The 72,089-nt window shown below is 40.6% G+C and overlaps 3 protein-coding genes and 1 non-coding gene across 6 annotated transcripts; 3 read left to right on the forward strand and 1 right to left on the reverse strand.

Moving 5' to 3' along the window:
• Positions 1–215: 215 nt before the first annotated feature.
• LOC131218755 (uncharacterized protein At4g37920) lies at positions 216–13,157 on the forward strand. 2 transcript variants are annotated; one of them, XM_058213527.1, is made up of 7 exons: positions 216–433; positions 5,862–6,139; positions 7,198–7,363; positions 8,988–9,232; positions 10,766–10,953; positions 11,356–11,550; positions 12,603–13,157. In XM_058213527.1, the coding sequence occupies exons 1-7, from the start codon at positions 235–237 to the stop codon at positions 12,625–12,627; spliced, it is 1,296 nt and encodes a 431-aa protein (XP_058069510.1). In that variant the 5' UTR covers positions 216–234; the 3' UTR covers positions 12,628–13,157. The 2 variants fall into 2 exon arrangements, with proteins under 2 accessions (XP_058069510.1, XP_058069511.1); XM_058213528.1 differs by lacking the exon at positions 12,603–13,157 and having other exon boundaries at positions 10,766–10,957; positions 11,356–11,520.
• A 7,778-nt stretch (positions 13,158–20,935) lies between these two features.
• On the reverse strand, positions 20,936–29,356 carry LOC131218756 (heat shock 70 kDa protein, mitochondrial-like). Its single transcript, XM_058213530.1, has 6 exons — positions 29,137–29,356; positions 23,973–24,049; positions 23,782–23,860; positions 23,089–23,655; positions 22,385–23,005; positions 20,936–21,816 (listed from the first exon to the last, which is right to left on the reverse strand). Exons 1-6 carry the CDS (start codon positions 29,209–29,211, stop codon positions 21,196–21,198), a joined length of 2,040 nt encoding a protein of 679 aa, XP_058069513.1. The 5' UTR covers positions 29,212–29,356; the 3' UTR covers positions 20,936–21,195.
• Positions 29,357–39,792: 10,436 nt separating this feature from the next.
• Positions 39,793–39,899, forward strand: LOC131219852 (small nucleolar RNA R71). Its single transcript, XR_009158494.1, has one exon. It is a non-coding gene; the product is annotated as a small nucleolar RNA R71 (small nucleolar RNA).
• A 10,855-nt stretch (positions 39,900–50,754) lies between these two features.
• On the forward strand, positions 50,755–64,031 carry LOC131218757 (rDNA transcriptional regulator pol5). Of its 2 annotated transcripts, XM_058213532.1 has the most exons (11): positions 50,770–50,909; positions 51,299–51,381; positions 51,821–52,419; positions 53,793–53,918; positions 54,020–54,217; positions 55,417–55,644; positions 56,444–57,568; positions 58,347–58,637; positions 59,173–59,611; positions 62,215–63,066; positions 63,475–64,031. In XM_058213532.1, the coding sequence occupies exons 3-10, from the start codon at positions 51,865–51,867 to the stop codon at positions 63,024–63,026; spliced, it is 3,774 nt and encodes a 1,257-aa protein (XP_058069515.1). In that variant the 5' UTR covers positions 50,770–50,909; positions 51,299–51,381; positions 51,821–51,864; the 3' UTR covers positions 63,027–63,066; positions 63,475–64,031. The 2 variants fall into 2 exon arrangements, with proteins under 2 accessions (XP_058069514.1, XP_058069515.1); XM_058213531.1 differs by lacking the exon at positions 51,299–51,381 and having other exon boundaries at positions 50,755–50,909.
• Positions 64,032–72,089: the final 8,058 nt, after the last annotated feature.

A 72,089-nucleotide genomic window follows, 5' to 3' on the forward strand; every position in this document is an offset into this window, starting at 1 on the left:
TTTTGTGTCCCACATGAAGAATAAAATTATTTTATTTTCTAAAATAAATATTTAAGTATGATTATCAACATTATGAAAGGATCAGATATTATACGTGTGTGTAATATATGCACGTTTTCCCGCGTGTGTATTTGTACGTATCTACGCGCGTGTGGAATTAGTAAGCCTATCTGTTTCGCCTCATCTAATTCACTTCTCTTCCCATCTCTCTGAAACAGAGATACCAAACAAGCCATGGCCCATTCCTTGAGTTTTGAAGTACCCATCTCATTCCATAGAGAAATCTCCGCCACTCATCATCATCATCTGAAAAGGCCCACCTCTTCACCATCATCATCTGCTTCTTTTCCCCATCTCACCACCAAACACACCCACATGAGAAAAACCCACAGAATCAAACCAACAAGGCCACTCTCTGACTTATCTTCCCAATGTAAGAAAGTCCTTCTGCTGTTTCTGCATTCAAACCAAACCTTCTGTTGGTTTTGGGAAATGATATTTACATCCCTCATACACCTACTCTTTTTCTAGTTTTTGGCATTGGAGTAGTACCAAAGGTGCACATTCTAATACCAAAAGTAGAAAAATGGTGTTTGCATAAATAAGATAGGGTGTAAATATCAATTCCGCTTGTTTTATGAGTTTCTGGATAGTGGGTATTTGAGAAAGCTAACTGTTTTTTTGTTTGTCCTGGCTTTCTTTTCTTTTCTTCTTCTTCTTTTGAGTTTGATTTCAACATATTTTCATTTTCTAATTTATGGGTATTTGAGAAAACTGCATTCTTCGATTGTCTTTTCTTTTAAGATTTTTTAATGATTGGTTTCTGCAATTTTCATGTTTTTAGTTGATGGGCGCTGAGTTCAGCATATTTCCTATGAGAAAAACTTTGATACACTGGCAAGGTCTGATGGATGATACACAGGCACTTGGAAATTGCACATGTGGCTTACAAGTAGTCAAATTAAATGGTCCAAATTATGGTACTCATTGAGATGTATCAAAAACAAAGAGTTAAGCTTATTCTATTATCTGAGTATGGATTTGTGGACATTTATTGGATAGTTAAGAATGAAAAATACCCAACAGTCCTATGTCTGTAAACAAGTGTCCACAAATCAGAGGTTCGGAGTGTTCAACCAATCTGATATTAGGATTGTGACTTCGCGAAAGTGGACTGCATAATCTAGTCTCCGTTGTTGTTTAAACTGAATAAAATAAATCAGTGATTAAATGGAACACCACACCTTATTTGAAAATCGGCAAAGGCAGCCATACATATGATGATGATTCCGATTTTTTGCTAGGTCGAGGTGCGGACTAAGTCGCTCTCTTTAAGATAGCTCGTGCCCCTCCCGATGTAGTAGGCTCTCAATGTGCTATGCCCAATATACAATTACCCAGTGTAAAGAGTTTTACAGCGTGCATGCGAAAACTTAATACCAAAACCACTATAAAAACACCTTCCTTCATACGCCATAAATACAGAGAGAGAGAGAGAGAGAGAGAGAGAGGGGATACACACAGATGATTTAGAGAAGAAGAGGATTTGGCCGCGTAAGAAATACTAAGGGGAAAATCCTTTTTTTATATAAAAACTCTAATGAACATGCCCATTATTAAATGGTCACATTTGTTGAGATGTGCCCGAATAAAGAGGCACGTCTTGCACAACGGAAAGGGACCTGCTTGCGCATGCTATCATGCAAATGCGCCCGATTAACTGGTTTTCTGGCTGGTTTGCCCCTCGAGCTTGCCTCATGTATATGCACAGACTAGAGGATAATGCGAGCATTTTTCATAACCACTAAGAGTGGAATGCTTTATAAACACTTCACTTATTTGTTTCCAATGAGGGACAAACTTTTACACTTGAAATGTGAAAAGTGACTCTTGAAAAGACTTTAAAATAACATAAAAACTTGTATTTTTTTAAATACTTTAACAATCTTATTTCAAAATAATGTAAAAAAAATGGGCATAAATGAAGAGCTACTATGCATAAATTACGATGAGGAATTATCTTGAACCTCACTTGGTGAAACATGTTGAGAAAGCCTTCTCCCCCCCCCCCCCCCTCAAAAAAAAAACATATGACTTTATCAAGGGTGTCTCTTAACAAATGTCACTCCACCTTAAAGGCTATAAAGACATTGAGGGATATACCTAACCTTAGTCTGTTACAATGAATTGCATTACTTATACCATAAAGAGGGACTTGGAGAGATCAATTTTTTTCTTAAATTCATGTAATGCATTTTAACCAAGAATCACAAGGTAATTTATTTTTTCCATTAATCTTAATTCTTGGGATCTTCAATCCTTATATTACTATTTCTTGCAATTCAATATTTCTATGGGCTTAACTCCCATCTCCCTTGATGTTTTTCAAACTTTTTTTTTTCATAGTTAGGCCTTTAGGTAATAGATCCGTTATATTCTCAATGGATCTTATAAAGTGTAGAGTTATTGCACCACTTTTCAATAGTTGTCTCACACAACTATGTTTCAGGAGGATTTGTCTAGATTTGCCATTATAATACTTTATATTTGCTTTTCCTATGGCAATCAAACTATTGTAATGAATGGATATGGGTGGTACTGATTTCACCCAAAAAGGTATATCTATTGAGAATGTTTTTATCCATTATGCCTCCTCACCAGCTGCTTCCTAAGCAATCAATTCTAATTCCATAGTGGAATGAGATATAAAAGTTTGTTTCTTTCATTTTCATGAAACAACTTTGCCTGCCATGGTGAAAATTTAACTACTCGTAGATTTAGAGTCATTTGACCCTATGTTCCATTTGGCATTACTGTAATCTTCAATTATAGCAAGGGACCATCTAGTGATGAAGACTAAATATCTTAAGAACCTATATATAGCATTGAAATGTTCATATTCAACTCGTGAGCACTTTTTGTCACATGATGTGTACACAAAATCGGAACGGTCCATTAGATGAATCACCTCATAAAAACCATAGAGCCCAAAACTTAGCTTGATCTAAAAAACTAGTGGGCCATAGCAAAGCGAGAGGTAATTTCCTCCCTTGATTTGCCTCTCATTTTGCTATGGCCCATCAAATTTTTGGATTAGGCTAACTTTTTGGCTATGAAGGTTTCATGAGGTGACTCATCTTGTGGACCGTTCAAATTACTTTGACATAGCATGTGAGAAGTGTTTTCAAAAAGTGCTCACAAGTTTTCATGAGAACCAGTTCCTAGGAGAGCATTACTCTCTCTCTCTCTCTCTCTCTCTCTCTCTCTCTCTCTCTCTCTCTCTCTCTCGTGTGTGTGTGTGTGTGTGCCCATACAAAGAAAGATATTTTTCCAATGGTTTTGGTGTTGGTTTTTTTTTTTTTTTAACAGTCTATGCATGTCGTAAAACTCCATACGCTAGGCAATTGTAAATTGGGGATAGTGCATTGGGAGCCTACTATATTGATCGATATCACCAAGGGGCATGAAATATTTCAAAGTGAGTGACCTAGTCTATTCCTCAACTCGGAAAAAAAAAATTTAATTTTGAATTAACATCATCTGTATTGTTGCCTTCGTTGATCTTCAAATCATGTGTAGCGTTCCATTTAATCACTGATTTATTTTATTTGTGTTTTTCACATAGTATTAGTTTCAATAAAAATTTTGAGATATGTCGTTATATGGCTTCGTTATATGGCTTCGTAAAATAATCCAAATGATAATCTGTTCACTCTGAGATTTTCAATAGACGACACTTCAAAAGATGGAAACCAAAATTGTGCTTTTATCTAACCACACTTAAAGTGGTGTATATTATCGATCATCCTAAACCGATAAATATTTATGAACTTAAGACAAGTAAACGGCCTATGATTGTCAAGGACTATGATCCTGATTTTCATGTTTTCTAGCTCAACTAAAAAGTGACCTTGTGACATTCAACTAGGCAATGTCTTCTCATGATGCTATCTTCTAGAAAGTAGTAGTGATGAAATAGAATCTATTAGATTTAATAATACATGGAAATTAGTTGACCTACCTCCTGAGGCAAAGACTATAGGTTGTAAATGGATATTCAAGAAGCAACGAAGGGTTGATGGCTCGATTGAAAAATGCTAGGCTAGGTAGTCAAGGGTTCAAATAGAAAGAATGCATCAATTACTTTGATCTCTATTCCTTGTGTCAAAGATGATCGATTCGCATCTTAGTTGTCTTTGCTTCCATATATAACCTTCTAGTTCACCAAATGAACATTAAAATTACATTTTTAAATGGTGAAGTAGAGGAAGAAATATACATGGTTCAATTTGAAGGATTTGTAGTGTTAGGTCAAGAACACAAGGTGCGTAGGCTTTTAAAGTCCTTATATGGACTTAAACAAACTCCTAGGCAGTGCCACAAAAATTTTATCCAAGTTATGATATCTAATGAGTTTAGCTTCAATCAATGTGAAAGATGCCATTAACTCTAGGGTATATGAAAACTCAGGTGTCTTGCTTTATTTATGTGTTCTCACTACAACATAAAAGACCTTGGAGAAGCTGATGTCATTTTAGGAATTAAAATCACTCTAGTGAAACTGGTATAACATTAACTCAATCCTATTAGATAGAAAAGAGCATGATTCTATTCTTGTAATGTCAAATCACAATAAAATAACTTCACTAACGTCGAACTGCAACCTGAATTTGACCTCCTGCAGATTTATGAGAAAATATAATTACTTTGAATATAAACCTACATGTAGTCATGTACACCTTATGACCCTAGTGAAAGTGTATCTCAATTAGAATATGCTAGTGTCATTGGTGGCTTGGCTTATGCTATGAATTGCATGAGACTTAATATCGCATCTGTTGTGAGCAAACTAAGTAGATATTCTAACAACTGAATACGAAACAATTGGTTTATTAAAGTTAATATATTCCACATGTACAATTTCTGATTGCCTACATATCAAGCACCATGCACAACCTAAGTATCATTTCAGTCCTTATTACCCTTTTTTTTTTTTAGTTTTTCATGGGTAACCGTGGAGTAAGAGCATGCTAAGCTTATCATGTTGCAGTGCTGCTACTACCTTTTTCCCAAAAAAAAAAAAAAATGTATTTTGTGTTGAACATCCGAGCAGTGCAAAAGCTGGGCTCCATCATGAAGATCACCCAGTGAAAATTCGGCTGATCGACTTAGGTGGGCAGGCCATTTAATCAATGGACAACCGATGATCTCACCCTGTGTGTAGGTGTTGCCCACCTGATGAGTGGATCGGCTTATTTTCAGGCGAGGTGATCTTCATGATGGGGTCCATCCTTTGCATGGTTCAGATGTACTACGCATGCGACATGTTGGCATGTGCCGTGGTTGAAGAGGAAATCTGTATAGAGTTTGCTGATGATTGGTATCGATAATTTTTTTTCACTATTGTTAGTTAACGAGTATCGGTGGAAAGAGGAATTATATGATCCATGTGCTGAGGGCATGTCTATTCACCTTTGCCATTGAGTCTGGGCAAGAAAGATCGTTCATCTGATGGGCCACGCTGTGAATGGGTCACAACCCCAAAAATCTTCCCCATGGGACCTTCCTAAACCCTTACAATCTGTGGCTTGCAAATAGCAAGAGAAGAGTTCAGAGATTGTATGTCAAGGATCTTCCATTCTTAGGGATATTAGATGCATGGTCTGTCCATGGTGCAACACTCTAGACCATAGAACCATGGGCACACTTGCATGGACTCAATGGTAGTGTCTTGAGTGCAATTCAAAAGGTCAGATCCTCATAAGGTTGTTTTATTTATTCATTTATGTTTCTCGGGACAACTGGTTTCTGATTATTTCCATGTCTGATTCACGGAAATCTGGAAATAGTTTTGAGTTCAGATCCACGAGCAAGTAACATCAGCACCACCCAAGTGGAAGAACAAGCTGAGGTTGAAATAGCAGAAGGGTACACCATGACCAAATTCTGCGATAAGATGATTGATGTTTTCATGAATGAGAAACCCCGAACAAAGGATTGGAGGAAGCTTCTCGTGTTCAGGAATGAATGGAACAAGTACAAAGAGAATTTCTACAATCGATGTCAAACACGTGCAGATGCTGAGAATGATTCAATTCGAAAGCAGGAGTTCATCAGATTCGCGAGAAAAGTTAAGAAGGTATCAGCTTGTTTCTCAATCATGATTTTGTAGTGTTCTGTCCTCAACATCATGAGAATCTAACAGTATGTTTGGGCAGACTTGAAATTCTGAGTAGAAAGATTCTTTCTGCCTTCGTTCAAAAAAAAAAAAAAAAAAGATTCTTTCTGCCTGATTTCTCATGAAAAAGAAAAGGATTCTGCTTGCTCGAATCATGACTCTTGAAGCTACTATGCTTAGAGCTGGACATGAACCGAGCTAGCTCAATTAACTCACTCGACTCGTCTCAGATAAGCTCGACTCGGCTTGAAGCTTGGCCTGAACTTCACTCAGGTTGAGTTATAACTACTTTATATAATATTGTGTGTGTGTGTGTGTGTGTGTGTAATATAAAAAAATGGCCCGCCCATATAAAAACTAAAAAGAAAATGCTTGACGCAAAAGCTTGAACTCAAACTTGGCTTGAAAGCTTGAGCTCGAACTCGGCTCCAGCTGACCCAAGCTGCTGACCGAACCGAGCCGAGCCAAACTCGAGCTGGGATAGACTGCTCACCGAACCGAGCCAAGCTCGACTCAGTTCGGCTCGTGTACAGCTCTAAATATGCTTGTTACTTAGGAAGAAATGTGCTTTGTTGGTTTTTTCGAATTCTTTAAGAAAGCACAGAATCTGTTCCAATTTGTATTGGCAGACACCCAAACATGCCTAAGAATGCTAGTGTCATTACTCTTAAGGAATGCTAGTGTCTTTTTTTCCTAAATTTGCAGTTCCTTTAACTTGACGAGATATCAGTTCTGATCCTTGAATTTATTGGTAAATGAAGGTTATATACTTTGAATGGTTTTTTCCCTCTATCTGGGTTATGTCTCTCTTAGTTGTTTTGAGACTTGAGGACTGTTTGGCTGCCACTGGAAAATGGGTTCATCTCAATTTAATTAATTGTGATTATGTATTAGAGATCCAATCATGATTTCAATACGTAACTACAATTAACTAAAATGGGATGAACTCATTTTTTTAAGTGACACCCAAAAAGGTCTTTAGTTTTTTAGCTCTGTTTGCCTAAGAAGGAAATTTGCAGATTGATGATGAAATCGAAAGGCACACGGATCTTCTCAAAGAGATTCAGGAGAACCCAACCGACATCAATGCAGTTGTAGCAAGGCGTCGTGATGACTTCACGGGGGAATTTTTCCGTCACCTTAACGTACTTTCAGAGACCTATGACAGCCTGGAGGATCGCGATGGTAACCCATTAAGTGTTACCTGCAACTAACGTGGGTGTTTAGAACAGCTATTGACTTATGGGCTGCGTTTGAATGCACAAGTGAATTGAATCACGAATGGTCAGTTTAATTGAGAGGAAATGATAAAGATAGTGATCTTTCCTAGTATTCATAGTGAGGAAGTGGCCCTTAAATTGCAGTTGCATTTCTCTCTTGTCCAACTTGATAGTAAAGTAATTGCAGTTTGGACCTCAGATCATCAATATGAATGCGAGGATGATATCACAATCTGGTCATTTCCACTTAATTAGACTAAAAAGTGCAAATCAATTCAATAGTTGCATCCAAATGCGCCCATAGCGAGTGACAGTAAACATCCGCTTCACTGGAATCACATTCTCATGTCATGCTTATAGATAGGAGTGGGTCAAGTTGGCTCGCGGGTCAACTGGCCTTACCCACTTCTGATGTGGGTTTGGGCCAAGCTAAATGGGTAGTGGGTCGGGCTTGGGTTAGAAAATGTGGATTGTTTAAGGGGTCATGCTCAGGTTGAACTCTATCCAACCTAACCCATCCATATAGTTCATCAATGGGCTGGGCAAGATGACCCGACCCAACCAGGCCTCAAACCAGAAACAAATTAATAGACAATAAGTACAGATACATACACATGATTTATGTACGTTTGCATGTATCCGCTAGTTGGGCAGGGCTGGCATGCCTTTAGCCCCATGTTTAGTTCTTAAACCCGAGTGTCGTTGTGCTGCGTTGGGTCAATTGGTTGGGCATGACCCTATTACAATTATAGGGGTCGGTCCGGCTGGGCTTCAGCTTGATGAATTTTAAGCAGGTCAGGTTAGGCCATGGCATAATGGGTCACAGGTGTCAGTCTGACCCCGATCCAACCCAAAACTGACCCAGTGCCACTCCAACACTCCTACTTATGGGTTGCCTCTATGTGCATGACGCTTCTGAGCACTCATGCATATTCTCATGTGCTAAAAAATACCTGCATCTGCTTTTATTCACTTTATGTGCACCCTGGCATGCACTTCTAGCAATTCACGTGAATACCTTATTTTTCTGATGCTGCCTTGTTTAGTTTTATGCTCATGCCTTACACGGCACATATTGGTGATTGATTACCTTCTGAAAGTTGGATTTCCGTCAAGATAACTATGGAAGGGATATGGCGGATGAAGAGTTTTTCTGATCCTGTTGCATTAGGATATGAGTGCCTGATGCACTCAGTTGTAAAAGTGGGTCCATGGTTCGGTGATCCAAAAGAAAATCCTTCATTGGAAGATCCTACCCATCCAATCTTTGTCCCCTTTTGCTGTTGCTGTATTTATATCTTTATTGTGTATTCGCAGGCCATCGATATGTAAGGATTAGGATCTTCCTATCATGGAGATTTTTGGGCATCCCCTATCCACAGTGGAGCCCACCAGATCAACGCTCAGAGAACCATGAGCCCCACTATTACTGACTTGCACATGGGACGCTATTACATCCATGATGTGTTGGGACATGTACAAAATCTTGCATGCTTCAAATGTCTACTAAAGAATCGAACATGTGCACAATTCCGTGTATAGCCTTCCTCTCCAGATATGGCTTATCAGACCCTTCCATGTGTGAGCAGCAATGGCCAGGCTCGGAGCTAAATGCTTGTCTGCAGTCTCCGCATACGATAACGCAGTGGAAAATGTAGAGATGTTAGACGTTGCTCAATCCAAGTTCGATGATATCCTGAACTCTCCTTCACTAGACACAGCATGTGAAAAGATAAAAAGCTTGGCTAAGGCGAAGGAGCTCGATTCATCATTGATTCTATTGATAAACAAAGCTTGGGCGTCAGCGAAGGAGTCCACGACAATGAAGAACGAGGTACACATAAAAATCCTTGAAATCTTGTACTTCTTTATTAAAACAAAGCTTGCCTACGCAAGTCACGCTAGCACAGTTCCAAAATCTGTTGTTGTAAAGTCGAGGAAAGAGAAATCCTTGTGGGTTTTTACAAAACACTTTCCACCACAATATGCTGCTAGTATTAACCATGGTTCACAAGCATTACCCTAGTCTCATCTAGAAAGTGGAAAGAAAAAGAGCTTCGATCCGATGTTGGATATGTGCAAAGTCATGGATAAACCAACAACAGCAATCAGATTACTCTAAATGGATCTAACATTTCAAGGTTTGCTAATCTCAAAAGTAACCCTTCTCACTTGTTTATATATTTACCCGGTTCACAGAAACAGATTATACAAGCAACAATGGGTTCGTTGCAATGGACGGGTGATTTATATTTGAACCGTTTCTAGCATCGGATCCTGTCAAGGGATCAATTATCCGTTTTGAGCAATGAGATTCTACCTCAGCCCTCCATTTTGCCTGTTATAGATTGAGAGTTTTTATTTTTATTTTTTGGAAAGATAAAAGAAATTTATTCTGGCCAAACAGCCAAAAAGGAAACAGCAAACAACAAAGGGAAACAAAAATAAATAAATTTACAAACCCCTCCCGGCCAAAGGGCACACTATACGGAAGAAAGAAAACAAGCCCCAACCAACGAAAGCTCAGAAGACAGCGAACAGACCGCCAAGACACCCACGCGAACCCACCAGGCTGCATGCCTAGACTAACACCTGGAAGGACCAGTCATTTATACACCATAAAACCCGCCGAGCAACTCCCACTGCTTCATTAGAAATATTATTGAAAGACCGGTTATTTCTCTCCAACCAGATTGACCACAAGCCGGCCAATAGCGCCAAATGCCACCTTCGCTTGCCTAATCTCCCCCCTGAATCGCCATGACAAGCATAGAACAGAACTTCAATCAAACCTGGCACCACCCAGGAAACATTAGCCTTTTAAAAATGCCTGACCACACAATCCTAGAGAACACAGTGCAAAAACAAATGCTCCACGTTCTCCTCCACCTCGAGACACAAGATGCAGACATCAGATTGAGAGTTTTACAAATGGAAATCACCATTAATGGTTTTTTACAATTTCCAACAGAAACCAGACACATGGGGTCAGCTTTTCTAATAGTAGAAAACGTCTTAGAGGTACACACCTAGGCCTCAACTAAAATATTTGAAAGCCGCATGTAAAAACCCACAATCAGTTCATGTCAGATCTATTAACAATAGAGGACTATACAACTATCAGCTATCTCCTCATTCAATGGGCTTTCATTTAACTTTGAAGATGCCCACAAGGATCAAACCCAATGCCGATGATGAGGTTGACTTATAAGACAAGCCTAAAAAGCACTCACACAAAAACCAAAGTGCCTGGTCATCAGTCGATGTGTTTTAGGCGACGGATCGAATCACCGATCTTCTTAATTTGTTACTTATTTCTGGGGTGCCTGCACCAGCACTTTATATGTTAATGCACGATATTATGCAGGTCAAGGACATAATGTACCACTTGTATAGAACTACCAAGAGCTGCCTTAGGAGCATCGCACCGAAAGAGATCAAGCTTCTCAAGTATCTATTGAACATCACAGATCCTGAAGAGCGCTTCTCGGCGCTGGCCACTGCTTTTTCTCCAGGAGACGAACGTGAAGCCAAGGATGTTGATGTTCTATACACGCAAGTATCATTTTTTTCTGAATTACTTTGGAAATGAACAAAATCCCATATTTACATGCCCTCAAGACTCTCCAATCAACAGAACAGGTTTCCCATAATGTTTAGCCAAACAAAAGGTGTTGTTTTGGTTCTTCGTAGCTACTATATTGGGTGTGACTGGATATACAGTCCGTGTCAGAGAAAGATGGGCCCACCTATATACTTCACTTGCCAAACCAAAAACACTGATTTCTTCAATCATGCGGGGATTTTATTCATCCTCATGATTGCCCTCTTCGGGATGCCATTGAAAATTTTCAACCAGTATTTTTTGGGTTTCCCGGGTATTTTGGATCATTTATCTTTTTAACTTATAACAGGAGTTTCGCTCTGTTAACACTTCGTTCTTCTATATTGGAACAGTACACCTCAGGAACTACACAAGTGGATTAAGATAATGCTCGAGGCCTATCATATAAACAAAGAAGAAACCAACTTGAGGGAAGCCAGGCAATTGAGTCATCCCATGGTTATCCAAAGACTTTTCATCCTCAAGGAAACAATCGAGGAGGAGTATATGAAGCAGCGGACAGAAAAAGGAGGCCCAGAAACAAAAGAGTGAGCCTTTTTCTTTTCTCTTTTTTTCTGCATTTGCAAGTTAGAATGGTTAGAGAGCGGAATGACAATTGCAAGTATCACACTCTTTATTACATGTAGGGGTGCAACGCGGGCAGGTTTGATGAGGTTGAGGGTCAGCCAGATTCAAGAGGACCCAATCTGCAACCTGAGCTGACCTGAATTCCAACCTGAGGTGCCCAACCCAAAATCCTCGATATTCCAACCTAAACTGACCCAACCCAACCTTTTTGGACCCAAATGCATTTGATTATTCTTGAACCCTATCTGACTGAACCTGAATTTGCTCAACCCAATTTTGGGTTGGTGCTTTCCAACCCTAACTCGACTCAAGGGCCTTGGCAAACCAAGCCAACCTACCCGAATCCGGGTCGGGTCAGTTGGGTTCAGGTTGGCCCGAAACCAAGTTGCAGCCCCAGTTACATGAAAGTTCCCATAGGAGCATGACCTTGATGTGCACAAGATCCAGACTGCTCTTTGGTGAGCCCTATCATGAACAGGCCATGACCCAAGAATCTGGCTGACTGGATGATCCTAACCGCATGTTCCATAGGAACGCAATCCGAAGTGTACAAGATCCAGGCTGCTCTTTTGGTGGGTTCCATCATGAACAGGCCATGACCCAAGAATCGGGTCGGTAGGACAATCCTAACCATGTGTTCCCATGGAAACACAAGCCTGACATGGGCAAGATCCAGACTGCTCATTTGTTTGGGCCCCATCATGAATAGGCCATGACCCAAGAATCAGGCTGGTTGGACAAATCCTAACCGCATGCGCAGAGTGGGACCTGGGCAAATGAGTGTCATTTTTCCTCAATTGAGCAAATGAAGGATTGTCCAATCTACCTGATTATTGGGAAATGGCCACTTCCTGGTGGGGTCCACCAGATGGATTTTTTAATATTGTACACCTATGCATCCACTTGGTGCTAAGGTGTGTGATAACCCATGAGCAGTTTTAAGCTTCATTTATAGGAGAGTGCATCTGCTTCTCACGATGGCCTGATGCAGTCTTGGGTATGATCATTGCAGGGCCGACGAAGCTATTAGCCTTTGATTGCACCATAGAAGAAACCACATGGTGATGCTCTACCCACTGAAATGCATGTGGCCATCTTGAGCTCTACTGGCATGTGCTGATGCCTAACCCGAGATTGCTAGAAGGTTTTGATAGTGCTTTTCAAGCAATGCACTTTGGCCCGCCAACAAATCAGATGAGGTTTGATGATATCATTGGGAGAAAAGGAGATGAATGACCACAAGCAAGATGCACCGTCAGTGGCACGTTGAGATTAGGATGTTGCTTAACAACATACAAAATTAGAGGTGTTGTTGGGAAGTTTGTGAAATGGTATGTTGTACTCCTTTTCAGGCCAAACATAAAATATAAGTATGTAAAAGGCAACTTGCAGGAGTTCCTTGAATTGTATTGTGTGGGATCACCCTTTGTGCGGCCCATCTTCAGCAGCCAGATGGATGGATGGTTGTCAGAGAATCGAGTGGGACCCACTTTGAGCTGTAATTTAGACTGCAAAGATTAAGAGTCCACCTCTCATGTTCAACAATGAAAAGTAAATTAGCTATAGATTCATCTGCTTGATTCTTCTGTTGTGGGCCACCTGTCTCGCCCAATCCTGGTTTGAATGATTTTCCGATGTTGGTTTTGTCCCCAGGTGAGTCACATTCCAAAACCGCTCTTTGAATCCATTGGCCCAACTTTTCCATGGCCAGAAATTGCCATGATTATCTGTTAGATTAAGAACTTGCAAATGGGGTCAAGAGAAAAAATGCGACAAAAATGATTAGATTGACCAAAATCCGAGTCATTTTTGGGCCCATGAGGTGGATGGCTTATTTACTATTGATTCACATGTCCAACATGGCAACATTTGGCAGTAGGCCATCCAGGTTTGGACCCACCTAGAGTGTGATTCACATTGAGAATCCACTTGTAATCCAATATACAAGCAGTTGCATCCTGTCAATCCATCCCAAAGATATGAAAAGGGAGTTGTACTCCATCCCAAAAGCTTTTAAATGACATGTGGGGCAGCCAATCCTCAGATTTGTACTGCCACCATTCATTGCAAGCCATAATGCAAAATTCATACTGAAACTCTTATAATCTCAGCCATATGGTTCTTTATCTAATCATAATTCTTGTTTAGAATCATAAGCAATTCATGTTGGGACCCTATTAATATATGTTTCAATATGGTTTTTGGATCTGTTTTCTCTCTGCTCTAACCTTTTACTGTATATTTTTCATGCATGCTATTGATTAGATGGTTGGAATTATCACCATGGCTAGCAAATGGAATAAATGAACAGCCTAAATCGGTGATTGGCTGTCTCGATATCCCCATTTAAAAGCTTTGAGGGCGTTGCCTAGTAGCTTTGCACGCCATGTACATGTCTTGTAAAGAAAGAGAAATCATGAGTGCAATCCGAAGTCTAAAGCCGGCGATAAATAGTTACAAGATGCAAATTGCAAGCGTTTGGGTGTCATCAATTCCAAAAGCCATAACTAATAATTTACGCACACCCCAAGTGTTTAAAAGTGGTCTGCCAAAGGCTACTGCACCCATACATGCATCCATGTCGAGCATGGAATGGACATCCATACCCTTATTGAGTAACCATGATCTTAAAAATAATAATAATAAATAAGTATAAAAAGATTAAAAATAAAAAAATAAAAAAAATTGGTGGGCCATACCCATGTGTACAACCATCACTAGAGACTATTTTCCACGTCCAACGCCATCTCAGTCCACATTTTGCCATGGTATCAAAATTTCGATTTTCTTTGTTTAGATGTGTGCAGAGGGGTGCCTGTATAGATGAACGATTTAATGAGCGTCACTATGGCGATAAGATGCTCTAAAAATAAGGACAATCTGATCATTAGGTGAGCCGTACAATGAAAACAATGGACAACTACCTAAAATTTTCTAAATTCACTTGGTGGCCAACATGACGGTTGGATTGGCCTAAACTTTGAGGGAGTCCTTCCAGCATGTTGGATGGGTTAACGGTCATGCATAACATGGTGGTCTCCACACACGATCTAGAATTAGCTTATCTTAAACTTTGGGAGCTTGTATTTGGAATGCATTGGCATCCAAATCACAATTATACTACAAATCTAGGTAATTCTGAATCATCAGTTATGTTTGACAATTTATAATTGAAATGCGTTGAAATCCAAAAATTAGAGCGCACTACAAATCTGCAATATATTTATAGGAACTTGAATTTGATTACTAAATCAATTTTAGTATCACATATTAGTATACATGTGATATTTGAAAAAATGATTATAATAGGCCTATTGAAATATAATAAACTTTGGTATAAAAAAAAAAAAGATAACAAAATTTCAAGTCTTGTGTTGGCCACAAGCATAAAAAACTAGAACAAGCGACTCGACAAAGTTTTTTAAGCGACAATTTGCTTAGCATGGACAATTCCTCGGATTATTCTATTTATGTAATTTTAGTGATGCGGCAATAACTGGATTATCTTTGGGTATCATTAGCATGCCTTGTGTACAATGGATTAGTAGCCTAGAAACACCTTTATTACACACTCACCTCTCCGACCTTTAGAAAATGAATCAAAATAGACATTACACTCCAATTATATTAGAATCATAGAAAAAGTTGAGAACTCAAAACACATCAAAATTGTGTATTTCATTTACCTTAAATTCTATTTACCTTTGAATTCATGCTGCCAAGTAACTTTTGAAATACAAATGTAAGACCCGTGTCCTAATCTGTACCATTCCATTAGCTTCCGCGGTCCTTCCGGTCAAATTCCGGCAACCTTCGCACTGTATTCGGTGTTTGAGCACGATTCTAAGCCAGGTCCTGCGCACCGACATCGGCTTGATCCGAAAGTTGCATCATAGCGACCGCGTCGTCGCCGCGGTTCCAACGCCGTGACTTGCGCACCGAACCGATACCCAGGCAAGAAGATGCCGATCTGCGTTTATTCCGAAGAAACATCGCGTGTTGCGGATTTCGAGGGAATCTCTACTATAAGTCCCATCAATCAACTATTAAAGCATCCCATACCTCAAGTACAACAACCCATCTCCATCTCTTTCAAAAGTCTACCCCCCTTTCCACCTCACCACTCCTCTTTTTCCCATTTTCAACATCACCCATACCTCTTTTACAATTTTTCAACTCAAACCATCCCCCATCACACCTCACCCATCCATATCACCCCTCTCTCTCTCTCATTTCTCATATCTCTCCAAGCAACCCAAGCCTCTCACGTCCAACACTCCTCTCCCAAACCACAAGTGTGGTCCACCTTCCATCATCCATCTACACCCTCCCATCTCTCATCCACACCATTAATCCCCCATCATCCACCATCCAAGGCATAGGCAAGGTGCATTTGAAGCCAAGGGAGCAAGGAGGAGGCTTAAAGGTGGGTGATCTACCGTTGTTTTAAAATTTTAAGGGCCACTTGTTGTGGGACCCACTTGATGTATGAGTTGTATCAATGGAGGGCCCGTAGTGACGGGGTTCCTCCTCTCCATCACCGCTTCTCTAATTTCTCTCTCCCTCTCTCTCCCTCTCTCTCTCCCTTGCATTGTGATGGTGAAGATCCACACCATCCATTGTTAAATGGGCCCAATGCCCTTCTTATTATGTGATATATTTTATATAATATATATATGATATATAATATAATATATATTATATATATACTATATATAATATAGGATATTTATATATACTATGTGTATACAGGTGATTAGTGGGCCACAACCACGCGGGACCCACCACAATGAAGTGTAATCCTATGCTGTCCAGTGTCCAGGGACGCTGGACGTGCTATTGGTGGCCGAGCAGTGGAGTATACACTGACATGGGCGGTACAAACGAGCTAGCCAAATGGTGGGCCACTCATGTAGGCCTCACCTTGAAGTATGCATATAATATAAGCCGTCCATCCCGTTTCCCAGATTATTTTACCCGTTGAGACAAAATTTGGGACCAATCTGAAAATCAAACAGGCCATACCATAGGGAATAGCGATCCTACCTTTGATTTACTCCATTATGTTCCTGTATATAAAAAACAGCCCAACTTTGGACTCTATAGGTCTGTATCGAGCCACAGGGACCCATGGCCGGATTGGATCTTGTCGATGCGGGCCCCATCTACTAAAAACCGTGGAAAAACAAAAAAAAAACAAAAAAAAAAAAAAGAGAGAGAGCGGATACTGCTGCTGCAGTGACGGGCGGGCGGCCAAGAGGCAAGGACCCACGGCTCCATCCGTGGGCCCCACCATGATGTATATTTTGTATCCACACCGCCCATTTGGTGGGCCACTATCTGACGTGGACCCCCCTCTAAAAATCAGGCCAATCCAACGCTCGGGCGGCCCACATCACAAGAAACAGTGTGAAGTGAACTCTACCATTGAAACCCTTTCTGGGTCCACAGAAGTTCCAGATCAAGTAGAAATTTGTTGTTCCCCTTCACCCTGGCCCGTGTGACCATATGAACGGATCGGATGGAAGATAAACGCTATGGTGGGCCTCACATGGGACCCACAGTGATGCATGTGTTACATGCCCACCGTCCAGACGGACGGTGGGGCCTACTTGATGTATGTGTTCGTCCGCACCGTCCTCCTGGACGGTGGGACCCCCTCCCTGCTGCACGTGAGTGTGCACGTGTGTGCACGTGTGTATGCATGTGGGTGTGTGTGCACGTGTGTGAGTGTGTGTGGATATACATACATACATATTTATATATATATATATATATATATGTGTGTGTGTGTGTGTGTGTGTGTGTGTGTGTGTGTGTATAATATTATATTATTATTATATATAATATTGTATATATTTACATATATTAATATTATATAATATATATATATATATGATGGTGGGCCTCTATGGGCCCCACCATGATGCATGTGTTGCATCCAAGTTGTTCAACCATATGGCCATTGTTGAGGCCCACTTAATGTGTACTTGTGGCCGTTGTTGAGGCCCACCTGGATGTGTATTTGTGGCCATTATTGAGGCCCACCTTGGTATATACATAAAGCCCATGTGATTCGACCCATTTAACGTATTTAAAGGCCCATGGGTTATGGCCCATTGCAATGTACATAAGGCCCACTAATGCGGCCCACTTGATTTATATAAGGCCCATATGAGATAGCCCATTTGATGTATCTGAGAACTATAGGTCGAGGCCTAATGAGATGTATATTGGTCCATTGCAATGTGTGATTTCCTATGGTTTGTGTAATGGTACTTTATGGCGGGCTATGCCTTGGGAACAATGTTGGTTTGACGTCCACATTGTAAGGATAATGTTGGTTAAATGTCCGCATTGTCACACTCCTTAAGGCCCACTGATAGGTCCATACTTATACTCTGCAGGCCATCTAGGCCCATCTCTATGATACGCAGAGCCCGTCCCTATATGCATGTTTAGTATAGATCCATGACTTATTATCATACGCATCATATGTATGACTGGTATGAGGAGTGATTGATCATAGCATATGCCTTCGGGCAGACTGTTACGAGCTCCCTGATAGGCAGAGTTGCCCTGCATGAGCGCATGGTTTACGCAGGACTATTGCATGATTGGTAGTGTGACTCATGCACTTGCATTGTGTGATTGTAGTTACTGTATGCCCTAGCGACATCAGGGCCATAGCCTCCACACACACATCGTGGATGACAGGATTGGATACTGAAAATATTTAGTTTTAGCATACGGGCGCCATAGATATCTCTGGGTGAAAATCCCTAAACCCGATGGTACCGGAGGATGACTCCAACGTCGAGACCGAGTGGATACACGAGCGCGCGAGGGCCGAATACCAGGAGGCCGCGTCTCCCACCGTGTCGTGGTCGGTTGGAAAGGAGTGTGGCCTTACTCGCCCGAGGGTAGGGGGCAATACTAGTTGAGTTTGACCAACTCGTGAATGGGTCCGCTATCGGCATACTGGATAAGTATTGGCAGACTATTGGCCAGGAGGATAGTGAGGTTTCTTACGCTCACTTGGACTGTGCGGCTAGGAGAGCGACAGTGCCATTTGGAGTGTATTGAACCCCGGTGATTATCCTGAATGAGAACTGTACTGATACATGTTGAGGATTGGCATGCTTGAGTTGCATTTCACATCGCATGGCCGTGTTATGGCCGATGGCATTCACATCTTGCACCACATAGCCTTGGTACGGCTGATTGCATTCATGTACTCATCACCATGATTCCGCATTACTCTGACCTTGCATTTTGAGCACCCTTATATTGCGCACATACTCACACCACCCTCTAAGTTTTCTATAAGCTTATGCACGATTGATGCGTGCAGGTGACACCAGGACGCAGTCGCAGCCTTAGTCTCGCCGTATTGGAGCGTGCAGCCGAGCTTCTGGAGTTTTGTTTCTTTTATTACATTGTATTTTCCCCTTTCAGTCGCATTGTACTCAAATGTTTTTTATCATAGTGGATTTTGTGGTGGTGTTCTTGTGGTTATGGTTTGTGGGTTATGCTTTTGTTATACTCATTATGGATCAGACTGATTATTTGAAACCCTCCTTATAGTATCCCAGGATCGGAACCTGGTGAATGGGTATCGGGATCCGAGAACGGGGTTCTACGGAGGCTGTCGGCGCCGGATTCGGCGATCAGGAATTTTGTGAGCCCGGTTTCCGAGTTCGGGGCGTGACAACAAATGCACTCAAACACATTCAAACCAATATTGCCAAATGACAAAATCTTGGGTTACCCTAGGTTCTAATTAATAATTACTTGTTATAAACTAGTCGTGGGCATATGTATTCGGCAGGTCTAAAGTCCAACCTGTTGGACCATAGGCTACAATCCACCTAGATAACCTCCTAACCTATTAAGTGCATGTGAGGCCCAACCTTTCCAATAAGTTGCCCCACCATGAGAATTGGCTAGTGCAAAAATCAGCCTTTTCTACTCATCAAGTGGGCTAGACCATATAAAAGCAATTCTCAACCATTGATAAATAGCGAACACCAAGTGTGGTCCAGAGGTTGTTGTTGAGTTTTCGAAAAGGTGATCCTCATGATAAGGACAACCCATTGGACGGGTCAGATGTTGTAGCTCCATGAAAGGTTGTTAGTTATCCACTGGTTGGACCGTAACTTGTGGTGGGGCCCATTCAGATGTTAGTGGGCCCACCCTGAAAACTCACGCAACTAAGGTTACATCCAACTAGTTGGTACATGGGGCCCACCATGGTGTTTGTATGACATCTTATCCATCCAACAAGCTTGTCCCATCACAAAATTAGGTTGCCCTAAAAAATCAGGTCCATCCAACCAAGAAAATGGGATGCCCCCACCTGAATGTGCGAGTTTTTTAAAGGACGGATTGTGCAATGAGGAGGTCACCAGGCTATAGTGAGGTGTGGATACTGTGGGGCCCACCATGATGTTTGTGTTTTATCCATGCCGCCCATCCATTTTTTAAGCTCATTTTGGGGCATAAGCCCAAAATTGAATCATATCAAAAGCTCAAGTGGAGACACCACAGAAAACAGTAGAAATAATGATGTCTACTGTTAGTGATGTTTATTTGTCATCCAACCTGTTCACAAGGTCACAGACCTAAACGGGAAAAAACACAAATATAAGCTTGATCCAAAAACTATGGCCCCCATGAAGTTTTGGATGGTAAGCATTCAATTCCCCATGTTTCCTGTGGTGTGGTCTACTTGAGCTTTGGATATGCTTCAATTTTGAGCTCATGCCCTAAAATGAGGTGGAAAAAGCATATGGATAAAACCCATACATCAAGGTGGGCCCAACAAAAGTATATACACCACTATCCGTAGTGACCTCCTGAGCTCCTCACTACACTCACCATGCGATAAGCGCCCATTTTGTGAGTAGATATTTCATAGTTATGGTTTTTTAGGGCGTGCCCCACCTGTTAGTTGGATTGACCTAATTTTTAGGGCATCCCATTTTCACGGTGGAACATCCATGGGCAAGATGTCATGCACCCCACACGCCAACTAGTTGAATTTACAATATACTGTGTCAGTATTTCATATTATATATACACGTATGCATGAGAGTGTATGTATATGTATAGGATGTATAAACAAGTTCAAGTACCCAAAAATCAAATCTGCTTCAAATCAATACCCAAACCCATACCCAGGACGTCTCGCCAGGCTACGAAGCCTGTTGCCATCCCCACAGATGGGTGGCCTAAAATTCCTAAGCTAGTGCATGGAGAAATCCAATGAGGACGCCTATGTAACCGTACTATATAGGGATTCAAGCTTGAAACACTGCACTAAAATAAATAACAAGATGCCAATGAACAAAACTGGTTTTCATTTTCCCAGCTGATTTATGCATCTCCATGGCGTTAGAGAGTTCAACATCATCTGTAATTTTCAAAAGCTAACGGTTCTACAGAAGTGAACTACATCTACAAATATAGGTACAAAACTGAAAATCTGAAAATCTATATCCTTTCTTTTTCTTTTTCTTTTTTCAAAAACAGGAACACTTATGATCGTAGTTCCATACCTCAGAAATTACTCAAAACCAGCAGGACCATGATCACCTGTCATCTCACTTCTTCACCTCTTCATATTCTGCCTCTGGTGCCTGATCACCACCCTGGGACCCACCTGAGGCAGACCCACCTGATCCACCCGACATGTGCTGCCCAATCTTCGAGACTGCCTTGTTCGCTGCATCAAGCTTCGCCTTTATCTCATCAATGTCCTCTCCTGCCATCGCCTTCCTCAGATCAGCCAGGGCTGACTCGATCTCTGATGCAACCTCAGCTGGGATCTTGTCCCTGTACTCGCCCAAGCTCTTCTCTATGCTGTAGATTGTAGTGTCCGCGCTGTTCTTGATATCAATCAGAGCCTTTCTCTCCTGGTCCTTCTGGGCATGCAGCTCAGCCTCTTTGACCATCTTCTGGATCTCATCTTCTGAGAGTCCAGATGATGAACGGATCGTGATCTGTTGCTCTTTCCCAGTGGCCTTGTCTTTGGCAGAAACAGTCACAATACCATTGGCATCAATGTCGAAAGTGACCTCAATCTGAGGCATGCCTCTGGGTGCAGGTGGAATGCCCACGAGCTCGAATTCGCCGAGGAGCTTGTTGTCAGATGCCATTTCACGCTCACCTTGCAGTACCCGAACACCCACCTGGGTCTGGTTGTCTGCTGCAGTTGAGAATACCTAATCATAGACAGCACCAGATATGTTAACATTTTAATTTTTAACATGAGAGATACGAGGACAAAATTCACAATGCGCATGATTCTCATAAACATCATGTGCATTATATGAATAGTGCAGATGATGTGGGTTAGGATAATGATTGTGTTTCATGATTTTTTTGATATGCAAGATAGCACGCATGCATATTCTTCAATGAACCTTACGGCACTAATATCCACCTAGAGAACTGCAAAGTATCCTACAGACATCTGTGGGCCACCACCAACCATGAGATTGAAGTTTATCCATCTTCAAATCCATCAATCAAAATCTCTCAGAGGATGACCAGAATTTGCTAAATAAATGATGACCCCATGTAATCACTTCAACTGAACTTCCAAATAAGCAATTATCGCAAGCCTCCCAATCTTGATCTGACAGTTGCCACATGTGGAGCAGCTGCTACGCAGGTAACTGCCCGACACCCAATCGGCTTCAGGATGTTGCCACATGTGATGGACGTCCAACTAGTTACATAAGTCGGTTTTGGTCAGTGCAAATGATTTTCAGAGTTGTATGGACTCACCTGACTCTTTTTCGTGGGGATGGTAGTGTTCCTGTTGATCAACCTGGTGAAGATACCTCCCAGAGTTTCAATGCCGAGTGAAAGGGGAGTAACATCCAAGAGAAGGAGCTCCTTAACATCTCCACGAAGGATGCCACCCTGAATTGCAGCTCCCATCGCAACGGCCTCATCTGGATTCACTCCTTTGCTCGGACTCTTCCCAAAGATCTCCGCAACTGTTTCTTGGACTTTTGGAACTCGGGTCATCCCTCCTACGAGGAGAACCTCATCTACATCCTTAGTAGATATCCCAGCATCCTTCAAACAGCTCTTGCATGGGCTTCGGGTCCTCTCAATCAAATGGTTTACCAAGCTCTCAAACTTTGATCTCGTGAGGGTAATATTCAAATGTTTTGCCCCCGAGGTATCAGCTGTGATGAAGGGCAGGTTGATCTCCGTCTGGGTTGTAGATGAAAGCTCTATCTTGGCCTTCTCAGCTGCTTCCCGAAGCCTTTGCAATGCCAGCCTGTCCTTTGAAAGATCAATTCCCTCGGTTCTCTTGAACTCACTCACCAAGAACTCCAACAAGGCGTTGTCGAAATCCTCCCCACCCAAAAACGTGTCACCATTGGTTGCTTTCACCTGAAAGAGAATAAATTTAAAGTGGGTTGGAACCCAAAATAGAGATGTAAGAAAGTTCTAAAAAGACAAATAAAATGCATTACCTCAAAGACACCATTAGATATTTCCAGGATCGAAATATCGAAAGTTCCACCTCCAAGATCAAAGACTGCTATGAGACCCTCCTTGTTGTTCATACCATAAGAAAGTGCGGCAGCAGTTGGCTCGTTGATGATCCGCTGTACCTCCAGACCTGCAATCCTCCCAGCATCTTTTGTTGCCTGTCTTTGAGCATCATTGAAATAAGCTGGAACTGTTATAACAGCCTTCGACAAAGTTTTTCCAAGATAAGACTCTGCAGTTTCTTTCATCTTGGTCAGAATAAAAGCACCGATCTGGCTAGGAGAATATTGCTGTCCATTGGCTTCGACCCAAGCATCTCCGTTTGGGGCCTTGACTATCTTGTAAGGAACCATCTTCATCTCTTTCTGAGTCTGTGGATCATCAAAACGTCTGCCAATTAGACGTTTCGTCCCAAAAATTGTGTTTGTAGGATTGGTTACGGCCTGACGTTTGGCTGGTGTTCCCACAAGTAGTTCTCCCTTCTGGTTAAAGGCAACCACAGATGGTGTGGTCCGTGCTCCTTCAGAGTTCTCAATTACTTTTGGATTCTGTCCATCATATTAACAACAATCAGAAAGAGTTCCACTACATCCCCAAAAGGGGGGGGGGGAAGAAAAAAAACGAAAACTACCCAGATGCACCCAAAACAATAAATGAAAAGAAAATAAAGTTACCTTGCCCTCCATAACTGCAACACATGAGTTCGTGGTACCCAAATCAATCCCTACAATATCATTCCCAGCAGGCTTCGAGCTGGATAAAAACAACACGCAAGAGGGGGGGGGGGGGGGGTTGGGGGAGGGGGATGATCAATAAGCGCCAACTACATGGGAAAGTGCAATACAAGGTTTTGATGGATTCATACCTAAAAGGTCTCACCAAACCTGACCACTTGCTACCCAAATGAGAAGTGGCCCATGATGCTTTTGCATTGCCAGTCACCTAAACAAAATAAAAATAAAGAAAGAAATTAATCTACAATCAAGAAAATGAACTACTACAGGAGAAAAAATAAGCAATAAACGCCAGCTGTTCAGAGATTTCCTAGTTTAATCAGCAATAAAAGCCAGCTGTTCAAGGATTTCCCAGTTTAAGCAAGAGAAGTAAAAACAGTCGAACGAAGATTGCCTGGGCAGCTACCCTGCAATCAACATTGCAACTTTCTAAAATCAAAGTGGATCATTAAACCATGAATTCACTTCTCACTATTTTCCTCACTACTAAGGTACTCATAGACAAGAGTCCTCGAAATCACCATATCACTCGTTGTATCCATCATCCTTGGTGGAGATGCATTTTAGGATTTTAAGTCAAGATAGCAATGCGAAAGGCGCCAAACACTTTGATGCAAGAGAAAACATACAGTGTTGAGGGTTCTTCAATAACAATCAAAGTTTGGAGTACCAAAATTTCCCGTATTCTATCTGTCAACATACCCAGCTTACGACACTCACAAATTCAGCCTTCAAAAGCCACTAATGTAGCTTCGATGCCCTTTTTTTTTACAGATATTCCGGACAGTTAAATGCAAATTATGCTTATGAAGGAACAGGAAAAGGTTAAAACCAATGTTATAAATAATAAAATAGAAGCTTTATTGAGCAAAAAAATAGAGGGGTCACTGCTGCAGCTCACACTAGAATGGATATTTTATCTGGGTAGATGACCAGATTTCTTGGTTATTTACCTAGGTATAGAATTAGAGCTTTGTTGAACGCAAACACATATGCAATAGAGTTTGTGTACATGCCAAACATGTGCCAACATGGCACATAGGTGCGAGATTGGGATTTGACGGCGGACTTGAAAAGCTATCTACAGACACTTTATGCCCAATCATTATGGATAACGCTTGCATCCTGTCTTGCCGCAGCTATTGGCACAGAGTTAGATGATGCATATTCATCGGATACCGCCATTGCTTCTTCTCCAGGACAAAGAGTTCACCCATGGGCCTTCTACCTCCACGCAGCATTACTCCGTCAAGCTTTAGCCCATTGCAAAAAATTCCCCATTGCCACCTCCCGTAGGTGTGTGACTGATCATCCTCTTGGACCATCTACTAATCATCGCCTTGGTAAGCTATTACCTCACCAACTAGCTAATCCAATGGGAGCCTCTCCTCGGGCTGATTCCTCCTCTTGCTCCTCAACCTACAGGGTATTAGCAGCCATTTCCAATTGTTGTTCCCCATTCATCAGGTTGGTGCGGCCTTTTACATGTTTTCCCAAAAATAGATCTGGTCCACTCAACATGTGGGCCCCAATATTGGAAACAGGTGGCTGGGTTAGAAAACTTCAGCCAAATATTTCAGAGCCATATATTTGTTTCGCAGACTGGCGACCACCTGACCAGTGGATCAACATGATTCTTGGGCCACAGCATCAATACAGTGTCGTTGTGCAGATGGATGGATTGGATCTTGTACCCATCATGCCATGCTGGCCATGTGTGGCATGTACATGAGCTTTATTGTGGACACCTGTGGGCCTAGCAAAGCTCTAGAATTTATTGTTGTCATCTTCATGAGCCTCCAATTAGTTGGGATAAGGCTTTAATGATGATGGTGATATTCTAGAGCCTCTAGAAAGTTCTTGATGATCCATTACAGACTACAAACAGATTTCCAGAACTAATTTATGCTTTTCTTACACTGGACTCTGTAGAAATTTGTGAAGATTGACTGACCACAAATTGTGTAAACCAGGGCCAAAGAAATGTTGGAGAAGTCGTTGTAATGTCCCGAGAGAGATAATATCATTCAAGTGGTATTGTTTAAAATGTAAATTATCCCACGTTAAGATCATGGATATATCCATCCTGGAGTTTTGGATTTGCCTCATTTTTGGGCTCATGTCCTAACATTATTTAGAAAAACTGATGGACGAGGTAGATTTATCACAAACATCACAGTGGGCCTCACCTAGCTTCCCATCGCAGGAAGTTCTTGCCAAGTCCGTTTCCAATGGTATAAGGGAGAGAGAGAGAGCATTAAATGGGGGGAGAGGAAGGGAGATGAGGCTTGTTCCTCTTCCAAAGAAAATGAGATATGGAAAGTTGTACGCATGTGATGTATTGCAAGCATATGAAGGGATCATTTACTAATTTTTAGCAGATAAAATTTAATTGGTGGGGCATATTTGATAGCATTAGTGGGGCATATTTGGTTTAAATTCCTTCCTTCCTTTCTGCCTTCCCTCCCTCCCTCCATCCATCCATCAATCCACATGTGTGTGTGTGAAGATCAAAGCGATTACAACGTGAAGTTGTTGAAAGTAGAATGACCAGGCTTGTCAAGGATCTTACAGTATAATATAGCATGAAATGCTATGACACTGGGCCCCGCCATGGAATAATGCAGATTGTTGTATGGGGACACTCAGTGGAACACACTGGAGGGTCCAAGATGATCTTCGTTGTCTGATCAAGCACCTTCCAAACGGTACGACGAAATTCATTGTTTACTCTGCAGGCTCCTGAGTGACTAGATAGAATAATCCGATCCTGGTGACAATCCATGTTGCTCTGACCATGAATTGGTCCTCGTCCATCAAAGGCAAGTTCCACTACCCAGTGCAAAGGATCACCTACTGGATTATTCCCCATCAACCATGGTTTTAAATATTGTCTAATGCAACTCGGTATCATTCAGGTCATATCGGCTTGGCTATGAAATAATACAAGTCACAACACCAATACGAGACCAAGTTGGATAGGGTCAGGGCAAATCATACAGGTTTTGAGCTCCATGTGATTTGCACTCCAAAGCCGGTACTCAAATTCATGCAATCAGGTGATGGTGGGCTCCACCTTTGAATATTATATGGATTTATGAATGCAGCTCATGGTGGATTGAACTGGATTTGGGATCCAGTCCTTGCCTCAGTGGTAGACTCCGAGGAGTTTCAACACGAGGTCTTGGGTTCGAAACCCCTAGGTGGTGAAATCCCGCTACGGCACGCATGGGTGTATGTGTCGGATGCGTGTGTAAAAAAAAAGAACTGGGCCCAAAAATACCGTGGTCAGACAATCCCGATCATCAAGAGCCAGTAAAGCAGACAGTATGATCTTAACCGAAAATCCTGCAGGCTCTTGATCAGACGGTCCATATCATGCTGTCATGGCTTTTTTGGGACTAAGGTGATCCAAGCCGCCTAGATGGTAAGATTGATTCAATCTTAACCATCTATCCTGCAAGCTCTTGATCAGATGGTCCATAACATGCTAACACGGCCATTTTTGGCCATAAGGTAATCCAAGGTGCCCCAGTCCATTGGTGCATAAAAGCCGGATCCTACTATCCAGTGAAAATGATCTTGCAAAAGGATCATTACATTAAATACATATCAACAATCCTAAAAATCTCACAAGATTTAAATATTTGTTCTTTAATTAATAGCAAAATTTCAAGCAGGATGGATGGTACTTCCACTCTTGCAGGGGTATTTTGGTCATACTAAGTTTTCACTATAGTGCCTCTAACCACTCAATGACCAAATTACTCTTCCAAGGTAGAAGTAGAACCTTCAAATTTTTGTGGTGGGAAATATCATCATTCCCGTTTAAACAAGCAGTATAAATGATACTACCACCCCCACAAGCGTATTTGGGTCATACTAAGTTTCCACTATAGCGCCTCTATCCTTCTTCTTTTTTTCTTTTTTTGGAAAGATGACTATAACACCTCTAACCACTCCCTCAATGACACAATACCCTCGTGGGTTGGAACCTGCAAATTTCCAAGGTCAGTAGTATCACCATTCCCCTTTACACAAGAATGATAGAAACACTCCCACCCTTGTAGTGGTATTTTGTTCATACTAAGCTTTCACGATAGTGCCTGCCTCTAACCACTCCGTCAATGACCAAATTACCCTTCTGGGTTGGAACCTTCAAATTTCCTGGTCAAAAATATCATTATTCCCCTTTAAACGAGCAGGATAAATGATACTTCCACCCCTTTACAGGAATTTTGGCCATACTAAGTTTTCACCATGGTGCCCCTAACCACCTCCTCAATGACCAAACTACCCTTCACCATTCCCCTCTATACAAGCATGATAAATGATACTCCCACCACTGTATGGGTATTTTGGTCGTACTAAGTTTCCACTATAGTGCCTCCAACCACTCCCTCAGTGGCTAAATTACCCTCTGGGTTAAAAACTTCAAATATCCACATTCCCCTTTAAACAAGCATGATAAGTGATACTTCCATCCCTCTAGGGATAGTTTGTTTGTACAAATTTTTCATCGTGGTGCCCCTAACCACCTCCCCAATGACCAAATTACCTCTTCTGGGGTGGAACCTTCCACCTCTTTAGGGGTATTTAGTTCATGCTAGTTTTTCACTGTAGTGCCTCTAACCACTCCCTCAATGACCAAATCACCCTTCTGGGGCGGAACCTTCAAATTTCCAGGGTTGGAAATATCGTAATCCACCTTTAAACAAGCAGAATAAACGATACTTCCACCCCTGCAGAGGCATGCTTGTCATAATAAGTTTCCACTGTGGTGCCTCTACCGACACCCTCAGTGACCAGATTACCCTTCCTAGTGGTGGAACCTTCAAATTTCGGCAGTCGAATATAAACTCTTCCTCTTCAAACAAGAAGGATAACTGAAACTTCCACCCCTGTAGGGGTATTTTGGTCTTACTGAGCTTTCACTACAGTGCTCTAACCACCTCCTTAATGACCAAATTACCCTTCTAGGGGTGGAAACTTCAAATTTCCGGATCGAAATATCTTCATTCCTTTCAAAATTCTAGACATCTATTCCAAACCATGAAATCTAACAATCCAAACAGCACTAACAGAAGAGGAACCCGAGCTAAGCTGAATCAGCGCGGAAACCCAATAAATCCACGCAAAAAAAAAAAAAAAAAAAAAAAAAAAAGGCAACAGGAGCGAAATCGGATCCGGAAAAGATCCGATCCGAAAAAATCACTAAAAAGAGGGCTGCAGAGATCAAAATCTTCAAAAAAAAAAAAAAAAACGACGGAAATGAGAAATTGGAAGAGGAGATACCGATCTGTAGTGAGAGGAGAGAGAGGAAGGGAGATCGTGACGCCTGAGAGATCGGAGAAGGACGGAAGTCGCCATCTCTTTCGTGATTTTCGGAGAAGAGTAGGGTTTTGAGGGTGTACTGTAGAGAGGGTTTTGGGGTTGGCCGAGAGGGATGAAAATGAAGAAACGTGGGTGTTGGGTCGAGTATTGTATCACTCGCTCGTGTAGCGGCGCGGTTTTCCTTTTTTCTGGGGTTCCGGAAGAGTATAGAAATTCCCGTGCCAATCGAGATTGCTGGCACGTGCTGAAAATCGACACGTGAGGGGCGATAAGGATCGCCTTGCCTTCGGTTGAGGTGAGGTATTTAATACTCTGGTTGCCTCTTATGGTTGATACGCACGCACCGAAAAGCGCATCTAATCTGATCTTTTTTTTGGGCAGGGCTCTCTATGCTCTCTCTCTTTTCTTCTTAATTTTTTATTTTTTTTTTTTATATTCTAATTTTCACATAGTGAGGAGGTATACTGAAATATAGATGCCCCAACCTCTTGAAACACCATTGGAACGGAATGGGATTGGCTACTCCCCCTGCCACCAGCCAATGGCTGATGGTCGGTGCTCTGTAGGCCCCACCATGATGTATGTGTTTCATCCATGCTGTCCATCTATTTTTATAGATCATTTTATGGTATTAGACTAAAAATGAGTTATATCACAATCTAAGGTGGACCACATTACAGGAAACAGTGTTGAATGAACATCGACCATTAAAAAACTTTTGGGGACGTAAAAGTTTTGGATCAAGCTGATCTTTGTTGTTTCTCTTCATATGGGTATGTATGACCTAATCAACAGATTGGATGTCAAATAAATAGTACAGTGGGCATTAGGAGGATTTTAATGTTGGATATCCAATCGCTATTGTTTTCCTGTAGTGTGGTTCACCTGAGATTTATATCCCTCTCATTTCTCTCATTTTTTGAATCAGGCCTAAAATGATCTGTAAATATGAATGAACGGGATGGATGAAACATATACATCATGATGGGGCTCACAGAGCACCGACCATCAGCCACTGGGTTGGTGGCAGGGGAGTAGCCAATCCGAGTAGCATTGGAATGGGTCATCTTATAATCAGAACCATTTATATGATGGGCCATGCCTTGACTGATGGATAGCCGAAAAAAGAAAATACTCTTATATGGAATATTTAACACTTTTCCCTGGAATATACAGTCTCTTGTACTTTGAATGATTGAAGGGTTGAAATATTTTGATCCTGGAGATTTTATTTATTTATTTTGTATGCCTCACATTCATGGAGATGCAAACCGTATGGATGGGTTGGATAGTCAAAAGAATAGTCGAAATCTAATTTTTTGGATTAGATTTGATTTTTTGAATCAATAAAAATAAAGCAGAAACTTGTTTGTACGAGGTGAGATTTGTTTAAATGAAAACAGCTTAATGGTTTTGTCCAGCATTAACATGGTAAAAGCTTGTTGGAAATACTTCTGAGAATAAATTTTAACTATTAAAATTTGACATTATTTTATAATATATTCACTGGATGATTAATATGGTGAATTAAATGTCGTGAATATTCTAAATGTGATAAGCATGTGGAGCATAAGATAACTACAATATCGAGTTCATTAGAAGATGGTCTTGGCCTAAAAATAAGGCAACTCCCACCTTTTGGGTGTGTTTGTTCGGTGGAATTGAATGTTATTGGATTGTACTATATGGTATTAATATCGTTATTGTATAATGATTGTGTAATGTCTTGGATTTCGGAGGCTGAATAGATACTCGACTCCCGACATCCCGGGTGCCACTTATGTCTTGCGGATTGACAAAATATTAGTATAATCTAATTGATACATGAGTAATTGAGAAATTAAACGGATCATAGGACATAAACTACGATTAAATTACTAAATTAAAGTGTGACTAATAAAATATGTTATCAGTATAATGAAATAATATGCGCGATATACAGAACAACGTCCCAACAAAATATATGGTCCAAAGAATGTGCAAATGTCTCATTGCCCTAGGGCCCCATCACTAATCCTAGGACGACCTATGTCGATCCACCCAAAAACTGAAAGTAGGAGAGCTCCTCCTCGTATATACTCACCCTATCCAGCGCGTCGATCTTTGTGACACTTGCATCTAAGATAAGGTCTAGTTGGTGTTTTAAAACACCGTCCCATATATAGGAGTGAGTGATCAACTTAGTGGATACCATTATAAATAAATTATGCATATTATCATTTCCATAGATGAAGTTAGTGAAAAGCAATCAATCACAAGATCTTAATTATTCTTATTAATGCGTATGCATGGTTTGATAATGTTCACTCCCCAAGTATAGGGTTGTGATGTAGTAATAAACTCGGTAAGACCGAAGTCGAATCCACAGGGACTGATACCTGTACGTTATCTGAAACCAAGTAGAACTAGAACTAGACTAAGATGCGATCTAAACAAAATAGAATTTAAGAAATAATTGTGGAATAACTATCTAAAACTTTAAGGAATTCTGAGGAAGGAAACTAGGGATTCAGAAGATCCACTTGTAGAGATCAGGGAGATCTTATGCCTGCATCAATGATTATGGAATTTCAAACTGAACTTATTTGATCTGGTTTTCAAGAGATGAAAGGTATATGAATTAGAATGGATTCCATCATCAAACCATGCCCAGGAGACAAAGTAAACAACAGAATTAAACTAATTAAAAACCATTCAACTTGATATGAAGGTTAGGAAGGGTACCGTCATCCTACCATGCCCATGGAACAATGATGAACAACAGGGCTTCCTGACTTCATAAACATAAAAAGGGGAAGAAATATTCAAAGCCATTGCAAACCCATTGTAATTTCAGTCACAATAGACCATGAAAGACTAAGAAAAATATTCCTTGAATAATCAACTTAAACTCAGTTCAGAAATTCAAATTAAACGCATGAGATAGTGTCTCCCATCTCGCTACAGGCTTCACCTCTTAGCCCCAGCTAAGAGGGTTAGCCACACATGGATGGGCTGATCATTAAAAAAATAAAGGAAATATAAAGGAAAAGAAGAGAAAAACCAGGCTTAGCTCACGTGCCAGCCCAAACCCAAGCCAGCCGTACGTCCTTCTCTGTTTCTTCTTTTTCTTCCTTTCCTTCCCTCCTTCAAAGCCAAACTCTGTTGATCCCACCGTCCCTCACACGCTGCCTCAGCTCCCTGACCAAAAGAAACAGCAGCCGCACTCCTCTTGTGTACAGCAGCAGCAGAAACAATACCGTTTCCCTGACAAGCGACCCCAAAACCCAGTACCTCAGCCTCCTTTCTTCCGTCCTCTTATACAGAGCTGTCGTCCGGGAGCTGCTGCAGAGTCCTCCCCGAGATAGGTGGCGGAGATCGTCCGAGTAGGAGTAGGCGCGGAAGGTTTTACGCAAGGCTCCTGCGTAGGAGCGTTTTGCAGCCAAGAAAACGGAAGAGAAGACTTCCACTTCCATCGTCTTCTTTCCAAAGAGATAACGTCCCTACGGACGGTTTTAGCCCTCCTACAAAATAGACGGTCCGGATCACTGTTTCGATCGGCGATGATGGCCCACCTGGATCGACCGCAGCTTCCTAATGCGAACAGAGCATGCGCGGTCGGGCGCTGTGAAGGCGGCGAACCGCTGATTGGCGCCGTGTGTAAAATCCACTCCGACCATTCGATTCGCGTCGAAAAACCAGTAAGATTCGGCTGGTTTTATGTTAGATTCGGTGTAGCCCATACGATTTTTGTTCCCACCGTCCATTCCTGCGTTTTTATGAAATCTGCCTTTGTGTGTGTGCATGGGCCAAAAAGGAAAGCTAGGCGACGGTGTTGGTCACCTTGCAGAGTGTATGGACGGCTCTGATCATTGAAAACTGTGATTGATGGGGCCCACTACATGAAAACGGACGATCAGCGTCCGCCCGCTGTTTCCGTATACGAGAAGGATCGGGTCAGCGGGCGCTGACCCGATCGGCTTGATTCGGTACAACACGAGTGCAATTTTGCACTATGCACTGCTGCTTCCCATAGGGTCCATTATGATGTTTTCTGAGAGATCCGCTCCGTCTATCCATTTTGTCAACTCATTTGAATCGTTGAGCCCAAGATTGAAGCACTTTCAGACACCAAGCGGGCCCCAGTTCACTGATTTATGGGCTGATCTGTCCGTTGGGCCACTTCCAGGGGGATCCAATAGCTGAAATTTGACATGTACGGTTAGTTTTTGGTTTTTAGGCCATATGTGAAGTTTTGAACCGAACGGATGGTAGAAACCCTGTAATCTTGCATCCTGGCTGACTTTTCAGGCCACTTGAGCTTCAATTCCTCGATTTCCGCGGACCCCTGGTGTATAATTTCGTCGCTCTTGGTCTTCTAGAGTCCGTTCCTTGCCTTGGTGCTCTCGGAGCGTCAAATCCATGCTTTTACCACCCTTTTTCAGTCCATGCTCGTAAATACACTCTGCATCACAAACACAATTAAATTAGGCCATTAAACGATATCATGCGTGTAAAACTATGCTGCAATGGGTCCGATATGCAATATTTGACCCTCAACACAACCCCAACCAACATTTGCTAGTCCCGAGCAAAGTATGCGAAAAATAAGTTGAGAATCACAGAACAATTTATAAACTCGATTGATTTTTGCGGAGTAATCCAGATATGAGAATTTTTAGATTCATGACTGTTGGATATTACTTTCTCCTAGACTCCAGCGCACGGTAAACTTCATAATCAAGTTCAAAGTATTATTCCATTAATTAGAAAAATTCTAACCATTGAGATCTATGAATGTATAGTCTAATCTTGACTTGTTAATATTAAGATTCACCTCGATATTTAAGGATATCATTGGTAACAACTAAGAGAATTCACGATAACTCAACTTGGCTTACACATTATCTTTTTATTCTTTTAATTTTTTTTTTTTTTTTTTTTTCAGAAGTAACGCCAAGAAGAGGGATCAGATCCTCACCTATAGGGAGCAAACCTAAGGTAAAGACTGTACACTCATCTTTTTCACATATTATTCATGGGGAATCGAATCCTCACCTTTAGGGAGCAAACCTATGGTAAAGATTGTTCGCTCAATCTATTCGATTTCTCAAGTTGGTTCCTTTCATATTTAGTGATTACCAAGTTAATCCTTTAATATCGAACTGAAACCTTAATATGCAAGCGAGATGTGTCCCGTGAATTCATGACTCAATCAATGTTTACAAATTCTAATAATGGATTAACAATTCAACTTAGCTATGAAATTTGATAGATAACTGAATCCAAGAGTCATAAAGTACCAACATCACGCATCTTGTAGTTCTAAATCCAAAATGGCCGTCAAAATCGCTTCGAATTCATATGAAATTCTAGAAAAATTAAAATTTTTTTTTTTTTCACAATTTCTGCTCAAGACTAAGAAAATACTAATTAGGAAACCTAATCTCCCACCCCCAACCTAAAATCTACATTGTCCTCAATGTAAAAGAAATAAGCATGCGATGCACATGGGACAAAATAAGTAAATGAGAAGTGATGGAAAGATAATACCTGGATGAAAGAATCAAGAGGCTTTCCAAAGATTTCTACGTAAGAGCGGTCAGCACAAGAGAGAAACCAGCAGAAGTAAAATAAAATAACAAAAATACAATCCTACCTATACCACTTTTGTAGGTGCTCTCGATTGCATTTAGCGTATGCAACAAGCCTTTAAACCCCTAGTTTACCTCTATTGGACGTGTTGTTGTCTCGTGAGGGTTTGCGGCAATGCTACCCACAAACATTGAACTAATGAATGAGAAAAGTGAAATGGAATGAAAATTTGGGTTGCGTCCTAGGAGCGCTAAGTTTAACGTCTTCAACTAGACAAGAATGGACCATGAATTAATCAAGAAAACAGGAAACCTACATATACCTCCATCAGACTAGGAGATCAATCCTGGTAAACAGGATCAGTCAGAGGCATGGACATGTCCTCTGAATCAAATTTCTCGACAAATGGTTTTAATCGATGGCCATTGACTTTAAACTCCTTGCCATTGTCGGGATCTCTTATCTCAACGGCCCCATGAGGAAAAACAGTAACAACAATGTAAGGGCCGGTCCAACGAGATCGAAGCTTACCCGGAAAGAGATGTAATCGAGAATTGTACAAAAGGACCTTCTGACCAGGCATGAATGATTTTCGCAAAATGTGTTGGTCATGAAATGCTTTCATCTTGTCCTTGTAAATTCTCGCATTATCGTACGCATCGTTCCGGATTTCTTCAAGTTCATTTAATTGAAGTTTGCGTAGCGAGCCAGCGTTGTCCAGATTGAAATTTAGATTTTTGATCGCCCAGTACGCTTTATGTTCCAACTCCACAGGCAAGTGACAAGCTTTCCCATAGACAAGTCTAAAGGGAGACATTCCAATAGGAGTTTTAAATGCAGTACGGTATGCCCATAAGGCATCGGTCAATCGAATTGACCAATCCTTACGATCTGGGTTAACTGTTTTCTCCAAAATGTGTTTGATCTCCCTATTGGAAATCTCAGCTTGTCCACTTGTCTGTGGATGGTATGGGGTGCTCACCTTATGAGAGATACCGTATTTCTTCATTAAGCTCTCGAATGGTCTATTACAAAAGTGTGAGCCCCCATCACTAATGATGGCTCGAGGCGTTCCGAATCGAGAAAGGATGTTCTCTTTTAGGAATTTAATGACCGTGCGATGGTCATTCTTTCGACACGGAATCGCTTCGACCCATTTAGTGACATAATCCACGGCGAGCAAAATATACAGATTCCCAAACGATTGGGGGAATGGTCCCATGAAATCGATGCCCCAGCAATCAAATGCTTCAATGATAAGAATGAGATTCAAAGGCATCATATTTCGACGGGACAATGCTCCCAATTTTTGACAACGCTCACAAGCTTTGCAAAACTCATGAGTATCCCTAAACATAGTGGGCCAAGAAAAGCCACACCGCAGAATCTTGGCCGTGGTCTTTTTAGCGAGAAAAGTGACCACCACAGCTTGAGAATGACAAAAGGAGATGTGGGTAATATTTCGTCGTACACATCTCCTTAGAATTTGGTCCGGCAATATTTAAATAAGTGAGGATCATCCCGGAAAAGTTGCGCACCTCGGTGAAGAATTTCTTCTTATCTTGCTCAGTCCCACTATGTCGGTATGGCACTGTAGCAAGATAGTTAGCAATATCGGAACCAAGGTGAATGGGAGATTCTGAACAGCTGTTCATCAGGGAACATGTCATTGATATGGGTCGCCTCAAGGGAATCAGAGGTATTAAGGCGAGAAAGGTGATCGGCCACTACGTTCTCTACTCCCTTTTCATCTTTAATTTCCAAATCAAATTCTTGGAGTAAAAGGATCCATCGTATCAAGCGGGGCTTAGAATCATTCTTAGAAAGAAGATACTTTAGTGCCGCATGATCTGTATAGATAATGATCTTGGATCCGATCAGGTAGGACCTAAATTTGTCCAAGGCGAACACTACGGCTAAGAGTTCCTTTTCCGTAGTCGAGTAGTTCATCTGGGCAGGATTTAGAGTCCTACTCGCGTAATGAATGACGTAGGGCTTCTTATCTTTTCTCTGGCCTAGGACCGCCCCAAGAGCATAATCAGAAGCGTCGCACATAAGCTCAAAAGGAAGGTTCCAGTCGGGTGGCTGCATGATAAGTGCAGTGGTTAACGTGCCCTTAAGCTTGGTGAAAGCTTCCTGACACTGCTCAGTCCACTCGTACGGAACATCCTTTTGAAAAAGATTACATAAAGGACGAGAAAGAAGACTAACGTCCTTTATGAATCGCCTGTAAAATTCTGCGTGTCCTAAGAAGGATCGCACGTCTCTGATGTTCTTGGGTGGAGGTAGGTTAGAGATAAGATCGATTTTTGCCTTATCTACCTCGATTCCTTTGGACGAGATGATATGCCCAAGGACAATTCCCTTCTGAACCATGAAATGGCACTTCTCCCAATTAAGTACCAAGTTCTTTTCTTCACATCTTTTCAGCACACATTTAAGACTTTCCAAGCACTTGCTGAAAGATGGACCGTAAACAGAGAAATTGTCCATGAAGACCTCTAGATATTGCCCTACCATATCAGAAAAGATACTAAGCATACATCGCTGAAAGGTGGCAGGGGCATTACATAGTCCGAATGGCATCCTTCGATAGGCAAAGGTGCCGTAGGGACATGTAAATGTGGTCTTTTCCTGGTCTTCAGGGGCTATCTCTATCTGGTTGTAGCCCGAATACCCGTCAAAGAAACTGTAATAGGAATGACCAGCTAACCTTTCCAGGATCTGATCAATGAATGGTAAAGGAAAGTGGTCTTTCCTCGTGACGGTATTCAACTTCCTGTAGTCAATGCACATTCTCCAACCAGTAGTGACTCTAGTTGGCACGAGTTCATTATTAGCATTGGCTACGATGGTGATTCCGGACTTCTTAGGAACCACTTGAGTTGGACTCACCCATTGACTATCAGATATAGGGTATATAATACCCACATCCAATAGTTTAAGAACCTCAGCCTTAACCACTTCCTTCATGTTTGGATTTAGTCTACGTTGTGGTTGCCGAGCGGTTTTTGCATTATCCTCAAGATATATGTGGTGAGTACAAATCGAGGGATCGATTCCTTTGAGGTCCGCTATCGTCCATCCCAGGGCTCCTTTATGCTCAATGAGAGTAGATATAAGCATACTCTCCTGTTCTTTCTCCAGGTGGGCAGAGATCACCACCGGGTATGTCTCATCTTGACCCAAATATGCATATTTCAAATCAGAGGGCAAAGGTTTTAGGTCAAGCTTCGGCGGCTTGAGGTTAGACGGCAGAGGCACTACATCAGTTTGTGGTAATTCTTCAAATTGTGGCCTCCATCGGTTAACTTCAAGTACCGGTGCAGTATCAAGCAAGGCGCACGTCTCCCTAATCATGTCATCATCAAAATCATAGGAGTGGGCCAGGCACGTCTCTAGATGGTCGGAGGATAAGGTCAGAGGTGTCGTATCTTCCACGAAAGAGTCAATCATGTTAATATCGTGGAAATCGTCATCATCCTCTGAGTTGCTGCCGTTATTGAAAAAGATGTTTGACTCCAATGTCAAATTTCCAAAAGACATAGTCATGATACCATTCCTGCAATTGATAATTGCATTTGACGTGGCAAGGAATGGGCGACCAAGAATGACGGGAATCTGAGTGCTCATGTTACTGATGAGTTCGGTATCGAGGATGATAAAATCTACAGGGCAGTAAAATCTGTCGACCTGGACCAACACATCCTCAATTATCCCTCTCGGTACATGAACAGAGCGATCGACAAGTTGTAGTGTGGTTAGGGTGGGTTTTAATGCACCCAAACCTAACTGTTTGTATATTGAGTAGGGAATCAGATTGATGCTCGCTCCTAAGTCAAGAAGTGCATGCTCAATTCGACAGTTTTCGATTACACATGATATGGTTGGGCTACCAGGATCCTTAAATTTTTGTGGCACATCTTGCTTTAGGATGACACTCACTTTCTCAGTCAAGAAGATTTTCTTTTGAATATTTTGTCATCTTTTGGTCGTGCATAAGTCTTTTAGGAATTTGGCATATGAAGGTATTTATTTCACGGCATCAAGTAGAGGAATTTTGACTTTCACTTGTTTCAACACCTCTAGGATATCCCGAGAGTTAGAGAGAGGTTTTGGTGAAACCAACCTTTGGGGGAATGGAGCAACTGGCTTCTCTAGAAGTTCCGGTTCCACTTTTTGTGGGACATCACGGGATCAATCATTGAAGATCTCTTTTGGATCATGAGGCTATTCGGTCCTAACCGCAAGAGTTTTATCAATGAACTTCCCACTCCAAAGAGTGGTGATGGATTTAGCATGTCCCATCTGATTTGAAGAGCTGGGATCACTAATCTTGTACCGCGGTTTAGGGTTGGGGAGAGGTTGTGCAGGAAGCATCCCCTTTTCTATAACCGTCATACGAGAATCTATCTTTTGCATAAAATCTGTGATTCCCCGCATTGCCTGAGCCAGCTCTTGTATGGGATTTTGAACCGGTTCCTCTTGAGGTTTCACTTGATTTGGATTTTGATTGAAGAAACCTGGAGGAGTCGCCGTTTGTCCATTCCTCCAACTAAAGTTTGGATGATTTTTCCAGCCAGGATTGTATGTGTTGGAGTTAGGTCCAAGAAAGGTCTTTGATAGTTATTTACGGCATTGGCTTGTTCATTCAACACTCCTCGAAAGGCAGGTATTGTAGGACAGTTTTCAGTTGTGTGAATGTTGCAATCACAGATGCCGCAAACAATTTCATTGACCTTATCCTTCTTTCCTTCCATGGCCTCAACTTTCCTTATGAGTGTAGTCACTTTACACTTGAGATCATCCTCTTCTTTCAAGAGATATAATCCACCTTTCTCCTTTAATTGAGTTGGCCTAGACGTGGTGTTCGACTTTGGGTAATAATCCCAAGATTGTGTTTTTTCAGCCAAACTGTCGAGGTAGTCCCATACCTCGTCGACATCTTTATTAATGAACTCTCCATTACACATTGTCTCGACCATTTGGCGCATGGAAGATGTCAGTCCATCATAGAAAAAATTTGTAATGCGCCACGTTTCAAATCCGTGTTGTGGGCATGAACTGACCAAATCTTTAAACCTTTCCCAGCATTGAAAGAATGCTTCATCTTCCTTTTGGGCAAAGTTCATGATCGCTTTTCTGAGGGTAATCGTTTTATGATGTGGGAAGAATTTTTTTATGAATTTCCTCTGCATGTCGTTCCATGTGCCAATGGATCTAGGACGCAGTGAATGTAACCACGTCTTAGCTTTCTCTTTTAAGGAAAAAGGAAAGAGTTTCAGCCTAATTGTATCCTCAGATACATTAAGAAAACATAATGTAGCTATAATCTCATCGAACTCTTTCAAATGTAAATATGGACTCTCTGATTCAAGTCCATGGAATTTGGGAAGGAGTTGGATAACTCCTGGCTTGATGTCCATTTGTCCTGTGTTTTCAGGAAAAATCATACATGAGGGCATACTCACTCCCGCCGGTTGTAGAAAATCTCGTAAAGTACGAGGTGAGGGTGCCTGTTGCACCTCATTCTCATCTTGGGTATCCTCCACCTTGGGTGGAAGTGGAGGAGGTTGGTCTTCAGCCATAACCTCAGTTAACTCAGGGGATTTCGAGCGGTGTCTAGTCCTGCAATGGATAGTCAACCCCTCAACCAATCCTCCTTCAGTCAAGAGACGTCGAGTGTCGTCACGGGCCCACTTGGGCATGAAAACACTCGCAGCCCTCAGTTAAAAACTTAACCCTAGGAAAATCTAGCAAGAAAGAAAGAGATGGAAAGAAATTACCAAATTGGAGTCCTGAGTTAAAGACCTGCAGAACAAAATAAAATAAGTTAGATTCTAAAAAGAGAAGAACAATTCTTTAAAAGAAAGATAGAAGTGAACTGGCTTCTAAAAGAAAGAATTCCTAAAAGAAAGTGAAAATTTCTAAAATAAGCTAAGAGAGACCTAAACTAGAAAGTAGATTACTAAAAGAGAATTGAAAAATAGAAAGTAGGGAAGGAGTGTACCGAATTAGAGATTTCTATCTTAAAGGCCTACAAAATAGGAAGGTTAGTTTCTAAAGAATTCTAAAAATAAATTAAGAAACAAGATTAGATTCTAAAAGTGTCAGAATTACTAAAATAGAAATAGAAAGTTAATTTCTAAAAAGGGAAAGAAAAAACCTAATTTCTAAAAATAAACTATTTCCTACAGAAGGGAGGATACTAGAGTTAGAAAATTTCTAAGATTTACCTTAATTCTAAAAACAGAAGAAGTAGAGAAATTAGGAAGGAATTACCAATTTAAGAATTTATGTCAGGATCCTACAAAACAGAAAAACAGATTAAAAAAAATAGAATAAAATAAAATAAAAACTTCTATCCTAAAGTAAGTAAAATCCTAATCCTAACCTAATTCTAAAACTAATTAATTTCAGAAAAACGTAACCGACAGTCCCCGGCAACGGCGCCAAAAACTTGTTCACTCCCCAAGTATAGGGTTGTGATGTAGTAATAAACTCGGTAAGACCGAGGTCGAATCCACAGGGACTGATACCTGTACGTTATCTGAAACCAAGTAGAACTAGAACTAGACTAAGATGCGATCTAAACAAAATAGAATTTAAGAAATAATTGTGGAATAACTATCTAAAACTTTAAGGAATTCTGAGGAAGGAAACTAGGGATTCAGAGGATCCACTTGTAGAGATCAGGGAGATCTTATGCCTGCATCAATGATTATGGAATTTCAAACTGAACTTATTTGATCTGGTTTTCAAGAGATGAAAGGTATATGAATTAGAATGGATTCCATCATCAAACCATGCCCAGGAGACAAAGTAAACAACAGAATTAAACTAATTACCAACCAACCAACAATGTATGAAGATCAGGAAGGGTACTGTCATCCTACCATGCCCATGGAACAATGATGAACAACAGGGCTTCCTGACTTCATAAACATAAAAAGGGGAAGAAATATTCAAAGCCATTGCAAACCCATTGTAATTTCAGTCACAATAGACCATGAAAGACTAAGAAAAATATTCCTTGAATAATCAACTTAAACTCAGTTCAGAAATTCAAATTAAACGCATGAGATAGTGTCTCCCATCTCGCTACAGGCTTCACCTCTTAGCCCCAGCTAAGAGGGTTAGCCACACATGGATGGGCTGATCATTAAAAAAATAAAGGAAATATAAAGGAAAAGAAGAGAAAAACCAGGCTTAGCTCACGTGCCAGCCCAAACCCAAGCCAGCCGTACGTCCTTCTCTGTTTCTTCTTTTTCTTCCTTTCCTTCCCTCCTTCAAAGCCAAACTCTGTTGATCCCACCGTCCCTCACACGCTGCCTCAGCTCCCTGACCAAAAGAAACAGCAGCCGCACTCCTCTTGTGTACAGCAGCAGCAGAAACAATACCGTTTCCCTGACAAGCGACCCCAAAACCCAGTACCTCAGCCTCCTTTCTTCCGTCCTCTTATACAGAGCTGTCGTCCGGGAGCTGCTGCAGAGTCCTCCCCGAGATAGGTGGCGGAGATCGTCCGAGTAGGAGTAGGCGCGGAAGGTTTTACGCAAGGCTCCTGCGTAGGAGCGTTTTGCAGCCAAGAAAACGGAAGAGAAGACTTCCACTTCCATCGTCTTCTTTCCAAAGAGATAACGTCCCTACGGACGGTTTTAGCCCTCCTACAAAATAGACGGTCCGGATCACTGTTTCGATCGGCGATGATGGCCCACCTGGATCGACCGCAGCTTCCTAATGCGAACAGAGCATGCGCGGTCGGGCGCTGTGAAGGCGGCGAACCGCTGATTGGCGCCGTGTGTAAAATCCACTCCGACCATTCGATTCGCGTCGAAAAACCAGTAAGATTCGGCTGGTTTTATGTTAGATTCGGTGTAGCCCATACGATTTTTGTTCCCACCGTCCATTCCTGCGTTTTTATGAAATCTGCCTTTGTGTGTGTGCATGGGCCAAAAAGAAAAGCTAGGCGACGGTGTTGGTCACCTTGCAGAGTGTATGGACGGCTCTGATCATCGAAAACTGTGATTGATGGGGCCCACTACATGAAAACGGACGATCAGCGTCCGCGCGCTGTTTCCGTATGCGAGAAGGATCGGGTCAGCGGGCGCTGACCCGATCGGCTTGATTCGGTACAACGCGAGTGCAATTTTGCACTATGCACTGCTGCTTCCCATAGGGTCCATTATGATGTTTTCTGAGAGATCCGCTCCGTCTATCCATTTTGTCAACTCATTTGAATCGTTGAGCCCAAGATTGAAGCACTTTCAGACACCAAGCGGGCCCCAGTTCACTGATTTATGGGCTGATCTGTCCGTTGGGCCACTTCCAGGGGGATCCAATAGCTGAAATTTGACATGTACGGTTAGTTTTTGGTTTTTAGGCCATATGTGAAGTTTTGAACCGAACGGATGGTAGAAACCCTGTAATCTTGCATCCTGGCTGACTTTTCAGGCCACTTGAGCTTCAATTCCTCGATTTCCGCGGACCCCTGGTGTATAATTTCGTCGCTCTTGGTCTTCTAGAGTCCGTTCCTTGCCTTGGTGCTCTCGGAGCGTCAAATCCATGCTTTTACCACCCTTTTTCAGTCCATGCTCGTAAATACACTCTGCATCACAAACACAATTAAATTAGGCCATTAAACGGTCTCATGCGTGTAAAACTATGCTGCAACTGGGTCTGATATGCAATATTTGACCCTCAACAGATAATATAATGCATGCCCTTACATCCAACACTCACTCGAGCAACATCGTCTAACGATCGCAATATTAAACACTCCATCAATGCGACTTCAACTGTCAAATCGCTAACTTAACTAATGCAATGTGATGGTGATCATGTTAGTCATGTTGATTAGTTACATTCATTTATCCAGCAGTTTAGGGAAACTATAACACCTTAATAGAGTCAATGCCCTACCCCGATCGCGGGACCTAAGCGGCCGCAGCGGCCTTATGCTCGTGATTGATCCTTTTAGGTTCGTTACTCTCAAATAACACATACAAAGGTAGATTGTAAGTTGAATCACTCTCAGTCACTACGGGGAGGCTCGCCACCCCCAACGTAGACCGACAGTTCGAGCATAGTATCTCATTCCACTATGCCTGGCTCACGAGGCGTGTTTGTAGCCCGGATTACTCGCGGTCATTACGGGGAAACTTGTCACCCCAGCGTAGGCCGACAGCTCGGGAATAGTGTCTCTTTCTACCATGCTCGGTTCCCTGAGACTCGTGGATCGCATCATAATTGTTACCGGTAGGCACTACATGGGCGTAAGATGTCTCAGGTTCAAACTGACGCGATCATACATGGTTAATGGATATAGCTGGTCAGTTAGTAGGTCAATTTGTTCAATTCAGGCGAACTGTGAAACACCCGACATTGTGTGCGAGCATCCTACGTAGTCCAATTACTGTCGGTTATCTGTATTCGACCTAAATTGTTCAAATTGATCGCTTGGTGGCCCAACCGATGAGGCTGCCCGTGTGGGTCTTAAAATTTTACTGGCCAACCCGAAAAGCGAATTAATCATCTAGCATATTATGGGAAATCATAACTACTCTTAGTCATTAAAAAATTTAAGCATGCATATCCATAGGCGCAGGCGTATTAATGACATGCGGGTACATTTCTCTCAAATCATCGCAGATTTGGGGATCAATCAAAAATCAATTTCATATAATCAGAATTTAAAGTGATGAAGGACAGCAATTCAATATATTGGCCTAATCTAATATAAAATTAAGCAAATTATTATTCTGAACATGGATGGGCAAATTTAAAGAGAAATAACTATCAATGAATTTCTCACTAATCAATGTGCAAAGTGAATTTCACACCCACAATCATTAACTTTAGCTTAGGTTCAATAAGTTATCACCTAAGATTAATGGTCCGCACCTAAAAATAGTTTGACAGTTCAGAATGTCGCTCATGCAATTCTGGTCCCACGGATTGGCGTATCGAGGCCCTGGGACGACAGAATTAGCTTGTAAGGACGCATGCATAAGGTGCTATAATGCTGAAATTTGGAAATGGTTGGAGGGTTACCTTTCTATCGCCAGTGGGCCACTTCTACGGCAGCGGAGTTGTGAGCTCTGACACGGAATTGTGGTAAGAGAGGGAAATTCCTCAAATTCCAACTCCCTGAAGATCCCTCTTTCTCTTACTATCACCTCTCTCTCCTTCCTGCAGCAAAATTCGTATGAGAGTGAAGGAGAGAGATTTTAGGACTTATATAGTCTGAAAATTTGTCTAAACGACCATAGGAACTCTTGTTTTAAAATACATACCCCTGACGGGTAGATTTCTGGTTCCTGAGGCCATCCTAGTGACCCCTTGGCCCATCTGTGCTATGGAATAGGTGTCCCATAGTCAGATGAAAGGTTGTCCCAAGTTTGGTGGTAAACGGACGAGTCAATTGATCGCAGGGGTCTGATTTACGATCAACGGTCACCGATGTTCGATCGGGGTCCCAGTTATACGGATATGAGCAGAGAAATATCTCTGGCTCATGGCCCGAGTTTGATTACAATTCAACGGTTGCAATGTCACAACTTTGCCAAAGAGTGTAATGTCTATTTCACTTAAGTTTTCAAATTTCAGTCTAGGGGATTTGCATGTTTCAAACACTTGCTTCTGGCCCAAGTTAAGCAGTTTTTGACACTTTCTTGGTTCGCCACCCATGATGGACATCAAGCCCAGTGACAAACATTATTATATAATTTCGAAACTAGTGGACCAGTAACAAGCGGTCTAGAGCTCATTCGTGTAATCAGGGTATTTTTTGAATGAAGTGGGTAAGGAGATTTCTTAGGCACAATTGTTATGGTTTAGATTAACTAAATTCACAGTGTGGCCTATTCGAAATTAGCAAAAATGGTGATTCGGTCATGATCACTCTAAGCCATTGGTTCTTAAGCTAAATTAGTAAATAGGTTGACTTGGTCCATTAGTTAAAATTCGGGCCATAGCTGGCTTGGCTTTGGGTAGGTATTTAATTTAGTTACGGTTGTCTTGATTAGTTAGTAATAGGTCGATTATATTTGGGCCCTAGATGAATAATTCACGAGATTAGACTTGAGGTTTAAGTGATCAGGCGGATTAATTGACTTCATACGGTTGGTTAATCGAATTTGTGCGGTTATTTACTAGTATAACCTACGCATTTGAACAAATTCCTCCCGTTGGAGCAAGGGCTTCCCTTTTTTGGCTGAGACCTCGACCCACTCATCCATAAAAAAGTTTACGCAGACTGATTAAGCTCACCTCGAGCGTCAAGGGTCAATAAGTGACGATGTGGGCTAGTTATAATTTGTTTTTAAAGGATTTTTGACAATTCAAAATAGCGAAAAATCCAAGATGTTACAGATTGCATGTCTGGAAATACCACAGTATTGTTGCCATCCAATCCCAAGTTTGGGATAAAAATCTTGCTACAAGAAAATGCAGGATTAAGCAAAATCATGTTTAGACCATGGAATTATATTCAACAAACCAAATCCACAAAGGATGTTGTTCACTTGTACACATATAACCAGAATGTCATGTGTAAACAGTGTATATGGATGGACAACATGGATAAAAGCATGCATCAACGTGGAGCCCACATTTGTAGTAAATTTCAAATTCCACAAAAATCCTATATGGGACTAAATGCAATTCCATCCTGCCTAATCCCAGACTTTCCCTCTCTCTCCAAATCCTAGATGAAATTGCATGAGACCAAATGCAACTCTGTCCCACCTAATCCCATCTAATATCCTGGGATAGAAGCCCCCTTATGGCTTACAAAAGTGAGGTCACTAATTTTCTATATATATATATATATATATTGTGATTTTCAAATCTAAAATATCATGTCCCATCTAATAATTGCATAAGCTTGATTTTGTAACATCCCATCATCATAATACAAGGCAGGTGAAATTATCAAAAAATATGACAATGTGAGTACTTTTAAAAAGGAGGACAAGGTAGTTAAAGATGCCCTTCAAATCTTTAATTTTAAATGTTAGGGGGCTTACTTATAATTGAAAAATAGTGATAATCTTGGATTTCAAACCATATTAAAATTAAAATGTATGATTAATTTTTTTCCTGAATTAATCAAATGACTCACTATTACAAACACTGGATTTCAATTCCCAGCTAGCTTTGATTATGTTTAGCTAGGTCAGTCTTTAATGGAGTATTTTATGCAATATTGTCAAGATTATGAAGCAATTCATCTCTTGATCACGGGTAATCTAGTTCGGATCAATTATTCAGCTAATATCATCATTATGTGGAAATGAATCGTTTCTTAAATTTTTTGTTGAACATATATCTCTGGTGTTTACTGTATATAGAAGATATCAACTCATTTAATCATGCATCAATTGCAAATGAGAATTCTCAAGTGTAAATAGAATTACATCTCAAGTATAAATACAACTTTTTATTTGCTCAATACAACCATTTCAAACTTCAAATAATGTTGTGACTATCTTCCGGTCATTGGTCCACTGAAAGCCACTTTATTTTAGTGGATCCTTTAAGATGCAATATGACTTGTTTAGTGTCTTTATTCATATTTTCTTTTGCAATTGTATGGTACCATTTGGGTTTTTAGGAATTAATTGTATAAGTGGGCCCTTTGTTCAATTATCTAAAACAATGATATTAGGGATTTGGTGGTGGTGGGTCACACTTCCTACAATATTAAACAAGAGCGATGCAATAGAAAATGAGGGGTGGATGAGTTGTAGAGAGGATGCCTCAGAGAGGCTATAATTAGAGATGCCATTGTTTCTAGTACGGAAATTCCTATATCAATGAGAAATGTCATACCTCTGAGTGCGATTTGAACTATTGATTTACGTAATTCGAAGTAACCAATTAGATTTACAACAAAACCTAAAAATCGATCATTGATCTATTTAGATATAGAGATAGATCCAGATAGAGATCTATATATTTCTATCGATAGATAGATCAACTGAGAAATGGATTGTCGATCCAGTTTCGACGATCTATGAACAAGAGAGATCTCTAAATATCCATTTGAAAAAAGAGATAAATAGATAGGGTTGAGCAGATAGCTGGGTTGGGTGCAAATGGTCATTATTCGGGTAAAGGGATGGACTGTGGTAGGTAGGTATCGAAGTTGCTTTCGTAGCGCTTGCTTCTATCTATGTATAGTGCTCCCCATATATGAAATCAATAAAATCGATGTGGATTCAAGTCGCTCCCTCTGGTGGGGTCCTCCCAATACCTCGCTATAGGATAAATAGACAGATAGGGGGTTCTTTGAAAATCTTAAAATATAAGGTAGTCTGGAATTGAAATACTGATTTTTCAAGGTTGCTAAGTACTTAGTTGGACTTCTATTCCCAATAGCTAAAAGTATAAGATTTTGGGGTGGTGCGAAATGGCCCCTAAAAGGTGGTATATGTATATGAATCTCCTTTTCATATTCAAGGAATTGCAGCAGTCATAAATTGTTGCCTCCTCTCCTAAATTCTAAAAATCTTAAATTTTAAGGTAACACATAATTGAAATCCTATAATTTTAGGGTTGTCAACAACTTAGCCTAGACTTGGATTCCCAACTACGAAAAATACAAAAATTTGGGATGGTGCCAAACGGCCCCTAAAGATTTAGGTGGTGACTACTATAAATGTTTATTTACCAATCAAGCCCATTATCATACCAAGGTCTAGTAGATTAAAAAATTACACCTATTAGACTTTTCAATCCATGAATGAGTGGCCGTTAAAACTACCATGGAAAAAGTAGTAAATTATTGAAAGAACAGTTGATTAAGATTATCTAATAAGTTTGATTAGTGATTTATAAGTAATCCTTATGAGGGCCTGATGGCTAATTGATTATTCAATGTGTTAGTGTGCTATGCATTGTTCTATTTTTGTTAGCATAATTCGAGTGTGTAAATTAGTTTTTCGGACTAGAAATTCGAACACAAAAGGCCTTTCCTGCAATTATATTTTTAATGAATAATTAGTAATGGCTAGTAAGAGCACCTTGAAGAAAAAAACATACAAGGGCTTCTTTGGCCCCACCTCTTGTGATTAGATGACTTTGATTATTTTCTGTCATTTTAGAAATGGAGATGACTCATCCATGTTGCTCATGTCACCCAGGAAGGTTGTTCATACACTTCCGAGTAATATTTATTGAGTGAGCGATTAAAATTAGAAGGCAAAATGATATAGAATCGATAGGAAAAAATTGAACGGATATGATTGTAGCTTAGTACAGTTTTGTACCATGATCTATGGAGGCGGATTAGCTACCGAGATTATTAGTGACCTATGGTGGGGTTAGTAACCTCGAGGGTGATCTATAGCCCCCACCAAGGCGTATGTGTTTGATCCACCTTGTTCATCCATTTTTATATATCATTTTATAGTATGAGCCTAAAAATAATGTAGACCCAATCTCAAGTGAACTACACCATAGGGAACAAAGTTAATCGAACTCTCATCATCTAAAACTCCTCGAGGCCCACAAAAGTATTGGATTAAGTTGATTATCTTCTTCCTTCATTAAAGTTTGAATGACTTAATCTAAAGTCCCTCCAAAGATAGCGGCCTTCCGATGGTTAGTTGGAATGAAGAAGGCCTTGACAATCAATAACTTGAGAAAAACAGGCATGATAATCACAAATGTTTGCCCGTTCTGTATAGCAAATGCAGAATCACTAAACCCTCTATTCATTCATTGCCCAATTGTCAATCATATTTGGTCAACAATTATGTCCCTTTTTGAAATGTTTCCGTCTTTTCCCGACTTCACAAGTCAGTTGCTCATTGCCTATGATAAATTAGGTAATCATAGAAAGGAGATCTAGAGAATGGCCTTTATGGCCGTTTAGTGGACCGTGTAGGAAGAAAAGAATGGGAGGTGCTTCAAGAATACTTCAAACTCGGCAGAGTCTCTAGTTAATAGGGCCAAACACTCAATAGTAGAATGTGCTTCAAATGTTGTTCTCCTAGAGAGATAACTCAGTAGTAGAATGGGCTTCAAATGTTGTTCTCCTAGAGAGATATAACTAATCCTTTTTTAGGTGAATAGTCTTCCCGCTATCGCGGCAGGTTGATCCTGCCTATTTTTGTTACTCCTTTGGGCGTGTTTGGCCGGACCGATCCCATGGGATTTGGTGGGATGAGATCAATTTTAAGGTAATGATGGTGGTGTCAGTGGATTGTCTTAAGATCCATGGGATTGCTTATATCCGGACAAGTTCGCTGGGTCTGTTTGGCACGCCCAGCATATCCCCGGATTTAACCTTCCAACCCATCCAACCAAGGGATAGGATCAATTTTAAGGTAATGATGGTGATGTCAGTGGATTGTCTTAAGATCCATGGGATTGCTTGTATCCCCGGGACAAAGTTCACCTGATCCCAGGATATTGCCGATCCCATCCCTCCTAATCTCACCTAATCGCACATCCAGCGCCCGGCCAAACACGCCCTTTGCCTTCTAATAAAAAAATTCATTATCTTTCAAAAATAGAAAAGTCCACATGACTTAATTAATGGGCTGGAGGTAAAATAAATGTTGCATGAGGCATTAATAGGTTTTTAACGGTGGACATTTAATCACTATTATTTTCCTGTATTGTGGTCCACCTAAATTTTATATCCGCCTCATTTTGCAACTAAATATTAAAATGATATTTGAAAAGTGAATAGACGGTGTGGATAAATCACATAGATTATGGTGGGGTTCACATAGCACTGACCACTAGCCACACGGCTAGTGGCAGCAGCTTCCCTAGCCGAACCGCGTCTATGCTCCATCTAACAATTTTGATGGCTTGGATTGTCAAAAAACGAAGCCACCTGGTCAAACGGATGGACAGCGTGGATGACACATAATCACGGTGGGCCCACGGCAAATCAGGGTCGTTTCGCACGTGGAAAATGGTCCAGACATGCTACACGCACCAAGTTGGCACGTGCACCAGGGGCAGTTTCGTCACATGGCGAAGTTATAAAACCCTAAGCGCCCTTCCTCTTCTCTCTTCCTCGCTTGCCATTTTAAGCGGAAAACAATCCAAACCCTAGACAGCAAAGGAGGTCAGACAGCTTCCTTTTTTTTTTGAACATTGAAGACAGCTTCTTCTTCTCCAATTCCAAAACCCTAGCTCAGGTTCGCTTCTTTCTCTATCCTTCTTCTCATTCTCTTCCAGAAACACAAAAGCAGAAAAAAAGCGATTTTATTTATTTGTTATTGCTCCATGAATGCAAAGCATCAGAATAATTTCTAGGGTTTCTTTGGAGAAATTAAAAGAATATATTTTGGTTTCATTTGATTGATGGAAGGAATCAGTAGGGAGCAGTAGTTATTAAGGACTGAGCATTTTTCTTACACGGGAGAGTTGGGCACACCTTTCGGTGTGGACTGACCGTTCATCTTGTGCGCCTCACCATGGATGGGCGGTGGGCCCATTATCTCCTCGAACAGATGATTCGTGCAATGTGATCGGTGGATTTTTATCTTTTAACTGCCTATCAGCTGGACACAATTTTAATGTGTAGGATTGCTTGATGGAATGGACTGTCAGTCCATCAACATTTGATGACGGGTAAACGGCCTGATGAATGGCCTGGATCACTGAAAGGTGCGACCTACTGGCACACAATGCTGTTCTGGGTTAATAGCTCAGTAATTTGAGTTTGAGTGTTGCATATCTCTCAGTTCTAAATCACTGGCTATTTCCCCCCCTCTTTTGTTTGTTGAAAACCCGAGACATTCGAACAAGGATCTCTGTCATGCATTGCAGTTTTTCGTGAAATGCTTTTTTTTTTTTTTATAAATTTTTTTAATGCAATGTCTAATTGGACCTGTGCTTCCATAAAATGGAAGATTAGAATGTTTAATGGAGCTTATGAGATATGATGGTGATGTGGTTTTGAGTATATATCCTCCTTTGAATATGAATCTCCTTTGAAATTGCTAAATTATATATAAAAGTTTTGTGGGCCATTGATATATTTGAGAATTAAGGAATATATTTGAAAGAGATTTCTATATTGAATAATTCTTTTGGTTATTGATAGGTTAATCTAGGAAGGTTACAAGTAATTAAGGAATTCATACAACAATGGGTAGAAAGAAGAGAAATTCTGATTCTGTTGAAGGTTCCCTGGATCAAAACGATGCCCCTGTCGATGAAGTCCCTCAACGTGAAAAGAAAGCAAGAAAAGAGAAAACAGAAGAGGAGGACGCAGGTGGTGGTACCCCTTGTGTCATCCCTCACTCCCTCAAACCGATGGAGAAAAGGAAGAAAAGAAAAACGATGATTAAAGAGAGAAACCAGACCAATTCTAACACCCCAGAGCCATCAAAAGTTAGAAACTTGATTAAAGGCCCTGATGTGTCTCAAGCACCTTCTCCTTCAAGCGTGTTACCTGAGTTCCACGTCGGCGTTTTTAGGGATCTGGCCTCAGCCGATTTGTCGGTTAGAGAATCAGCTGCTGAAGCATTGGTAACAGAACTGTGGAGTGTCCAGAAGGTGTATCAGAAGCTGGGAAAGAAAGGATCAAATGAGGATGAGGCACAGTTAGAAGCTGAGAAAGATGATGGTTTGAAGAACTGCGCACCGTCGTTGAGATATGCGATTCGAAGACTTATCCGTGGAGTTTCTTCTTCCAGAGAGGTATGTTTCTTTGAGTTGGATGTATTGTTAATGTTTGATGTGTTTGGAAGAACAAGTATATGAAGTCTTTCTGTTGCGATGTCAATATAATTACTGCTTTATTTGCATTGAACATCTTCTAATTCATGGTCTTATATGGCTCGGTCATTAACTGGTAGTTACCATGCGGAACAGGTTGAGCAGAGTAAATGACTAACTTGGATTTGTCCATTCTGCATGGTAAATTTAGACAGCGATCATGAAATTGACAAAAAGAAAACAAAAAACCTGTTCTTTCCTTTTCCTTTTGATTGAAAAACCTTCACATTATTACATCGTGAGGTGGTGATCTCGGGTGTTGCAGAGGCAGATTTTCTCAGACATGGAAAATCAAGCAACAAATATTTTCTTGGACATGGAAAATCAAATAAGTGAAGAAAGTTGTCTTGGTTACATATAAAACAGAGATCTCCTTGAACCACCAAGACTAGCAACCCATGTCTGTTTGTATCTTTAGCTTTCACGAACAAATAAAGCTTAGTCTGGAGAAGCTGGTACCTCGAACTAAGTATAGAGTTGATTCCACTCAGAGTTTACGTTCTTGTAAGCTTTAGAGCTTAAAAGAATCTATTAAGCATGGATTTATGTTTTGTTTTTTGTTTTTTTGTTTTTATTTAATAATTTCAGTAGAAAGGGGAGTTTCTTTGGGAGGAAGGGACCGCATGTAATCCTGTCGAGTTGGGAATTAATGCACAACTCTGATCCATGCCCTAATCCTTTCCATGTATTAGGGAGGATTCTTTTTTTTTTTTGAAAGAAGACGATATATTAATAAAAAGGAGAAAAAGTACAGAAACAGGAGCAGATTTCTGCTGAGAAGGTGAGAAAAACTAAACTCTAAGAAAAATAAAATCAAAGCCCTTTAAAGCATCTACTTGAACAGCCCAATCTAACAGCAAATGCTTAGCATTGGACGCAACAAAATCTGCAGAACTAGGGATACTCCTGAAACATCTTCCATGTATTAGGAAGGATTCAGTGGTCTGGTTTTCTTAATCCAAAGGGAGGAACCTCCCCTCATAATAGTTGTATCAGCAGCTTTGGCATCAAGATGTTGGTTGTTCATTAGTATAGGAACTAAAGTCTTTTACTGATTCACATGTGCCAATGTGATACTCTTATGCAAACTATTATTTATTATTTATTATTATTATTATTATTTTGAATTTATTTCAATCTTTCAAAAGAAAAAAGGAATTTATTTCACTAAAGTTTATTATTATTATTTAAATCTATTCAATTCTGAAAGATAATTGTGGTAAATGAGCCTGTTGGTTGGCGCTGAATGCTAACTTGTGGGGCTATTGAATGATATTGTATTGCTTGTTGTGTAGTGTGCAAGACAAGGGTTTGCATTGGGGTTGACGGTCATTGTTGGCACAATTCCAAGCATCAAGGTGGACTCTCTGATGAAACTGATAGTTGATTTACTAGAGGTTTCATCATCAATGAAGGGTCAGGTAGTTTTCAGAAGTTTTTTATGTCATCAAATATAGTTTGTTAAGCATATTGTTATTCTCTATTTGTGATAACTTTGAATTACTTGTTAATGGTGTTTCAGGAAGCAAGGGATTGCCTTTTAGGTCGCCTGTTTGCTTATGGAGCTCTTGCTAGATCTGGGCGAATATCTGACGAGTGGATTTCTGATAGCAACACCCCTACTGTCAAGGAGTTCATTGGCCATGTTATCTCCCTTGCTGCCAAGAAGCGGTACTTGAGGGAGCCAGCTGTATCAGTGGTGTTGGAGTTGGTCGAAAAGGTATTTTTCATCCACTTATAGGAAGATGAGTTCTCTTGCCAGCAGTCTTTGGGTTTGAGTGTGTGTGCGCGTGCGTGTGTGTGTGTATTATGAAAGATTATTTTGTCCCCTATCTTCCAAAACTTTCTGTGTACTTCGACATCTGTATGTTTGTCCCCAAGCTCTTATACTTTACCTTCCACCTGTACACTTAACTTTATTGGACTCCACCCCCTGTATCCTACTACTGCTTTCTGCTTTTGATATCTTCATTAGAAATATGCATTTTCTATCTGAAGGGTATTTTCCATCTAAAGAAAGTCTAATTAGCAGTTTGTGCATTCTGCTATTGGTTCTTATAGATGTACTTTGTGAAAGAAATAAATGGTAATTTATATCACAGTTTGTTCCATGTGATTTCTTTGGTTTAATTGTCTAGTAGAAATAGGGTCTCTGAATTACTAGCCACTCCCTTAGTGTCTTTGGTGGGAACATCTCACAACCGCCTTTCCTTTTTATGTTTTTAGAGAACACCTTAGCCAAAAAGTATCATCGCTAGGAAACAATCAATTTTTATTTATTTATTTATTTATTTATTTTGAGTGGGCGGTTAATGTTGATAAATTAAAGGGATGTAATTTGCTTTTCTTAGGTGTGTGGTTGGTTGTGTCGCTCCCTCGGCGGTGCAGCCACCAATCTTCTGTTTCCCTTTTTTCTCTTAATATAATCAGTGACTTCTCAAAAAAAAAAAAAGTATTGTCACTAGGAAACAATCAGAATTTTTTTCTTTAATTTTTTGCCCTCAGCGGGAGATGCTTTAGGAACACCTCAAACTCAGCGGAGACAGTTTCTTCTAAGGCAAAGTCTTCTTATTGAATGGGCTGTTAATGTAACTTCTTTGAAGGACTACGACCTTCGCTTTTTAGTAGCATAGCTGAGTCTGCTTTCTCAGCAGACTCTCCCTCCTTTTTGTTCCTGTTATAAGTTTTTCCTTTAATATATCTATCATTATCTTTCAAAAAAAAAAAAAAAACAGATTTTTTTTCTTTTATTTTTTATTTTTTATTTTTATTTTTATTTTTTGGGTTCTGATAAGACTGATTGTCTACAAGCCTACACCGCTGCAGTTACTTATTGTATCTTATATTCACTGGTTGAGGCAGATCTGCAAAGTGCTTAAAGTTCAGTTAAACTGATGCATTCTTCTTCTAGTTTTGCAGTTGCCTGTTGAAGCCTTGTTGAGCCAAGTTCTTGAAGCTCCGGGAATGCATGATTGGTTCCAAAGTGCCACCGATATTGGAAATCCAGATGCATTGTTTTTAGCCTTGAAGATCCGAGAAAAGATCGCTGTGGACAGTGAAGCTTGGAGCAAACTTTTGCCATTTCCATTCAGTCCCAACAACCTGTTCACTGTTGACCACTTGTCTTCCCTCAGTTCTTGTTTTAAGGTAAAATTTTTATCCTATTCTTGTCTTGCAAGTGATCCTATGGAAGTGATTTCATGAAACTTCCGCTGCTTCGAAGCAATGATGAAAGGATGCTTGTATTTTGAAAACAACATCAATGCCGTAAAAATTCTCTTGATGATCAAACTACCATGTAGAGAGGATTGTATAATTCCCCAAAGGTGATGACCACAATATCTCTGGGTCTTGAGTTTGTTACAAGTGGGGCCCATCCATTGATCTGATGGGCCCCACTGCCAACGGGGCATGCTCCAAATGTCTCCCAGATTGGACAATTCCAGCTCTTCAATCTTTGGATCTTACATGGATCATATGGAATATTTTGTCTTGCCTTAACAATTATTTTTCATAAACAATCTGTTAGGGAGAGTTTTGGGGTGTGGCCTATTCACCATAGGCTATTAGACGTGGTCCAAAATACAAATCATGGGCCAAACTTGCACAGATTCGTGGCTGGAAGATATGTGTATCCTTGTGTCTAGGATCATATAACACCCCCACCTAGAAACTTTTCACCTTCCTTCAAATAATTTTAAGTTGTTTTTTCATGAGCTCCATGAGCATGCATTGTGTTCTAAACATCCAGAAATCTCTTTCATTTTCATTATTATACCTTGAAATATTTTAGCCGTTAAAGCTGCATTATTAATTCCTGTGATCAGCTGTAAGAACTAAGAAGTTTAAAGCATTTGGCTGCATCATATTCAACAAAGACTTTCTTCTTTTGTGAGCATCACAAAATGCCTCATTTCAAAATGCCGATTTCATTTGGCAATTTCAGGAATCAACCTTCTGTCAGCCTCGAGTTCACAGTGTGTGGCCTATGTTGGTCAATATTCTTGTACCAGATATTGCATCACAAGAGGAAGATGTTTCCTCAGGATCAAGTTCCAATAAAAAGCACAAGAGGAGTCGGAGATGTAGCTCTTCTGAAGAAGACATTACCAATAATATCCGCTACTTTTGTGAAGTTGTCATTGAAGGATGCCTCCTTATGTCTTCTCATGATCGCAAGCACTTGGCCTTTGATGTACTGCTACTTCTCCTCCCAAGATTGCCCACATCTTGTGTTCATATTATACTCTCTCACAAGCTTGTCCATTGCCTGATGGATATCCTCTCAACTAATGACTCCTGGCTATACAAGGCTGCACAATTCTTTCTAAAGGAAGTATCAAACTGGATCAGTAACGATGATGATCGCCGAGTTGCAGTTGTTGTAGCCTTACAGAAACACAGCAGTGGGAAATTTGATTGTGTCACGCGATCACATACAGTTAAAGATTTGGTTGCCGAGTTCAAGACGGGCTCGGGTTGCATGCAGTTTGTCCAAAGCTTGATGAACATGTTTGTAGATGAAGGGCGCCCGGAAGACGAACCTTCCGATCAGAGCCAGACAACGGATGAAAATTCGGAGATGGGTTCGTCGGAGGACAAGGATTCTGGGACAACATCAGGGAATTCAGATTTCCTCAAGAATTGGGTTATTGATTCCCTGCCTCGTGTTTTGAAAAATTTGAGACTGGATTTTGAAGCAAAGTCCTGGGTGCAGAAAGAAATAATGAAATTTTTAGCCGTGCAGGGCTTATTCTCTGCGTCTCTAGGCACTGAAGTGACGTCGTTCGAGCTGCAGGAAAAGTTCAAATGGCCACAGATAGCCACCTCAACTGCTTTGTGCAAAATGTGTATTGAGCAGCTTCAGTTGCTACTGGCAGATGCTCAAAGAGGAGAGGGGTCACAGGCTGTTTCTAGCGGCCTTGAGTCGAATGATCTGGGATCGTACTTTATGCGCTTCCTTGGCACACTATGCAATATCCCTTCAGTTTCACTTTTTAGACCGTTGAGTAATGAGGATGAGAAGGCATTCAAGAAATTGCAAGCTATGGACACTCGGCTTTCCCGGGAGGTATCCTATTCCATCTCTCTGTCACTGCAATATCATGTGTTCCTGCAAATTGAATTTGTTATTATTATTTATAAGTGATAGCTTGTAAGCATTAAAATAACAGATTTTCAAAAATGCCCTTGGGGTATGTACAGTAGCTGCTATTTTGTGATCAGAAATGGAGATTTGCCCATTGTTTTGATTATGTTTCAAGCAATCTCTTGATCTCTTCCCCCAGTTATATGCACGACTCTTTTTTTTTTTCTTTCAAATGTCATTGAAACCTGGACCTATTTCTACTAATGGATTTGCTAGTTGGGAAATGCGAGTGTGCCTAAAGTGAGATGGAGGGGCCTTGTGTCACACGTGATACTTGTTTGTGATCTGAGCCATTCTTTGGGTGGGTCCACCGTGAAGATGCCCTTGCCAGAACTCATTAGATTGGCCATTCATGTAAGTGAATATGGACTGTTGGTCTTTTATTTATTCATTTTTCACAGATGACCCACCTAATGAATGGAGCAGCTTGATTTCTTGGGCCAGGGCCTGTTCACTGTGGTTCCAACTTGATCAATGGTCTGGTTCTGCATAAGTGTGCCACAACCGCCAGCCACCCACATCAATTTACTGGATTGGGTCCCAATTACTGGGGCTCTTTGCTAGTCCATTGAGCATGCACTCCATGTTATACCTTACTAGTTAGTATCTTATTTGTTAGTTCAGTTATATAATCCTAATATTTATAATAAATTCTATAATCCCTCAATATCTATTTTTAGATTATTTGCATCTATTGCAGGAATGGAATAATGGACCTGGAGCTGATGCAAATAAAGTGCACGCACTGCGTTACTTGCTTATCCAGTTGCTGCTGCAAGTCCTTCTCCGGCCGGGGGAATTCTCCGAAGCTGCCTCTGAACTAGTTATATGTTGCAAGAAAGCCTTCGCTGCTCCTGCGCTTCTTGATTCCTCAGGGGAAGAAGATGAATTTGATGATAATGGGATGCCAGAGCTGATGGATGTTCTTGTTGATACTCTGCTTTCCTTGTTGCCTCAATCGTCTGGCCCTATGTGTTTTGCTGTTGAGCAGGCAAGTAAAAAAATGCAACTAATGATTGTTAAAAGGTTACTATTCTCATCATGTTTGAAAGATTCAAAACTATTAGATATGTTATGTATATTAAAAACAATTGTCTGACCTTGCACTTGTGGCACATGGTGGTGGTATCTGGACTGTCCAGCAGGTGTGTCCTCCCATGGAGGCTCCCTAGAGAAAAATTATACTGATTGAACAATCCTTGCCATCTCAAAGTGGACTATAAATTTGTCTGGAGGACGAATAAAAGTCAAAAGTAACTGTGTACATTCAATGGGCAAATGCTTCTGTTTGGAAGATTGATATCATTTAATCAGTGTGAATGTTTAGCTATGGAACATCCGCGATAGGGGCTATCTGATGAACAGTAGGTTCAGATCTCATACATGATTGCGGATCTCATACTCGTTTGCCACATGTCTAGTTACTGGATTCTGGATAAGAACTGTCCTTGACGGGGACAGCTACTGTCACTGGATCAGAGTGTTGTGTCGGAAATGAATTCCTGCTGCTTATTTCATATTTGCAGGTTTTCAGGTTCTTCTGTGATGACATTACAGATGCCGGTCTGCTTCAAATGTTACGTGTCATAAAGAAAGATCTGAAACCCGCCCGACATCAGGCCATGGACAATGTAGCTGATGATGATGATGAGGATCTTCTTGGGATCGAAGAAGCAGAGGATGAGACTGATGAAGCTGATGCAGCTGAAACTGGTGATAGTGATGACCATGCGGATGACTCCGAGGAAATGCCTAGAGTGGAGCAGAAAGTGGAAGAGCATCCAGCGTCTGATGATTCGGACGGAGGCATGGATGATGATGCCATGTTCCGGATGGATTCTTACCTTGCTCAAATGTTCAAGGAGCGGAAAAACTCGATGGGGAGTGAGACTGCTCATTCCCAGCTTGTGCTCTTCAAACTTCGTGTCCTCTCACTGCTGGAAATATATCTACATAGGAACCCAGGCAAGTATATTTGCATGCTTTTCATAACAAACATCAACCTTCAGCTTTTACACAGGCTCTTGGGAACTGACCATGGCAGAGGTGGCCCACCAAATACTCCGAGATTATAATATTTAGTGAGAGACTAAAATATTAAAATATCTGTATTTGGCCGTAGCTCTTGTTAAATCTGCAACAATTACACCTTCATTTTGGCCTCATTGCATTAAATGCCTTAAATGCAGTGTCTCCTGCTCATTAGGTGAGCTGTTAGAGAGTGTAGCGTGTGTGGGTGATCCAGGTTTCAATCCCTCATAATGTTGCCTTTAAAAAAGAATAAAAAATGCAATATTCAGAGGAAACCTCAGTGAATACTGTGGTAGTCTCAGTCACCTTCCATTTGCATGATTTTAGTTTTCTTTATCCAACACATCGGCATGAAATCTTGGACATCAAGAGTTTGGAAGATCTTAGGTTTTGCAGCTTCTTGTTTTAGGTATTTCTAAGGAGATTGAGGATTTTTTACCCCCATGGCACACGTGAGATCTGGGCCATTCATCAGGTCGTCCCACCACAGCTTGACCCAAAAATCAAGTGACCCCACATCAATTTTTTGTTGAAGCTAACAAAATCTATACAGAAGGTCAAAAAAGCCAAAAAGAAACTATTAACACAAGAAGGATAGATGATGAACATATCACTTTCTTTTGTATATAAGATTGTAAACGGTTCTTCCTTATCTCTTGCTAAAGACAGATCTGCACTGGAGGTTGATCGGGATGGGGAATTCCTTCCTCGTGCTGTTTGTTTCTCTTCTCTACAAACACAAGAAGGAAGGATGGATGATGAACACATTGTTTTCCTTTGTATCTGAGATCGGAAACACATCTTCCTTGTCTCTTGCTAAAGACATCACATCTTGATTGGGAATTCGTTCTCCTTGACATGGAAGAATCAGCTTTCCACATTCCTTAAACATCATTCTTACAGCACCTCGAAAAGCGCTTTTAGGCACATGACCCAATTATCCTTTTAGCTCTTTGGAAAATCTCATCATGAGATTCCTTTGTTCCTATATGTTCTATTATTATGTCTTTCCTAATTGCATACAACCTTTGGTGGTAAGGTCAATTGCCATGCAGGCCTCCTTTTCCAAGCCTTTCCCAACTTTAAGCATAACAGAGCATTGTTTGCCTTAGGCATTACCGAATCCATCCCAAATAGTTGCAAGAGTCTACCTCATAGTGACAAATCTTGTTCTCGGCAATTTCTTAGTTTGTGAATTTCTTGGGAGATATTCGAAATGCTGAGGTTTTTCTTGGGATATTATTGGGAAGATCTAGCTGAAAGTTAAAATATTTACTATAAATTAGTAAATTATTTAAAAACTTTTAATACATACACATACATACATACACATATGCATGTATATAATGAATTATTTGGAAATTCAAATAATTTTTGCGAAAAAATCACATATGATAAAAAACTGCTGAAAATTTGAAAATCTTGTGATATTAATACAATATTACAGTCTGATAGTTCTTCATGAAAGTATCACAAGATATTCAAAGTCTCATTGATATTTGTGACATGGCTCTACCCCATACGACTGTCAAGAATTTGCAATGCAGGAATAAACGATCCACTGGTTCTGCATGGCGCAAGCACATGATGCACCCATTTGCAATGATCGTCTATTTTTTTCTTAAATTCTCCACAATGAGCACCTTATCCTTACCAAGGAGCCGACAAAACACAACCATGCTTGAAAGTGCAGGATAAGACCAAACACGAGCAGTAGGAGCCCTCTTCCCGTCCTCGCAATAGCATTGTTCAAAGTCTAAAGCTTTCTGACCTCCCCAAGCTCCACTTCCACCTATCAGAACCCTAAGCCAGTTGTGTCACCATGTTGAAGTGCTCCTCTAGGCTTATAAATTCCCCAAACTCATCACCTCTTACTGCCCTTCGGATCTGCAACTCCCATAATATTGGGCGATTAGTTTGGGGAAAAATGGTTAAAATGGAGGATTAGAAAAAGAGGACCAGTGATCCATATTCAATGCATTCATTTTTTATTTTTTATTTGGGTTAGGACATGTTCACAGTAGCCCTGACCTGTGAATGGCCCGCATCTCTTGCATGCTACGTTGCAAGTGTGCTGGGAAAAAAATAAAATCAATCCTCTTCAAGCGCAACTCCAGGGGTCCCACTAGAGAATGTGTTTAAATTGCTTTTAGTGGTGAAGTGCTGTTTTAATTGTTAGTACCTCTCGGCTAAGCCGTGAATGGTCAGGGTTCTCTCAGACAATGTTGTCTGCCGAAATACAGGATGGGCCTGATAGTAAGAGCATGTCAATTTCCTGTCATTGTGCAACATGTGAATGGTGGATACTGCACATATGTTAGTGGTTGGCATGTGTGAAAGGATTTGGGTAGATGATGCCTCCCAAACTAATTTCTAAAAAGAAAAAGAAAAAGAAAAGAGTGGGACCGTAACAGGCCCTAAGCATATTTGTCAGAGACTAAGAATGCTTCAGATTCCTAACATGATTGGTTGTCAATTAATAGACACTTTGGTCGTTATACTCATTTGCTCCTGTTATTATCTTTTTTCATGCACAGGCAAGCCGCAGGTTTTGACGATCTTCTCATATCTAGCTCAGGCATTCGTGAATTCACATGTTGCAGAAGGTAGCAAGCAGCTCGGACAGCGAATTGGAGCAATTTTACAAAGGAAAATACTAAAGGCAAAGGAATACCCAAAGGATAAAGAGATTCAGCTCTCTACACTTGAATCTATGCTAGAGAAGAGCCTGAAATCGGCCTCTCGCACCCGTCACAAATTGGTTGCTTCTTTTGCTCAGAATTCGACATTTTGGATATTGAAAATCATCCAGGCGAGAAATTTTCCCAAGCCTGAATTGCAGAAGGTGTTGGAGATCTTCCAGCACATACTGGTGGACTATTTCGACAGCAAGAAGTGCCGGTTAAAGTCTGGATTCGTGAAAGAGGTGTTCCGGCGGTACCCGTGGGTTGCACATGAGCTCTTCCGCTTCCTTTTGGAGAAGTGTGGGAGTGCGAAATCAGAGTACAGACGGGTTGAAGCGCTTGATCTGGTGAACAGAGTGCTGAAATCGTGCATTCCTGGCAAGGGAGACGGTGACAAGGAGAGGGCGAGTGCATTGAAGTTTTGGAAGGCTCATCTCTCATCACTCTGTGATCTGATCCAACGGCTGCTGAGCAAGCAGCTAGAGAAGCAGTCACGTCGGGCGGAGGTGCGGCGGTTCTGCAGCAGGACTTTGGATGCAGTCTTGTTGCTTAAACTAGATAAGCCATTTGTCGAGGCCTTGAAGCCGGATGCTTATGCTGCCTGCGAGTCTCAACTGGGCGACCTGTTTCTTCCTTTCAAGAAGCTGGGAAAGCAAAAGGGTTGATGAGAGAGAAGCCGTGGGGCCCATTGATGGAATCACCACGGTATGGTCTTATGACAAAACGGGCTTAAATGATTACTCATTCCATACTGTTTTTCCCCAAAAAAAATGATCTTTTTGAAGGTGGATGTATCTTAAGCCATGTTTGGTTGCACCAAATATCATGAAATATTTCATGATTAATCAAGTCTAATTTAGCGAAAATATCATGATTTTTACTGAATTTTGGTGCAATCACCCTCTGTCTTATGCTGCGATGAAGAATTTTTTCATCATATGAAGGAGGCTGACTGTTTTATATTCAACTAGTTGATTTTTTATTTCATGCATGCCTGATAAATTGTTTCTGTTTTGTTACTCCAAAAAAATGTTGGAATTTCACTGCTAAAGATTTTGATTAGAAAGCTTCTTGACCTTAAATCATTAATTTTCATCTGGGTTTTCATGTCAGGCCTATGAATATACTGTCTGCGAGTAATTTGATCCGTGCAATCTGAGCCACCAGCTTGCAAATAGGGCGTTTGGGCCCATTGTTGCATGCCATCACGGTCCAGACATTTTTGCCTGTGGGCTGCAGATGCAATTCCCAGAAGAAAAAACTAGAGCAAATGTCTTCATTCAAATGGGCGAAAGTGGTTCAATCAGATGAACCGATGGTCGACTACTGGAGGAATGATGAGCCTATCCAAGCAAAGCGATTTTTTGTGCTGTGGCCCAATGTTGCAGTGGTCCACTACTGGAGGAATGATGAATGGTCATGATCCTGTTGTTGGCATGGTCCAGTCACTGCAGTTCTGAGTGAGGTTCCACACCGAGCTTCTGGTAGTATCTTTTTTCTTTCAAATTTCAAAGAACATGTAGTTATAATAGAGAGTTGGATATACCCGATCAAGAATTCCCATATGGCCTAGTGATGAATAGAGCATCATTCGGGCAGTAATACAATCGTTGTATTTCACCACCATTCTGAAGTAGTAAAGCTTACCCATATCGCTTGGGCTGGTTTGATGTTAGGAGAGTCATCATAGGTGTGCCCTTGGTTTGGTGATCTAGACTGTTGATCTGATGGAATGCATCCCTGAAAATCTACTGGATTCGAAGATCCTGGCCCTGATGAATGTGGGTCAGTTTTCTTTCCTTAATTGTTGATTTTTTGGTGACCATCAGAGAGTGGGAATCTTTCAATTTGGTAGCTTTCGTCTGCCAATTTACAGTGGGCCCTTGAGACCAACAATCTGGACGACTGAACCATGAGCTGCAAATGTAGATAACCTGGGGACGCAGATTAGGTGGTGTTGCTAACACTACCCCCAGCGGCAGTGTTTTTGTTTTGATGTGTTTGGGCACTGTGGGGCCCACTGTTATGTATGTGTTCTACATCCATGCCGTCCATCATTTTGCTAGCTCATTGTAGGGATGAACCCAAAAATGAAGCAGAGCTGCAGCTCAGGTGGACCACATGACAAGAAACAGTGGGAACAATGACACCCACCATTGAAACCTTCATAGGGCCCACTGTAATGTTTATTTTCCATCTAGCCTGTTAATAAGGTCACAATCCTGGATAAAAGGAAAACACAAATATCAGCTTGTCCAATACTTTTGTGGCCCCAAGAAGTTTTTAATGGTGGACATTCAATCCCTACTGTGTGGTCCACCTACGCTTTGGATCTACTTCGTTTATGGGTTTACGCCATTGAATAAGCTGGAAAAATGGATGGACTGTGTGGGTATAAAACACACGGCACTATGGCCCCACAGCGCCTAACACATCACAACACCACCTGATCCGTGTCCATAAGGCCATTGGTATCTTTATGTCTTATTATTATTATTATTATTTTTTAAAATGCAACTGTCTATCTGTTCTATAGGCCATGGATCTAAGAGTTTCCAATCTCTGAAATTTCCAGCACCACTCTTATCAATGGTGGATCCACAAGAAAACGGGTTAGATCACTGAGTTATGGAGCTGTAATGGGGTTGGTGAATTTGTAATCCAACGGCTCTTGATAGTGATAGTTTCACTGGCCACAAGTTACCTGGAACATCCAGAGCTGTCAATTTGATTTGCAGTTAAACCTCCCATATGTGATAGGTACAGCCATCATTTCTACTTTTGTTAAAACAGTTCTCAGGAATATGATCATGACTACCCAAACAGTATAAACTTATTTGATTTGTTCTATTACAACTGAAGTAGAGAAAAGGGTGTATCTATCAAAAGGGGTGGCTGTAAATATTCATTTTCGTGATGAAGTTGATCATCTTAGGGTTGTTGAATTATTAGTTAAACAAAGGGAGTTTTGCTTTAAAAAAGAAGAAGACCTAATATAGTATTTACATTCTAGAACCTTTTTCAAGAAGGTTCTCAATAAACTACCCCATCCAGTAATTATCATTGGAGTATCTTCCATTAAATTCTTAGTGGTTGTAGGTTGCAGCTCTGGTGGACCTCATCATGATGTTTATGTGAAATCTACCCTGATAACCAAGCCCATCCTCCAAATGAGCTTCATTCATGATTCAGCTGGACCACACACTTGGAAAGTGTACCTCAAAACTGTTTCCTTTGGGTCATAGATGATGTCTAGGTGCCTGCCCGGCCGAAATTTTGATATGGCATCTAATAGTTGGAGTAGATTTCGTGTAATCATTGTGGTGGGCTACAAGGGTGAATTTTTCTTTCCCAACTGATCCCTTTGATGTGGCCCATCTAAATTACAGTCAGCCTACTTTTCAGCCTGGGTCTAACATGGGATAACACACTTAGTAGCTGGAGTATATCTTACACACGTATCACAGTAGATGTCTCAAAAATCAAGGGTTGACCTTTTAAATCTACGTCTGGAAAGGGAAATCTCGCTTGATATTTTAGGGCTTGACAATGATGTGTATGTGAAATCCACTCTAATCATTAGATTGATTAATCCCACATTAGGTCCAAGGCCAATAAGTTAGGCTGACCTGCAAGTCATGTGGGTTAAACCAAAGGAAATAGAGGGCCCTACATCTTTCATTTTTACATGGTCCATTATGATGATTATATGAAATCCACTCTAATGATTAGATGCCACACCAAAATTTTGGCTTGAGCCCTAAACATCTATTTTGAAAGACTACAATAGGACATGATTCTAAAAAACAGGCAGTGGGCCACACCATCAAAACAGTGGAAACAACAACATACACCATTGAAGCTTTCTTAAAGCTGACCATGATGTTTTTATACCATCCAAACTGTTCATAGAATTACTACTATTCATACAAATTGTAGGAACAACTATCATCTTGAAACAAAACTTTTGTCATCGCTAGGTGATCTCTACTTTTTTTTGTGTGGTTTGGCCCATATGAGTTTTGAATCTACCTAAATTTTAGAATCTTATCCTATTGTGGCCTTTTAAAATAGATGGACGAAGTGGATTTGTCACTGTCATCTTTATGGCCTCACAGAGCTTTAGGCATGTGTATATCTTTGTGCCAGGGTCACAGGCAATTCAATCACAAGCAAAAGGATGTAAGCCGATTGCCTGTGACCCAGGTATAAAGATATTCCTGTGCCCGGGGCTGTGCCAGTTCATAGAAAAGAACCTAAAAATCAGGCAAATTGAAAACTCATGTGTGCCATACCACACAAACAGCGGGGATTGAACCCCTAAGAGCAGGGGTTTCAATGTGCCAGACACAAGCTTGACAATACCAAAATTTTGAATAGAGCTTCCTGGCGGGCCAGCCCAAAACAGTTCAAAACCAGGGCCGAGCCTGACATCAGGCCTGGCCTGTTGACAGACTTACCTGGAAGTGACAAAAGTTTTGTATCAGGATGATATTTGTGCCTACAGTTTATTTGAGTGTAATAATCTTATGAACAATTTGGATGGCATACAAACACCATGGTCAGCTCCAAGAAGGTAGGAAGGTTTCACCTGTTGATGTTTCAGTTCCCACTGTTTCATTTTTTCTGACCCACCTGAGTTTTAGATCTGCCTGACTTTTTAGAACCCTATCTTATTGTGATTTTTCAAAATAAATGGACAGAGTGGATTTGTCATCTACATTTTGCAAGCCCCACACGGTCCTTGCACATGTATATCTCTATGCCCGGGGTCACAGGTAATCTGCTTCTCAAAAGTATCTGTTGAGCTTGGATAGCGGATTGCCTGTGATGTGGGGCATATAGGTATACCTATGCCTGGGGCTGTGTGAGTTCCACAGAGATGTCTGTGATAAATCCACATAAATCTAAAAATCAGACAGATCCAAAAGTACTTAAGTCATACCAAATGAAACAGTGGGAATAGAAACATTGAAACCTTCCTGGAGCTGACTATGATGCTTATATGACATCCAAACCATTCATAGGGTTATTGGTTTCTCTTTTCTATGCTCCCTCCCCCCATCATATCAGGGCGATGCCCTCCTATTCACATTCGATGGGAGAGGACCAAAGCAGTGATGATGAATCTGATAGATCTTGATCATTTTCTGAATATTGGTATGTATATAGATCAGCGTACTCTACTGAAACAACTGGATCACTTGCTTACATACGTGATTATGCAACTGGCTCAAGAACAGGCTATGCTGCTGACTCTTCTGCGAAAGCGACAGAACCAACTGCATACATTAAATAGTCAACAGAAGCAGCTGAATTATTGGCTAAGGGGTGAGAGTTGGATTAATCCCTAACTTGCTCGAGGTGGACTAAGGTTACTAAACCACGGAACAGAGATTAGACACAGACAGAGACAACGATTTGACGAAGACACTATCCCCGAATCAAGGAAAGCAACACTGCTGAGAAGAGAGAGAGAGATACTGATTTGGAATAGACTGAGGTGACCAAAAACCTAGCCCCCAACAGAGATATTGGATATTGGTTTGGTGGAGAGAGCCTAAGTTACCAAGCCAACGCCCCCGAAAGAGAGTATGGATCACTATGTCTCAAAAATGCATCTTGCTTAGGCACAAATATCATCGCGATACAAAACTTCTGTCACCCCAGGCGATCAATCCCCATTGTTTCATGTGATATGGCCCACACGAGTTTTGGATCTACTTGATTTTTAGATTTCAGGCCAATTGTGGTCTTGCAAAATCGATGGACACAGTAGATTCATCATGGATATCTCCATGGGCCCCACAGCTCTGGGTATAAGAATATCTTTGTGCCTGGGTCACATGCAATCCTTCCTTTGAACTGTCCTTGATTTTTTAGAGAAGATTAGGTGAGGCGCAGGTCTCACCGAAGATAGTTCGGCCATTACCGTCGAGCCCACCTCGATGCATGTATTCTATATCTACTCTATCCATCCATATTTCCTTATCATTTTAGGGCATGAGCCCAAAAATGAAACAGATCCAATTTTCAGGTGGATCATACCGTAGGGAGAGGGAAGAGTGGTGATTGGCCATTAATGGGCTACACAAGTTTTGGATGAGGTTTTTAATTTTTTTCCCTTCATCCAAGTTTACCTAAACTTATCAATAGGTTGGATGGAAAATAAACATTACTGTCGGCCCCGTAAAGTTTTTAATGGTAGGGCATTCAATCACCACTTTTTCTTATAATATGGTCCATATGAGATTTAGAACTTCTTAGTTTTTGGATTCATGCCTTAAAATGATACGAAAAAAAGGATGGACGGTAGTATTAAGGTGGCCCCAAGGTACCATCTTGTTTCAGAATGGTCACACCTAATTCGCTGCCTTTTGGGTTTTTATGGCCAATGGTCTCTGGGTATGACGTGATACTGACTTTAGCCTCTACTCTCCAAACTTAAATTTTTTAGACTTGAGGGTAATTTTTTATTATTATTATTTTTTTCATTTTTCTCAGGACAAAAATACCTTTACATCCATCTTCTATACCGTACTGTGGTATCTTGTCTCGGAAGATGAAATGACTTTTCTAAAGGTGGGATTGTGTGTTCCACCAAATTATGAAAAGCCTCACCCTTTGGCTGATCTGAGCCATTTATTTTAATCGGACAACCATGATCCACAGAAGGGTGTTTTTTAGTTTTTAAAGAGAAGCTCTATGTTGCCCATAATAACATTAATGTTGTTTATTAATTTTGAATTATTTATTTCATGTGATACATCTATGATGATTTTTGCGTTCAAACTTAGGCCGATGATATGAAATTAAAACTCCTTTCTTGTGGGTGAGTTGGATTTGTTTCACGACAAATTAGTTGGCCCCACATAAGATGTGGGATGAGTTCTTATGATGGAGCCCTTACCACAGGAAGCCATTTGGATGTTTTGTTCTTTTTTTTTTGTTAGCCCCACATAAGATGTGGGATGAGTTCTTATGATAGAGGCCTTACCATAGGAAGCCATTTAGATGTTTTGTTCTTTTTTTCCAAGGGGGGTGTCCTATTTGGTTGTTAGGGTCGTTGCCACTTTCGTGGGACTCACTTTGGTGTGCATCTAATGTCATTCCATCCATTCTGGTGAGCTTCCAAGTATTGTGTTGAAGATTTTTTGCCGCACTTTCCAACATAGAAATTATGACGACTAAATGTAGGTTTATGTTAGGATAATAGTGACTTTTGTGTGTTATTTTTATTTATTTTTGGTAGGTATCAATGGTGAGAGTTTGTGAAAGGGAGGAGGGTGTGGTGGTTCCTTCTATAATTATTATTATTATTTTTTTTAATGAATGATGAGAGTTTGTGGAAGGATGAATTTTGTAATGAAAGAATATTGTGATAGATGAGTTAAGAAATTGAAAAATGTTGTAATGAATGCATGTGATAAATGTTGTAATGGACGACTCTTATAATAGATGAATGTTGTAGTGGACGAACGCTAAAATTGAATAATGTTGTAATAGATGAATGTTGTAATGGATTAATGTTATACTGTGGATAACTGATACTCACTAGATCGCCGATATTCACCATAAATCGCTGATATTTAATATGGATAATCAATGCTCATTGTGGATTATTGATATTCACTGTGGATCGTCGATATTCACTAAGAATTGCTGATAATCGTTATGGGTCACCGATCCCACGAAAATGGCTATAATTTCCTTATTATATGTCCAATTTGGTTGATCTTATTCTTATTGAAAAGATAACTTGATGAACTTTCAAATGACTTTAGAATTATCTCGTTTACATATCATTTATTGTCCAAAAGTAGCCCCAAAATTTATTATTTACTATGGATCACAAGTATTCACTATAGGTCACTCGATGATTCCACGAAAATAGTTATAATTCTCTCGTTATATGTTTAATTGGGGCGACCTTTTACTCGTTAGAAAAATAATTTGTTGAACTTTCAAATGGATTTAGAATCATCTAATTTAAACACCATTTTCTTGCCTAAAAGTGGGCCCAATTTTCGTTATTCATGTGGATTATAAATATTCACTATGAGTCGTTGATCCTAAGAAAACGACGATAACTCCCTTGATATATGTCAAATTGCGATGATCTTTATTTATTGAAAAGATAATTTAATGAGCTTTTAAATGGATTTTGAATCATCTCATTTAGACATTTTTATTATCTAAAAGTGGGCCCAAAGTTTATCATTCAATGTGGGTCGCAGATATTCATTATGGGTCATTAATCCTATGAAAATTGTTATAAATCACTCGTTACATGTCCAATTTGGGTGATCTTATACTCATTAGAAAGATAATTTAATGAAATTTTAAATGACTTTAAAATTATCTCATTTGGACACTATTTGATTGTGTAAAAGTATATCCAAAGTTTATCATTTACTGTATATCATAGATATTCACTATGGGTCACCGATTCCACGAAAACGGCCATAACTCCTTCGTTACATATTTGATTTGGGTGATCTTATGCTCATTGAAAACATAATTTGATGAAATTCTAAATTAATTTAAAATTATCTTATTTGAACGCCATTTGATTGTAAAAATTCACCTATGGTGTAATGTGATTACCACGATTGTGCATGTGAAAGCTTGACGGAGTTGAGGAATGATGGCTATGTCTTAGAGGGGAGGGGGTGATTACGACCAATTAAAATTTTTTATCTTTTAATATCTAATTGTCTATTTAAGCTAATATATAATTAAGCTAAGTAAGACAATCAACTCTAAGGCTTTCAAGCCAATAAAAGGGTATAATCACATATATTACAAATTATATACCAATTAAGCAACTATTTTATAACATGATAGTGTACATTTGTATGTGATGTGCTAATTATCAACTCATAATATTTATCTAATCATGCATATAAATAATTAAACATTTAATTACATAAGTATGATTAAATAAGTGTGCAAATGATAATCTCAAACACAAGCATGTATAATGATTCGGTTTTCCTATTCCATTCCCGTCGAATACACTAAACCCATGAGTGTACCGGATTTCACTATCGGAGGTTTTAAATAAGGTTAATCTCTAATATTTATAATCCTACATAAGGAAGGGCTCCCACAAGAGCCTATGTGGTTTTTTATAAGCTTGCTACAAACCTTAGTCCTACATAAGAACCTACTGACATGTACTCCCGTAGGAGGATCCCGCAAGAGACTTTAGTTGGTTTTCCATAGGCTAACCAACAACCACTGTTCTAGTCCAAAGACCTAAGTTTACTTCCACTAGAGGCTTCCACGGATACTAACACATTAACACCCGTGTTCGGTGGACTACATAAAGACTTAATTTAGGTCCTACACAAGAGCCAAGGTCTACCATAAGAGCCAATGTCTTACATAAGAGCTAAGGCCCTACACAAGAGCCAAGTTCATACTTAAGAATATGCATTTAGGCTAGGGGTGTACATTGAGCCGAACCGAGTTGAGATGGCCTCAGCTCGGCTCAGCTCGGTCACTAGGCACACCTAGCTCGAACTTGGCTCAGCTCGGTGACCGAGCCAGCATCTCCGGCTCGGCCTGGCTGATGTGTAGAAGCTCACCAAAATGCGCTTTAAGGCAAGTTGAAATTGTTCTTTTTCCAATGCTAATAATTTAGTTTCATCCTCTGCCTTAGAAAGTTTAGATGAGGAAGTGAAAGTTTTTTGGTTTGAATCAATAAGTGCTTGGAAAAGAAT

The sequence above is a fragment of the Magnolia sinica genome, chromosome 11 (assembly GCF_029962835.1).
Source record: "Magnolia sinica isolate HGM2019 chromosome 11, MsV1, whole genome shotgun sequence".
Lineage (NCBI taxonomy): Eukaryota > Viridiplantae > Streptophyta > Magnoliopsida > Magnoliales > Magnoliaceae > Magnolia > Magnolia sinica.

Bases quoted from the DNA above. Each gene is read 5' to 3' on its own strand.
- LOC131218755 (XM_058213527.1), top strand. From the start codon at position 235: ATGGCCCATTCCTTGAGTTTTGAAGTACCCATCTCATTCCATAGAGAA. The intron at 7,364-8,987 runs GTAACCCATTAA...ATGTGTGAGCAG, and splicing joins CAGCCTGGAGGATCGCGATG to CAATGGCCAGGCTCGGAGCT. The intron at 11,551-12,602 runs GTGAGCCTTTTT...TGATCATTGCAG, and splicing joins GGAGGCCCAGAAACAAAAGA to GGCCGACGAAGCTATTAGCC.
- LOC131218756 (XM_058213530.1), bottom strand. From the start codon at position 29,211: ATGGCGACTTCCGTCCTTCTCCGATCTCTCAGGCGTCACGATCTCCCT. The intron at 23,006-23,088 runs GTAATGCATTTT...ATTCTCTTTCAG, and splicing joins TATCTAATGGTGTCTTTGAG to GTGAAAGCAACCAATGGTGA. The intron at 21,817-22,384 runs GTGAGTCCATAC...GTCTATGATTAG, and splicing joins TCCCCACGAAAAAGAGTCAG to GTATTCTCAACTGCAGCAGA.
- LOC131218757 (XM_058213531.1), top strand. From the start codon at position 51,865: ATGGGTAGAAAGAAGAGAAATTCTGATTCTGTTGAAGGTTCCCTGGAT. The intron at 54,218-55,416 runs GTATTTTTCATC...CTAGTTTTGCAG, and splicing joins TGTTGGAGTTGGTCGAAAAG to TTGCCTGTTGAAGCCTTGTT. The intron at 58,638-59,172 runs GCAAGTAAAAAA...TCATATTTGCAG, and splicing joins TGTGTTTTGCTGTTGAGCAG to GTTTTCAGGTTCTTCTGTGA.